At 38.6% G+C, this 72,089-nt stretch overlaps 3 protein-coding genes across 3 annotated transcripts; 2 read left to right on the top strand and 1 right to left on the bottom strand.

Annotated features, from left to right (window-relative positions):
* The first annotated feature begins 26,564 nt into the window (after positions 1 to 26,564).
* On the top strand, positions 26,565 to 27,137 carry LOC141629604 (uncharacterized). Its single transcript, XM_074442581.1, has one exon. It carries the CDS (start codon positions 26,565 to 26,567, stop codon positions 27,135 to 27,137), a length of 573 nt encoding a protein of 190 aa, XP_074298682.1.
* Positions 27,138 to 37,117: 9,980 nt separating this feature from the next.
* LOC141629603 (protein FAR1-RELATED SEQUENCE 3-like) lies at positions 37,118 to 37,749 on the top strand. The gene is made up of 2 exons (XM_074442580.1): positions 37,118 to 37,643; positions 37,733 to 37,749. Exons 1-2 carry the CDS (start codon positions 37,118 to 37,120, stop codon positions 37,747 to 37,749), a joined length of 543 nt encoding a protein of 180 aa, XP_074298681.1.
* Positions 37,750 to 43,377: 5,628 nt separating this feature from the next.
* LOC141629602 (uncharacterized) lies at positions 43,378 to 44,071 on the bottom strand. The gene is made up of 5 exons (XM_074442579.1): positions 44,001 to 44,071; positions 43,763 to 43,840; positions 43,583 to 43,667; positions 43,455 to 43,504; positions 43,378 to 43,399 (listed from the first exon to the last, which is right to left on the bottom strand). Exons 1-5 carry the CDS (start codon positions 44,069 to 44,071, stop codon positions 43,378 to 43,380), a joined length of 306 nt encoding a protein of 101 aa, XP_074298680.1.
* Between the last annotated feature and the right edge of the window lie 28,018 nt (positions 44,072 to 72,089).

Genomic DNA, 72,089 nt, shown 5'->3' with positions numbered 1-72,089 from the left:
TAAGGAGTTGAACTATTAATTGGTATTATTGAGTGTAAAAAGAAAATAAGGATAAAAGTAAGTCGAGGAAAATATTCACCGGAGTCATGTGATATAAAGGTAAGGAATCATTGAAATGTGTGATAGCGTCACGAGGATGTTAGTTAATGGTTATAGAGGAGTTTTGGGACAACATGATTAGTAATGAGTTTCGAGGAATTAAGGAAAGTAAGAAGTTGGTAGAATATTTGCACGATACGAGATTTTTGGCGGAGAGTTAGATGATGATACAATTAAGGATAGTATTGGGAAGAATATTGAGGTAATTTTGTTGATGGATTCGATGTTTGTTATTTGGGATGTCAACCAAAGATAGGAAAGAAATCGTGATGTTTAGAGATAAGTGTAAGAGGTTTGATGTTCTGGACAAAGTGGTAGTGTTATCGTTTGTGGTGTTGTCACTAGTGGTTAAGAGTGATGGTATATTAGAAAGGTAGCAATTCTAAAGAGGCTGATTTGGTAGGGACCTGATTGTTGTGTATGATTGTGAGAGAGTATAAGATGTGGTTAGACGAGGCGGATGCTAATAGTTGAATAGTAAAGGTATGGTTATATTTGGCAGGAAGTGATGGTTGTGCGAATGGGGGAATATGTTATGAGGGGCATATGAGTTAAACTCGGGCGACAGGTAACCTTTATCGAGTGGTAACTTACGTGGTCAGGATTGACTAGTTGGTTGTGATTACGGGTCTATGATATGTGTAAATGTTTGTGTGAGGTTCTGACCTCACAAGAAGTGGTATGGTGTGATAATTATAAAGTTGTTTTATGAATGTTCTGTAATATATATGTTGGACACGGTAATTTAATTGAATGATATCCAAAAGGGTAATAATTTGATTAATTGACATGGCTAGTTATAATTTTATGTGTATTAATAACACATGTGTATTCCATGAAATGGTAGAAATGATGTTCATGAGATGCTTATCTCGTATCCATATAATATGTTGCGTGGTGACTTAATAAAGTGGATTTGAGTAAGTTTTTCTTGTCTGAGAAGTTATGCTGAGTCAGTGTTTATGGGAATTGTATGCAGTTGTGATGTCTATCGGTGTGGTTGTGGTGCTTCGGGTGGTGATCCGGGCACGGTATTTAGTATTGTGATGCGGGTATTTTCGCATTGTGGTGTGGCTGTTGGTGGCGGTGTTGTGATGCCGTCACCGGTTGTGGTGGAGTAGGCGGGATGATTATGATACGAGTTTTCGAAAGTGCATACCAGTTATACATAGATTGTTGTTTTGTTTGCTGTTGTTCTTTGTGAGTTTTGGTTGAACATGTAGACAGTTGTCTTGCTTATTGATGTTTTCTTTACCAGGTTAAGTTAAGAATGAGGTAGAGTATGATATGAAATAGAGTTGAATATGTTTTCGTTGTTGTCATGGTATAGTGATGTTCTATTGATGGGACACGGTTGTGAGAGGTTGTTACAGTAATTTTGATCTTGTTCTAGATAAGGCTTTAGTAGACATGGTAATGGCAAGTGAGTCGTAGAACATGTGTGGTAATGACCCGAAAGATGCAGGTGGTTCATAATCTTTTGTTGAGACAGTGAGTGTAGGGTATTGGGAATTAGTGTCATGTTAAGTTGTGTATGAGTTTTGCGGTAATGGAAGAAAGAACTTGATGATCTAGTGTGCGTGTACATAACGAGTGTGGATCGTGAGTTATGCTTCTGGGAGATAAGTGCCTTACATAGAGAGGTATGTTGTTTTGCAGAAATAATGGAGAGTTAGTATGGTGATTTTGCTACGAGTTTTGAGGTATAGGTTAGATGGTGTGACGAATGAGTTGAGGTATGAGGAATGTTTAAGTAAGAGAGCCTTGGATATATGCATAGCGAGTGTTTAGATTATAAGCGGTTATCTTACACATGTGGTGGTAAAGAGAGTAATGAGATGTATCTAGTATTTAGTATTAGTGAGTTACGAGGACGTAACATTTATCTTAAGAGGAGTAGGATGTGATAAAAGAGATTTTGATGGGTGTGCATATGGTAGTATATTTGAAAGTAGAGTGTTGGTGTAGCATAAGATATGGATTTGTATATGTTGTGGTTGATAGTGTTAAAAGGTCACGGACGTGCTTGTAGTAGTTTGATGTTAGGAATGCGAGAATACTTCGATAGTGTTGACAGTTGGATGATGAGATTATGAGTGTGAGTGAACTTCGAGGACGAAGTTCCTTTTAAGGGTGGTAGAATGTAACATCCCGTTTGATGTCTATGAGTGTCTTGATTTTGGATTTGATAGTGGATGATATTATGGAGCTAGCAGCGTTAGAGGATGGTAGTTGGTTATGTATGGAGTTGGTGTCGTGAGAGATATATATATGTGGAGTTGATACGATATCGTGAGCCATGTTGTGGAGGTAGGAATAGTTAGTGGAGTTGGTGTTACGAGTTCATGTTTGGGTTGGAGTTTTGTTTCGAGTTCTTAGTTACGTTGTTGTGTCTTGATCGAGTTAGCATGTTTGTTTTTATGTATGGGTTGAACTTCGGGGACGGAGTTCTTTTTAAGGAGGGAAGACTGTAATACTCCGTATTTATATGTCTTGGGGGTACTCTATCGAGTAGCCCTTACTCTGTCGAGTAAGGGCAAGTTGCGAAGATAAATAGTTTCTGACCTGTTGGGCACTCGATCGAGTAGTCAGGGGCACTCGATCGAGTAAGGGGTACTCGATCGAGTACCTTGGGTACTCGATCGAGTGTCCGGTTTTACGGGGAGTTTTCTCGGGTTTTGTTAATTACGCGATTAAGGTATTTAAACCAATTCGTCTTTGTTCTAAATCACTTTTTACAAAACCTAAAACCTGTTTAAGAGAGAAAGCAACTTGTCTTCTTCCTAATCGCGTTCTTGACAATTCCCGAGTTCGAGACGGTCGGTTTGCATCGTAGTTTGTGTCGTTGGATTCCTTGCGTCGAGGGTAAGCTTTTAATGTAATTTATATAATGTTTTGTTAAGATTAGTGAAACCCTAATTTAGGAATTGGGGGTTTTTATGAATAGTAATTGAATAGTAGTATCTATGTGTTGTATGGTAGGAGGAGAGTTCATAGAAGAGGCGTTTTGAGACAAATTTGTAGATACCGTCTGCGTGTTGTGCTTTCCGGTAGGATTTCCTACTCGCATTAGTCCCATAATGGGATATTGGTGACGTCTTTGTAGTTAGTTGTTTGATATGATGATTGTGATTGTGATTGTGATTGTGGTTGTGTTTGTTGATGGTTCTCGAGATGCGTTCTCGGTTGAGTGGGGTCACTTGCGGGAGTGATCTCACGCCCTAGTTTCGCCCTTCGTGGAACCCGCCACGAAAGGGGATGTGCACATTAATGGACAGGGTTATCGCTCGTACGATGAGCGGGGCTTAGGTGGGAACGGCATGCGGTCCCCCATCGGCGTGGCTGGTCCAAAGGACGATATTGAGATGATGGGAGTTGGTGATGTATGTGTGTGTGTGATTCAAATTGTCTGTTTGTCTTATTGTGGTTATCTCTATTGATTGTGTGATTAGTACTGACCCCGGTGTTGTTTTGTAAAACCTGCGGTGATCCATTCGGGGATGGTGAGCAGATATTGAACAGGTATAGAGATGATACTGGGATAGCTGGGATGGCCACGACATGACGATAGAGTCTTCCGCCGTAGTTTAGTTTTATTTACATTTCGATTGAGAAAGATAGTTTGGAATAATGTATTGTGCTTTCAGTTTGGTTTCGAGGATTGTACTTATTCATTAAATTACTTATAATAAATGTTGTTTCTGTTTTGTCTATTTGATTATCATACCTCGGGCAACCGAGATGGTGATGTCTTCATACCTGAGTGGTCCTGGTAAGGCACTCGGAGTATGGGGGTGTTACAGTTATAGCGGGGGTTCACAGTAGCTCTAATGAACACGGGATTCATAGGTGTTACTAATTGGTACGGCTAATCTCAATTTTAGTTATGTGAGAGATCTTGTCAATTTAGTCATAAATTCCATATAAGTGAACTAAGTCGGTGAATGTAAATGACGTGAATTGACAATCGCGAAAATAAAATGCATGTGAATGGCGATTTTGGCATGTGCGGAAAAAATAAAAGCAAGCAAGCATATGAATAATCCTAGTATGGCCGGAAACAAACTCCTTGGTCCCTTGCCTCTTCATTCCAAAAGTGGCTTCTTCTTGTGGGAATTGGAACACCTTCCAAAAATAGACTCTGTCTCGATGTAAATTCGTCTTTTGGAAACGCCGGTAAGAATAACTATTACAAATAAATTACATAGCTATTCCTATTATATATTAATTAATAAAATAAATAAAACTATTAATTAACTACAAACCGACGATACGAGATCGTATTTAAATTACAAACAAATCGCTATTCCCATTCCTTTCGGGTAATAACGATTAAAATAAATTAGGCCATACGAGGTACAAAAAAATAAATACTTTAAAAAAATGACAATCATTCATTAAACTTAAATAAATATGCTTAAAATGCTGTAAAAAGATGCCAAAATCGCCCTATCAAACAATCGTTGGTATCCATCCCGGTTTTGTGGATTTAATCGATTTTTAACTTGTAAAAATCAATAATCAACTCTTAAATCTCATTTAAATCTAAACTAATTGTCCAAACTGTTTTGGACCTCAAAATTAGTCCTCACTAATTTAATGATAAATAATTAGTTTGATTTGGTGATATTTTGCTAATTTAATCGGTAAAATCATAACTTTTAAGTAATAAATCCAAAATAATTGAAAATATTATTAAATATTGAAACAAAAAATTTTGAGTATTCTGGAACACTCCCAAAAACACCAAAATGACAGAAAAAATGCTCAAAAATTTCGAATAAAAATTATGAAGAAAAAGATCGATATTTATCGGTTTTTAACCATTAAAACCAATAAACATCAAAACAAGGTGAAAATATATTTTAAATTTCACTTTTAACTTTTAAATCATATTTTTAATTATAAATAAATTTATCAAGGGAGGAAACAAATGTTTCGAGTATATGATTAATTTATTTCACTTTTATTGACTTTTATCTCATAAAATCAATAAACATGCAAAATTTCAAACCAACCTTCGAAATTTTACATACAATCTGTAAAAAATATGCATGAAATACCATAAAAATTTCATGACCCGAATCAACATTTAACTATTTTTAGTTACCTCTTAACCAAAATACGGCATTTTTGACTCGGTTTTCTACCAAAAATCATTAAATATAGCAAAATAACTTCACAAATCACCAAATTTTACCACAAACCTTTTGAGATCTAGGTATGCATTTGCAAAAATTTTCGTGCTAAAACCTCTTCTAACACAATTTTTGAGTTTATCAAATTATCTCATAATTTGTTTAATATGCTTAAAATCAACATGCAAATTACAAGCCTAGCTCATGATACCACTTGAAAGATCATAGATCCTAATTAGACTCTCTAATTAAAAACAAATTATCTCATAATATGTCATTTTAGTGATCTATGTAACATGCATGAAATATAAAAGCATAAAAATAAAGATTAAGGAAAAACAATTTTCTTACATTGATTTTGATGGTAAAAATGGGCACAAACTAGATCACCTATCTAGTTTGTTCTTGAGCTAAATTAAAATGGATGATCCTCCTTGAAAAACCTTCAAAGAGAAAGTCTCCTTCTAGTAGCACCCAAAAACAACACCCAAATAATCTTACAAGTATTAACTAGATACTTGTAAAATTAACCCTTGATAATATTTATAATATTACTAACAAGCTTAGTGAATATTTATTTTGATTACTAACAAGCTTAGTAAGTGCACTTATTATTTTTAGAGAGAAAGACCAACAACCATTTCACATGCAAAATACACAAAATGAAGTAGTGTGTAAAATGAGCAATTGTTGGTCTATATGGAGGGGGAAAACCGGGTGGAGTAGGTGGAGTGAGGGAGTGAACTTGTTTTATTTTTGCTCAATCTTATATCACATGCAAAATGATCATAAGATAACTTATGGAAGTATATAAAGAAAAGTGAAACGATTGTGTTTATAATCATCCACTACATTCCATTTACACGGTCCAATGTCCCATTTACGGGTCCATTTTAGTTCTTATATTTGTCGCACAAACACGTGTAAATTTTACTTTAAACATCGATTTATGTTTAAATGCTTCCCAATAAATTTTTTCCAAATCACTCCGTAAATATATGTGTACCGCTACACATATTATTTATGTACTAATATTAATCACATTAATCAATTAGTACAATTTTAGTGAATTAACAATTGATTAACTAAAACCCGTCTCATAAAATTTATTATTTAATTATCGCATAATTAAATAATATCAACCGCGCCTCGAGTTCGCAACTCGAAATATCTCTAAAAATAATCGACTAACCTATTAGTCAATAAATCAAGGGACTAAATAACTTGTATTTCATACAATTAATTAGTTGTCAATTGGGATTCGTTCCTTTAGGTGTGACCGAAAGCGTTCAGTTGATCACCGCCGTCTCACGACAATAACGTCAAACTCTAGTCAGCCAACCATTATTGATTTACGTTAATCAACTGACGAGGATCAAATAATTAGATATACTGATGATATTCCTTTAAGGAGATTTATTATGTAAACGCACTATTGTGGAGGACACTAACTCCAACAGTCATCGTTGTGGTTGTTGGACGAAGCTAAAGATGAGGCCATGGCTCTGAGGCATAAAATGTCTCACGTTACATCCCAATCCGACATGGTTTAATGACTAAACGCAAACAACACAAAGGATGGAAAGACACTTTGGACCCAACGAGACGAGGGCAACCGTATGTGGTGCCTCGGTGCTAACTCGATTTATGGTGTGACGGTGTTGACCGGACTCTGACTCGCATTCAACGTAATGGCGTGACGCCGTTGAATGAGTCTCGAGGTGAGACGACTCATAAGTAAAGACCCATAAGTACGTTTGCTTTGACTCGATAGACACGAGGCGGAATCGGAATGGTGGACTGAAATTTTCGAAAATATAAATTTTCAAAAAGATTCATTGTTGTTTTATGGACGGCTTTCGAAGAGTAGGGATCTTCAAAAATTCGGTCAGTTGAAAAGATGTTGTCTTAGGTTTGTTTTCAAAAAACGGTTTGAGTTCGAGTTGCTGCGGCTTTGAAAACAATGTGTTGTTTTCGAAGACGGCTTTTGAAATCCAAAATCGTGCGTTTTGAAAATTGAGTTTTAAAAGGTTTGAAAAGGTTGTGGTCTCGAGAACGGTATATAGTCCTCGGGATTTGAAAAGTCTCGAAAAAGGGTGTGCGTCATTTTCGGTTTTTGAAAGAGCCATTGTGTCGGCGTGAGACGGGTTAAAATTCGTGTCTTGACGCGGCGATTATAACGGCGTAAAAAGGTGCTTTTTGAAACGGTTGTAAAAACCGGGTTTGAAAATCGTCATTACGACGGGATGAAAAAGGTGCTTTTTGAAACGGTTGTAGAAAACCGGATTTGAAAATCGTCATTACGAGGCATGAAAAGGTGTGCAACGGTCGCCATTATAACGGCGCGAAAAGGGTGTTTTGAAAGTTGGAAATGACACGGAAGGACTTATGATCACATAGCACATAAGCACTCACAGTTCATTATATTATGCATAATGCTGACACGGGTTTTGGCTTAGTAAGGGTGGGTTACACACCAAGCGATCAATCCCCGATTTTCGAGAAGGATACTAATCCAAACAAAATGTGTAAGGAGGGTGCCCTAGCCTCGTGCACGAAGCAAATGAAAGCTCTTTGACGAAACAGAAATGTGTAACGTCAATGGTATGCTTGACTCAATCGGGATTCGAAATGCGGGGATGAGAAAACTCACGCTGACGGGACGAGCCAATTGGTCGATAAAGGTTAGGTTGTGGGCCCGGACAAGGAACCGAACTTATGACCGCAATATCAATTAATGCATTTCAACCAAGACCTCGTTCGAGTCTCACCATCTAAGGATCACAAAGACACGAGTGTCCTAGCTCTCCCTAGCGGAGTTGCCAATCTGTTGCACTAAAACGGAGGGGTGGTCCATAATCAGCCCAAATCAGGCCACAAAATTGCAGCAAGAACAACAACAATTGCAACATAATTTAAGACCGTCACAAATGACCCAAAAACAAGAATAAAAGAAACCTAATACCGGGCTAAGGATAGGACAATCCCAACAACCGTTTTGCTCTTCCTCAACCTCGCATTAGCATGAGCAAACGCGATATTGAGGTGGAGATCGACCCAACAACAAAACCCTACTAATACGGTGCAACCATACTACAAAAATAGACTCGAAAATGGGCTGTTTTATATAGTATTGTCTCGGTTTTAAAGGGGGCTGTTTTGGAGGTTTTATTTGTGTGAAAGATAGAAAGATATGACTTAAACAAGATCACAAATCAAGTTTAAGACTAGGATAATACTCTTCCAAAGCACTAAGAAATGGATAGAGTTCATCTCCAAACACTAAGTAATGGAGGTTGTTCAAGTACAAAGCAAAGAACTAAAGAATGGGTTTTCAAAACCTCATATATTCATCTCAAACATTCTGATTTTTACAAGGGTAAGGTGAGCTCTATAAATAGAGACTCAAGTTGCATCTTGGCATACATCTAACATTAAATCCTAGGGCTATAATTAAAAGGAAAACAAGACAAAATACAAAGTTGAAAAGCTAAAACAAAAGGGTCCAAAAGGGGCCATATTGGCAGCCCCTTACACGCCTAAATGGCTGTCCAAAAATGTAACTCCTTGTTCTTTAATTCCTTTGGCTTCTTTTGGAGACAATAAAGGGACCATATGATGTCATCTTGTCTTGGAATATTTGCAATTGTGCTCATCATTTAGCTTAACAAACCCGGCTTTTTTAACACGAAATGTCGGCCTATCATATTTGCTTCAAACTCCCTTTGTTGAGAAAAGTTTGTCCTCAAACTTTCACGATTAAGAACATGGCATAACAAAAGACGATTTCAAAAATAAATACAATTCCAGAAAAAAATGTAGTATAGATGTTAAAGAGGGAGACAACAAGAGCCCATTCTAGTCAAGCACTTAGCAAAGACTTAGAATCCCCTTGTTAGCCAACTCCATTCAAGCATCACACAAGTGCTTGAACCAAAGCCAACACCCACAAATCAAGACACGCACAGATTTGCGGTGTTACACCCTAAAACACCAAGGACAATCATTTCCCAAGATCGTCTTGGTTTAAGAAAATGCAAGAGCTGAAGCTCTGATACCACTTTGGAGTAAAACATAAAAGACTCGATTTTGGACAGAAATAGTGCTTGAAAACGATTGCTCAAATGCTAAGGATTGAGTGAATAGGATATGAATTAAACCAAGCACAAAGCCAAGGTTCAAGACTAAGAGCTTATTCAAGCACCTAGCAATGAACTCACTCAACCCCTAGCACTAAACAAAGGAGGGTTTTCTTGCACTAAGCAAAGAATTTAAGAGAGAAAACTAGGTTTTCACTTGTAATTAGGTTCATTCAAATCTGAAGTTCTCATGTGTCTTGCTTGGTTTATATAGACCAAGCTTTAAAATTTTGACCCTTGATCACAAGCTACATCTAAGAGCCACAAAATGAGCTGCTATAGTACAAGAAAAACGGCAGCCTAGGCCTTACACAATGCTGAAAATGAAAATGACATAAAGCAAATAAATGATAAAGCAAACTAATAGTCCAACCCTCCTTGTTTGTTAGCTCAACTTCTTATTTATTCAATATGAACTGACTTGGTGGCCTTGTGGAACCGTGTAAGGCTCTTGTGCAGCTCTCAAAAGTCCTTTGAGCTTTGTGGGATCAAAAGAGGAAAGGTTGAAAGCGACATTTAGCTCATTGTTCAAAACTGGGTCCCCTTGGTACCTTTGACATGATTCTTCAATTAATTTCTGAATGGTAGCTCTTGGAGATAAAAGATCCCACACAAAAATGTCCCAAACTCACCCAAGATAAGAATTAGGATGGTTGGAGCCATGGCTTCTTAGACGGTTTTGAAGTTAGACCTCAAATTAGGACGAGGTCCAAGACCGAGTGAAATAGGATCTTTCTCGGTTTGAATCTTTTCATCTGTGGACATGGGCCACCTACACGCCAAGCCAATATGTGGACGTGCAGAAGTCAGAAAGCCACGCTCGGTGGTGTATTAAATGCTTTCGACCGGATCGTGTTAGATCGGTCCGTTTCGTCTCGGCAAGGGTCTCGTAACGATGTTAGAGATGTTCGGAGTCGCCACCAAGAAACTGTGGGATGATTGGAAACCGTTTGAATCCGCTTTATACCTAGGTCAACCAAGGCAATAAGCGGTGTTTGACATAGGTACTAAAGATAAAGAGTCGTCTCTCTTTAGCATCGTATCTCTAGAATGACTCTCGTTCGCCCTGGATAAGGTCTTCCACTATCCAAAGTTCCTGAGTAAGAGGTGAAGCTATGTATTGAGAAGCCCTTTAATTGGACACCCTATCCCGCCCGCGGTAGCGGCCTCTACTGATCGATCTTGGTTGGTTGAATGCAAAAGTTGATAAAACAGGTAAATGCATGAATGCGCATCCACAAGTTTAAACCTAACATGTGAGTTTACTATGTCGGTTATTTATCCAAATATCAAGTAATTGATGTCAAGTTGGATTTAGTGTTGATTTGCATGCAAGACGGAAATTAAACATCCATTTATAGAGTTATGTTTATGGTGCATAACGTGATCCATTTGTCTTAGAAAGGCGTTTTGCAAATACCAAGTAAAATGCGGACTTTGTCAATCTGATCCGTCCTGTATTCGGGTTAACCGAAGTCGGGATTATCATAGACAAGTGCTGGAAAGGAAGCAGGACCTGCATCAGACAGCCTATTGAGGCACGAGCGTTAGGGCGATACAAGGGGACCCGTCCAGGTTTGAAAACTAGAAATCAGTGTGCCTGTTTAGGCACGAGGCAGCAGACGACCCAAAGGGGTGTCTCCTGGTTGTTGAAAATGTTTATGAAATGGTTTGTAAAAGGGTATTTGAACTCGTCTTTGTTGAAGGTCGTTTAGACCGTTTTTGTGCTAATATGAAGAACGAGACTTGAATAATCATCATTATATTGATGATGTTCGGTGTCGGGTTCGGTTTTTCAAGCTTGACATGAATAGTTTTGAAAAACCTTTATCATGAACTAATTGTGTTAAGTTCATTGTTTTGTAATTAGTTAATGTTTATCATCGTACTCGGATTTAAACCGATAAGGTATGTGGAACCAAGGATGATTAGGTATGTATGACTAATATGGTTGTTTTGAAAATGTAAACAAATGAATAAAAGGTTTTAAAATGCCTTTTAAAATGTAATTAACCAAAAATCATCACTGAAACACGGATTAAACCGTCGTGGGATAAGGAACCAAGGGTGAATACTTTCATGGTTAAAAAATATTTATCATAAAAATGATTTTAAATGGTAAAAACCGGTTGTAAAATGAAATGAAAATGGAAAGAATGAACTCAAACACGTATGAGTTCTGACCTGGATAGCCCATTTAGGCGCGAGACACCTAGTTTTGACTAGGGGCTTCTATTTCAGGTCAAAACTCGGTTTTGGCTCATTCGATCCGTGTTTTGGACCATGTTTTGCATGTTTTAACATGTTAAGGTCATAAAAACTGATAAAAAGACATGAAAGAAGAGGATTAATTACTCCCTCATACTAACATGCTAGGTCGTTGGCGAGCAATCGACGGAAGTGCAAAAACTTGTTAGGTCGGAAAACTCGGTTGAAAACCGTTTTAGTAATGTAAAGAGTGTTTGTTTTGTTTAGTGATTGTTTAGTTGGTCGAAATGGTTGGTCATGTGATTTAATGCACGATGACGGTACCAAACAATGTGTATGGCTTGTATTTTCGATCGGTAGGTCGGAAATACGTATCGGTTTGTGACTTGAGAAGTCGAGTCTAGAATTTTAAGGGAGAAATGAGGGGGCGGACACTCGCGTACCTTCAAATGGTGGAATTTGAGGGGTATTTATAGAGGATTGTGTGGTTATGTGCGTTTTGAGCGACGTGGTCACCTGGGCTACTCGAAGAGGCGCGAGCCATTTCGCGAGTCTTCGAGCTGTCTTGTCACTATTGATACGTCTGTCGTACACCTATCAAAAATAAACTAACTAAACTAACTATATAGCTAGGCAAGTCAGGTCGTCTCCTCAGGGAGGCAAGATATCTGTAAAAGTCCGTCTATTTTGTCACAAATGGGGGGGGGGGGGGGTTGTTTAATTTGGTTTTCTAAACTAGAAGGTTTAAAAGAAAGAGAAGTAAAGACAAGAGCAGTAAAGGAAGGAAAATAGATTTAAACTATCAAATAGAGAAAGTTCATGTCAGGATTTCGGTTCACTACGGTAGTCCAGTGACTCAACTGTAAACAACATAGACAAATTAATGCGAGACGGATATGGAAAGGTCCTTCAAGTCCACTTTCTATCCTAAAATACCACTAACTTAACTTCCGTCCTCGTCAGGGTAGTCTACTGTTCATAGCAGGCCTATTTAGTCCAATCTTCCGATCCAGGATTAATTTTAGCCAGATTAGAAGGATGACTCAGAAGCGTGCACTCAATTAAGTCGGTAAAAATACAGTTAAATTGCTATGGTGACATATTAAAACTACAATTAAATTGCATAAAAGTAAATTAGGGCAGAAATTAAATGAAGCAAAACAAGGAAGTAAAGCAAACAAAAGATCGATTATTATTAAGAGAGGAGAAAGAGATTACAATCGTCCGAATCCGGCGTAAAAAACAATCAAATCCGAGCGAAATAATCCGATAAATAAAGTTACAGTAGAGAAGGAAAAGCAACGTAATGTGTTTACTGTGAAAACTAGAATGATAGATAAAAAGATAATGAATGACCTAGTTAACGCAAGTTTAAATAGAAAATAAACTAAGTCCAACAACTAAAACACACTCACAGGCTAATTAAAGCCCACGCCAAGCTGAATCACTCGATCGAGTAGAGTAAATCCACTCGATCGAGCAAAACTCAGGATAATCTACTCGATCGAGTAGAATAGTTACTCGATCGAGTAACTCTCTTTTCAGCACTTCTGGATCGAGTAAATAATTACTCGATCGATCAACTGAGGCCCTAAAAACCAGTCGATCGAGTGGTAAAACTACTCGATCGAGTCTTCTTCCTTCAAATCACCCCAATCTCGTCACCGAATGCCTCGTAAACCGTGCCTTCACGCATTCCAATGCAGTATCTCACTCTGGAAAATCCCCTCTCCTCTAAATGCATGCAAAAAGGACGAAAAGTGGTACGATTCCACTACTTTCGCGTTCATTTCTACAAAACGGACAAAACGAACCAAAGTAGCCAATTCGGGCATAATATTATATAAACAGTACAGAAATGCATAGAAATACGTGTTAAAATAGGCTAAAAAGACTATACAATATGCACGTATCAAATCTCCCCAAACCAAACCTTTACTCGTCTTCGAGTAAACTAGAATGCAACTAATAGAACGGAAATGAAAACTCAGAGCTACCTTAACTTGTCTAATTGAACCAATTTAATGCAACAAAAACTAACAGTTATAGCTAAGCAGTCAATATGCAAACGAGTTATAAGCTGTTCAGAAATATAGTCGACCTATCGACCTTGCAAGACCAACAAAATCGGACTCTCTCGTGGTCACTCTTCTCTCATAAAGCAAAGGGTGAATGTTATATGTAAAAGAGAGAAGGAAAGACAGTCACTCACCTAACTGCGACCTACATAGCATGCATGCAACAAAAATGAAAGATAATTCAAGTACTAATGCACACACTCCAACTAATAATGTCTGTTACAACCGAGGGCTTACAAATAATATGGGAATAGTGAGGTTCAGGTGAGAAAAGGCAAAACAAGTTATGGTAATGTGGAGGTAAAAGCGTCAAGCTAGTTCCTAAACAGGACCATATAAGACCGTCAGAATCAAAAACTGACTGAAAAATAGAATACAAGTGCCCTTTATTTGGCACACAGCTCACTAAACTCAAACACAATCTCCTCAAAAATATGGAATAAGAATGGAGGAGTTAGACGGTCACAAACTTTCCTTTTTAACACCATCTAAACGAATCAAAACAAACAAATCAAACCCTTTTTTTTCTTTCTTTTTCTTTTCTTTCTGTTTTCACGTGATTCAGCTCTTTTTTTATTTTATTTTTTTCTTTTTTTTTCTTTTTTTTTTCTTCACGTTTTCCACACTTTTTTCTTTTTCTTTTTCGTTTCTTTTTTTTCTTTTTCAATTTCTCCCTCCTCTATTTACACCAACTCCATACAAATAAATACGAGCCAAACTGCAGACGGAAAAAACATACCACAAAAGACATACTAAACTAGCTTGACTAGGCAGGCTCAGTTTGGGATGTAGCTAATGGGTCAAAAAGGCAAGATTTGGCTTATGTGGAGTTAAATGGGTGAAAAATATAAAGAAAGGGGGAAAATTTGCAAGCACCTCCCTGCGTGTGAGACCAACCACAAACCCGAATGTGTGCATTTGACAAGTAATTGAATGTCATAAAAGTGCAAAAATGATGAACATGCTATGCAAGGAGTACTACTCTCAATTCCTAATTAACTGGTCATGAATGTCACCGGTTATGGGCTCTAAAACTCAGAAATTATGGAGTAGTTTGCCAATTTATCAGGTCAAGTCTAAACAGTCAGCTATATTTGAACAGAAACTCGTAGACTATGCGTATGACAAAGCTAATAACTATCAACAGAAGTGCAAGGCTCAAGTAAAATGACAAGCTATAGTGCAGTTTCATCACGGAAATCTACCGTTCCGACTCAACCTATATGCAAAATTAAACGTGAATATTTGTAAGTCGATTTAAAATTTTCTAATTTTTTTTTATTTTTGGTTTTTTTAATGAAATAAATAATAAATAAATAAACAATGCAAGCTGAAATAAATAAACGTGAATGCAAAACAAATGCAAATGCAGACTCAAAAGGATGCAATACCCTCCCCAAACCAAAACGGACAACGCTCTCGTTGTCCTCCAGCATACACCAGCAGATATATACAGGGGAACGGGAATATACAACCAATAAAGTATAAAAACAATAAAATAAAAAGGAGACAAAAATAAAAGAGTAAGATGTACACACAAAACACGAACTTCCCCAAACCAGCCAGAAAACTGGGGAAGTAAGTAGACCAGTAGCTACTCATCAGCCTCCTCTTCACGGATGTCCTCCACCGTGAACTCCGAATCCTCCTCCTCCTCTCTCCTCCTCCTCTGCTCAGCTCGAGCTCTCTCCACTGCCACCTCAGGGTCCTCGTCCTCGTCCTCCTCCTCCTCGCGACTCCGGTACCCCTCACCGGGTACCTGGGTGCAAAAAAGGAAGGGTGTGGCCAACCCTCTGGGATCGGACGGTGTCGCCTCAAGTGGTACTCGTACAGAGGGTGTAAGGTAAGAGCTAAGTCCCTCTCCATACGAGCCTGTCTCTCTGCAATCTCAAGCAACAAACCGTCACGGCGCCCTTGGTCCATGACCACGAACGCCACAAAGGGTGGAGGTGGTACGAAAGTAGCCGGTAGGACCGGCTGTGCCTGTGTCTGGTCGGTGGGTGCAGGAGTAGGAGTAGGGGTAGGGGTCGGGATGGGAGTAACCGTGGAAGGCTGGGCACTCCCAGAAGGTATGGACCCCTCTCCAGTCTCAAGTCTACGCTGCTTCTTGGCGACGGGTAAAGTCAGAGGTGGTCGGAGTGGAAGGTGGTAGGCAGGCAGTGGTGGAAGTCGGGCGCCCCTAGAGACAGTAGGCAAAGGGGCTAGACAGGGGAGAGTGTCACAAGATAGGTCCACAGACAAGGAACCGTCTATCTTCCATGTCTGGTAGTCGGTGGTCAGCCAATGCTGAGAGTGCATGGCATCCAAGCTCAAGTACCTCTCTCCCCGGAGGTACGGTAAGTCACGAGGTTAGACAGGGTAGAAGGAACGGGCAAGAATGGTGGCTATGCCACCGCAGGCAATGGATCCCGTAAGCTTCAGCTCCTGGGCCAGGAGGTGCTGGGCGGTGAGATAAGCGATGTTGAGGGTAAAGGGACCCTCGCAGTCGATGTTCAGGTAACCGCCTAAGATGGAGAGCTCATTGTTGTTGATGTTATTTGGCTCCTTTCGGCCAAAAATGGTGCTCCCCATCAGTCAGAGAAAGTAACGGGCAAGGGGAAGGTGGACCTGTGCGAGCTTTCGCTCGGAAAAGGTGGTCTGGGCCAAGGTCCACCAAAGCTGAACAATGACCCTCCTAGGGGCTGTAGCGTCGCCCGTAGAGGAGAGGCCAAGTCTCCTACCAAACTCCTCCAAAGTCATCGAGAACATCCGGTTGAACAACCGGAAAGACACAGAAGTACTAGTGGGGGCAGCGTCGTGTGCCCCAGAGGAGAAGGTGAAGGAGTTGAGGAACTCAAGACTCAGCTCCAGAAAGGTACGGCCACTCATAGTAATGAGTCCGGCCATCCCCGTGCCTCGTAGAAGCTCACAAACTGACTAGTAGATGCCGAGTCTCTCAAGTGCCGGTTTATCTAAAAACCGGGTAGGTAAAAACTCACAGCCTAGGAGGTTATAAAACCTCTTACGATGTACATCGTTAATAAAAATTACCTGCGGGTAGTCTGGGTGAGAGTCGAGGGAGTTATCCCTTCGAACAGTGACCGTGCCAGAAGGAGCAGCTGAAGTGGAAGTGCTGGGAGGTGGCGTAGAACGGGAACGTCCACGACCTCGGCCCCAGCCTCTAGAATCTGAAGTAGAAGCCCGTCCAGTGACGGTGCAAGGGACTAGGGCTACTCTAAAGGCAGCTGCAACTGCAGGTGAGTCTGCCACAGGTGTGTTCACCGTGGCTGGAGTAGAGGTTGTGGCCGCTGTGACCACCACTGACGAAGAAAGACTAGCAGCAGTGCTAGCATTGGTGGTGGCCGTAACTGAAGTGGCAGCCGAAACAGAGCTATCATCAGTGCTAGCTGGCGTAAGGACAGTACCGGCAGCAGAGACTAAGAACACAGGGGCTGCGGTACTAACAGAAGTGGAGGCGGTGGTAACAGTAGGGACCACCGTCTCAGGTAAGGATGGACTAGAAGTCTGGCTAGTAGAGGGCAGTGAGCTAGAATCCATCCTGTAAACCAAGGGCAGGGGAATTTGATAAGAAAGAGCATGAAGACAGCGTGATAATCAGCCTGAAAACAACAGGAAACTCCCATAACCAGTCGAAAAAATCGACTTACAGCACAAAATTCCCAACTTTCCTCAAAAATTTCGAATTGAAACACGTAGACAGCGACAGGGACGGGGTAGCAAGCATCAATAGCAGCAACTAAACAACAATTGAGGTTGAGTAAGTAAATTACAGCAGCAAAAACCAAGATTACAGTCGAAGATTTCGATTGTCCTGAACCCGTATCGCAAATTTCTCGCATAATTCGAATTAAACATGTAAGAAACAATGAGGCATGGGAATTAAGCATCAAGTAGTGTAAATTAAACAAGGAAACGAAATTTAAGTCGAAAATTTCGACCCAAAACCGAAATCAAAGCCCTAATTCCTAATACACTTCATAAAGGGCATAATTAATGAAATTAAAATGCAATAAGGTGTAGGAATTACTTACTTGATGCTTGAGATCCTACAAAGAAGAATTAATCGACAAAAAATAATCAAATTATGCGATTTTTAGATGAAAACCGCGGAACCCTAATCCTTCAATCAACCGAGTAAACCAACGCGAATGAAGGGGAAAGTAGAGGGCTTTTGTCGATTAACTAACAATGAACACAACGTAGGTGACGGATTTGGTAAAAGGGCAAGAAAAATGGGGATTTGGGGGTGTTTTATTCGCAAAAGAGGAGGAGAGTCGAAAAATTGGGGGAAAATGAATTAAGAAACAAAAGTAAAGGAGTTAAAGGAAACTCCCTGCGTGTCGATTCCCATTTTACTCGATCGAGTGGTTTAGAACTGCTCGATCGAGCACTTTAATAATACATCTACTCGATCGAGTAAAAATTTACTCGATCGAGAACTCCCCATTTCTGCTTTACTCGATCGACTGGTATGGCGTTACTCGATCGAACAGAATCCACTCGATCGAGTACAAAAAGTACTCGATCGAGCTCTTTTTCTCGTGTAAGCTTCTGAATTCGTCATTCTTCCTTTATATTTGCGTAAACTTCCCCAAACCTTCATAGAAACACTTGCAAAAATATCCCAAAGTACCAAATACGCAAAGTAACAGTCTATAGTTTTTATCTACGCTAAAAATTGTCTAAATTCTAATTGTCCTAATTAAAAGCAGTAAAAGAAATTCAACGGAAATTCAAAAATTGTTTATACAAGATGGTACACGGGGCATTTCCCCGCTTAGTTCCCAAAGCAATTCAGTAGCCCCTCGGAGGGCTCATGACTGGAGGACATCACCTCAGCAACATTGATCGTCCTCTTCAGCTTCCATGAGCTTGAACTTGAATCATTCGGAGGAGAATAGTTCACATCCACATATGCTCGAACTTTTCTCACCCTCGCTCCTTTCTCACCGGCTGTAACACTGTCACTCCCAACTTGACTGACATTAATTGCACAATGCCCTTTGACAGCTCCTTCATTGGTTTCATCTGTACCTGCAACAAGGAAAACAGACGAACTTTCCTCCTTTTTGCTCTCAATCTGAGGCGGAGGGGTAACAATAGCAGCACAATGTTCCAAATTTTCATTTGGAATGTCAATAATAGGGTCAATAGAAGAGAGGGCATTGCAAGGCTGAGCTTGCATGGGAGCCCTCCGGAACTTAGACTGATGGAATATCAGCTCCTCATCCCCAACCTGAAAAGTCAATGTCTTGCCCCGACATCTATTACTCGCACGGGCAATAGATAAAAATGGTCTCCCCAAAATAATAGGGGTATGTGCATCTTCGGGGATGTCAAGTACAACGAAGTCAACAGGAATAAAGAACCTCCCGATCTTAACAGGTACGTCTTCTATTACACCTAGTGGCCGTGATATACTACGGTCGGCCATCTGGACAGTCATGTTGGTGCAATTAAACTTTGTCAAACCAAGTCTCTTAGCCAGAGACAACGGTAAGACACTCACGCTAGCGCCAAGATCGCATAACGCGTTATCAATCAAGTGGCTACTAATATGACACGGAATCGAAAAACTACCCGGGTCTGACTGTTTGGGAGGTAACTTATTCTGAAATAGGGCCGTCCCCACCTCAGTCAAGGCTACCGTCTCATTATCGCTAATGTGCCTCTTAGGCGATAAAATTTCTTTCATAAATTTAAGGTAAGAGGGTACCTTTGTCAGCAGTTCGGCGAATGGTACAGTGACCTTCAAGCTTCTCAGGATCTCGGAAAATTTGCCGGATTATTGATTAGCTTTAGTATTCTGCAGACGCCTCGGGAAAGGAACCGTGATGGGTATCTTGAGTACCTTGTTTCTCTCTTCTAACGTGTCAGCCGGATCAAGCTTTGTATCCTTTGGACGCTTCTTTCCTCTCGAACGAGGTATTTCAGGTGATTTTTCACTTTATCGAGCACTAGTAGGCTCTCGATCAAGCTGTCTGTCGTCCATACTACTCGATCGACCAAAATTCCCATTCGATCGAGTAGTTTCTTCAATAGCATCACTCGATCGAGTATAAAATTCACTCGATCGAGCAGTTGGCTTTTCCTGTTCACTCGATCGAATACTTTCTTCAGCAAATCTACTCGATCGACCTCCAGAAACTAGTCGATCGAGTACCTTCTTAGCCGTCAGCTCATTTCCTTTGACAGAACTTTGTTCATCAGCTATCATTTCCTTCCTCGGGTCTGATTTCAACACTTTCGGTCCCTCATATGAACGACCGCTTCTCAAATTAATTAAATTTACCGTCTCATGTGGATTTTTGTCAGTTTGTGACGGTAAATGACCCGGTTTCCTTGCAGATTGGTTCGCGGCTAATTGGGCAACTTGAGTTTCAAGTGCCTTGATGGATGCATCTTTCCGTTGATCACTCAACTGCCACTGCTTTGTAAAAGATTGCAGCATAGTCTTTAGCTCACCAGTCTCACTCACCTCTCCAGAAGATGATGCTCCGTGATTGGGAGGAGGGAAGGAAGGAGGTTTCTAAAAGCCTTGTTGATTCTTATGTGGAGGAACATACGGCTGTTGCTGGTGCGGAGGAGGGGTAGGATTGAGCACATTTTGACTAGTTCACCTCAAATTGAGATGGACTGCCCCTTGGTTGTTGTAATAGGAACCCCCTCCTTGCTTATATTGTTGAAAGGCAAGGACTTGTTCCTTCTCCATAAGACAGCCAACAGCAGTGTGACCATCATTGCTCCCACACCTCTCACATGTGACGGTCTCCCCTCTAGTAAGCATATGGACCGTCTGAGGCTCCCCAGCAGAATGTAACTCTAACTTGTCAAATCTAGCATTCATGGCTTCCACCGAGAGCCACACACCGCTTATCGACTGCATGAACTGTTCTAATACCATCCCTCGGGTTTCCATACTCAGCACTGTAATTTGCCATCTCTTCAATAAGGGCCCATCCCTTATCATCGTCGGTATTTTCTTGGAATCTCCCATTAGATGACGCATCAAGTATGGCTATGTGGTCATCGTACAGCCCATTGTAGAACTGGTTAGATATAAACCATGGGTCAAAACCATGGTGAGGAATAGACCTCACCAATTTCTTGAATCGGGACCATGCCTCATATAAAGTCTCATCGGGAGCCTGCTTGAAACTGGTAATCTTGGCCCTCGGCTGATTGGTGCACTATGGAGGGAAATATCTCTTGTAAAAGGCAAGAGCAAGAGACTCCCAATCTGTAACTCCTGCAGCTGTGCGGTCCAAATCAGTCAGCCACTCCCTGGCTGAGTCGGTCAAAGAGAAAGCAAACAAAACCTCCTTAATCTTATCTTGAGTTACCCCATTTGTGGCGGGGATAGTAGAACAGTAGTCTGTAAAGACCTCCATGTGCTTCCTCAGGTCTTCACCTGCCACACCTCTATAGAGATTTCCTTCCACCAGATTGATATAGGAAGGACGGATGTCGAATGTATTCCCATCCTCAGTCTGGAGATTGAAACCCTTTGGAATTGAGGATGCTTTAGGCACCGAGTGACTGGAAAGTTTCGGCATCTTTACTTGTTGATCGGCAGAAATAGGAATGTCTTCTACTAAAGACTGGTCTTTTGCGAAAAGAGAATGATGTAGCTCTGGCTCGAAAGTACTCAAGTCTTCCTTTCGTGATTTTCTCTGCAGACGGAGTCTATGCCTGAATAGTCTCTCTGGCTCTGAATCAGTTGAAACTAACTCAAACCTGTCTGACCTGGGCATAAACAACACTGAAAGAAAATAAATAAGAACTGCCTCAAGGAATAAAAATTCCCTGAGACAGATAAAATAAACGAAACAAAGACAGATAGGGCAATTGCCTCCCCTAAACGAATTCGCCAAAATTTGATACGTTTGTCGTATACCTATCAAAAATAAACTAACTATATAGCTAGGGAAGTCAGGTCGATCTCCTCAGGGAGGCAAGATATCTGTAAAAGTTCGTCTATTTGGTCACAAATGGGGGGGTTGTTTAATTTGGTTTTCTAAACTAGAAGGTTTAAAGGAAAGAGAAGTAAAGACAAGAGCAGTAAAGGCAAGAAAATAGATTTAAACTATCAAATAGAGAAAGGTCATGTCAGGATTTCGGTTCACTACGGTAGTCCAGTGACTCAACTGTAAACAACTTAGACAAATTAATGCGAGACGGATATGGAAAGGTCCTTCAGGTCCACTTTCTATCCTAAAATACCACTAACTTAACTTCCGTCCTCGTCAGGGTAGTCTACTATTCATAGCAGGCCTATTTAGTCCATTCTTCCGTTCCAGGATTAATTTTAGCCAGATTAAAAGGATGACTCAGAAGCGTGCACTCAACTAAGTCGGTAAAAATACAGTTAAATTGCTATGGTGACAGAGTCTCACAATTAACTCATCTAAACTATTTACTACATCGTCACATTTCTACCGTAGATCCCCTAATCCCAACATAAATTAGATTTAGCTACTCATATCGCTAATTAAACTATCAAAACTAACAGCAGATAAATAACCAGCATTCAACATATTAAAATTATAATTAAATTGCATAAAAGTAAATTAGGGCAGAAATTAAATGAAGCAAAACAAGGGATTAAAGCAAACAAAAGATCGATTATTATTAAGAGAGGAGAAAGAGATTACAATCGTGCGAATCCGGCGTAAAGAACAATCAAATCCGAGCGAAATAATTCGAGAAATAAAGTTACAGTAGAGAAGGAAAAGCAACGTAATGTGTTTACTGTGAAAACTAGAATGATAGATAAAAAGATAATGAATGACCTAGTTAACGCAAGTTTAAATAGAAAACAAACTAAGTCCAACAACTAAAACACACTCACGGGCTAATTAAATCCCACGCCGAGCTAAATCACTCGATCGAGTAGAATAAATCCACTTGATCGAGCAAAACTCAGGATAATCTACTCGATCGAGTAGAATAGTTACTCGATCGAGTAACTCTCTTTTCAGCACTTTTGGATCGAGTAAATAATTACTCGATCGATCAACTGAGGCCATAAAAACCACTCGATCGAGTGGTAAAACTACTCGATCGAGTCTTCTTCCTTCAAATCACCCCAATCTCGTCACCGACTGCCTCGTAAACCGTGCCTTCACGCATTCCAATGTAGTATCTCACTCTGGAAAATCCCGTCTCCTCTAAATGCATGCAAAAAGGACGAAAAGTGGTACGATTCCACTACTTTCGCGTTCATTTCTACAAAACGGACAAAACGAACCAAAGTAGCCAATTCGGAGCATAATACTATATAAACAGTACATAAATGCATAGAAATACGTGCTAAAATAGGCTAAAAAGACTATACAATATGCACGTATCAACTATCACGCACTTGAAATCATGATTTGTTCTATCCTAGGTTTTGGATGTCATGATTGTTGTACTTGACCATTCAAGTATACCGGGTATACTTAACATGGAAGCTTTGTGATGTTTGTTATTTGTGTTTGACTCGGTTTGACTCGTTGTTGGAGTCGAGATTCGAATTTTGAGTCAGTTTTTGATCCAGTGTCGGTTTTGACTCTAGTTAGTGTCATTGCGACCCCGTCGTCGTGCATAAAACACTCAAGGTACTTTTGAAAAGTTTTGAAAATGTTTTGTTTTCGACATCGTTTGAGTTTTCCGACGTATAGTTATACAAACTGTCGATTAAAATTAGCGATTCCTAAGCATGTTGTAGTTCGATAATCATTGGGTGTTTGTTGAGGATTCAACAGATACTGGGTATCTACACCAGCCAGTAACCCAACTTCCCCACACACACCCTAACCACCGGCCATATCGCCAGCAACACCCCACAAACTGACGCCCTAAACAGCCCCTTCAAAACCTGACACAAACCAACACAAACATACACACCCACCACCCTACCACCACGGTGACAGCCCGTGGCCACCACCATGGTCTCCCTTAACCCATGGTGGTCCTACCACCTGCCATGACCTACCACGACAACCCACGACCCAAACACAACACCCATAATTCAATTTATAGCATAAACACTCAAACAACCACCACAACCGACAACCACCGTACCAACCACCACCTGCAACCACCCCGACACCACCTCTAGGACCGCCCACCGACCACCGCAGACAATACCAACCACCCAAGTTCCAGGTCAAGTCGAAAAACACACAAGGTACTAATTCCGTCTTAAACCCCGCGACAACCGCCCCTTTAGACACCAATTCCGCCACCCACGGTGGTCAACACTGGTCACGGTTGGTCCTACTGGAATCACGACGGTCAAAGGTAGCTACTAAGGTCAACGACACTGTTCATGATAGTCTATACAGTGTATAAACGATAGATTAATTGACTAAGACGATATAGACATAAATTACGACGATCTTACCTTTATCGCTTAATTGCTCTTTCCGTCTCTCAAATCTCCTTCTTCTATTTTTATGAATTATTTTTTAGATTACCTTTGTATTTATAGTCTAAGTTTAGAGAGTATAAGATACCAATTAGGAAACTATTGCCTTATTATAATTACTATGGGAATTACTATTATTACTATTATTATTATTATTATTATTATTTTTATTATTATTATTATTATTATTATTATTATTATTATTATTATTATTATTATTATTATTATTATTATTATTATTATTATTATTATTATTATTATTATTATTAAATCCCGATACAATTCCCGACCAATACTCATACTAGGCCAATAAAATCGGTCCACTTATCTATAACACAATGCCCAAGGCCTTATTACCAGCTAAGTCCAATTCCCGACTTGTTACTTAATTAATTATTTAATTAACGTCTTATTTGCAATTATTATTATAAATGTCATTAATTATTTGAGTTATATTATTTATTCTTATAAATATTAGTATTAATTTACGGGGTATTACAGTCTTCCCCTCTTAAAATGAATTTCATCCCGTAGTTTGCCCAGAAATACTATAACAACATGTATAAACATCCACACAACTGAGCACCATTCCAACTTATGATAACACAATTAACCATTCACTATTATCAACTACACCAACTTATCAAAAGATGTCACAGCAATAACTCAAAACATTTGAAGTATCACATAATGTGCTAGACGGCTAGCTAAACCACGATTCTTAATACGTCTTTTGATACATACTCCATCGGGTGGCCTCGCTTTTCTTGTACATATAGGGAAACGTGTCATACTTTGCCCTAGCGGATCTAATGTGATTGGTACTGGGATAAATGGTGCAATTGCATTGGTTTTTTTTGCTACTTCTTTCATTAACGGTTACTATCATCTTATAATTAGGCCTCCTTCCCAAAGACACCGACTTAGTAAATTATTCTACTTTGATAGCATATATACAGTTTTGCGAGTTACTTTGTTAATTTTCGTAATCTTAGAAATACTTGAGCTCGCGATTTAAGCTGCGGAACACAAACGTAATTTTTTCTCGAATACGAACCTGCACAATAGGTTGTATAGTGAGAAGGCTTGGCAAACTTTTTAGCCTAAAGGCTAAAAAGTTTGCCAATAATGCAGGACTGTATACAACCTATTTTTTCTCGAATACGAACCTGCATATATACAGTTTTGCGAGTTACTTTTTAACTTATTAGCCTTTAGAAAAATAGTTGACGATTAACTGTTGAAATCTCACAAACTTAATTGACAAACTGCGGACTTATAAATTAACAATTAACTTTTCCATGTAAATAACTTTCCATTTTTCTTTCAAAAATTATACGTAAAAACTTAATAGATTTACACATTGGTAAGCAATATAATTAAGATATCACAAATGTGTAAACCTGAAGCGATGGTCCCTACAATAGGCATAAAAGGTGTTTCGAAAATAAATTACAACTCGAAGTATGCAGTTCATGTCAAGGTGTTACCCAACTAAAATATAATAAAAAACTTTTAACTCTTCATCTTCGTCCGCGCTTTGTTCATCATTGAATCCTTCGTTTGTAGGTCCTTCATTTCTCCATCACCTTTCATCCATATCTTCAACTTACTTCTCTAACTGAAACACGAGAACTTAGACACTAATCCAAATAGTGTAGATAATGTCTGGTATTATGATACACTATATGAATACTATATAACTGACCGTGCTAACTTTATTCTATACTCATATGTTAGCAAAATAGCAAGTGTCCCAAACATTTTAACATAACTCACAAGGAGCTAGCACAATTAATCTGTTAGAAATTCAACCAAACCTTGTATAAAAACATCAATCTTATCCGCCTAACAATCAAGTGGAACCTTAAAACCTCAACACAGAATGACCATGGACACTTTCAATCTACATGGGCACATTATTAGTATTATGTTTGAAAAAAGTTGTGCCCATAAATTTAAAATATGGGCACATTGTTATAGGTATCCATCATATGATACGTATTTATATCCGTGCACTGTCAACTTATGGCTAAGTGGTCATGGTTGCCTAAACGTTGGTGCATCAGCAGCTATCGAACATATTCCATGCTTGATGAGATGTCGCAAATTCACTTTAAATTGACAGTCCACGAAATTACAACAAATTACAATGACATACATCTATACTATACATTTACAGTATACTAAACATATTTATCCGATACTTATCCGGGCAGGATCATGTTAGAATATTGTGTACATAAGTTATTATTTGCTAAGATATTAGATACATTGTATTAGGAAAATATCCCTTGTAATTAGGATCATATCTCCTAGTCTATATTGTATATATACCGATTGGGTTAATCAATAAAACGCAAGCATTACAATCTTTCATGGTATCAGCTTCCTAGGTTAAAATCGATCTCACAAATCGCTTCCGCTACCCTAGTTTTCTTCATCGCGGCTGCATCTCCCCTCCCGACCTCTCATCACAAAAATAGCCATGTCGAAGAAAAACCAGTATCATCCCGCTCTCGCCGTCACGCAGATTCGCAACCATGTCACCGTTACCCTTGGTATGGATAATGATCAATATCCTCTTTGGGTCGCTCTTTTCATGAATCACGCGAAATCCACTCGTGTGCTTCATCATATCATCACCCCGAATTCAGGGAAACCCGCTCCTCCTGTCACGGACGATGAGAAAGAGCTATGGGAGACAGTCGATGCGATGGTCCTTCAATGGATCTATGCGACGGTTTCTACGGAATTACTTGAAACTATCGTTGAATCCGATTCCACCGCTATGGAATGTTGGCGACGGATTGAAGACATTTTTCAAGATAACCAACACAGCCGTGCGGTTACGCTGGAACAGGAATTTTCTGCCACTTCTATGGCGGATTTAGCCTCTATCTCGGCATACTGTCAACGGCTCAAGAGTCTCTCCGATCAATTGAAGAACGTTGGTGCTCCGGTCACTAACAATCGCCTGGTTCTCCAACTTGTATCGGGTCTCACCTCTGCCTATCAAAACGTAGGCACTATCATTCGCCAAAAGGAACCCCTACCGTAGTTTTACCGTGCTCCGTCGATGCTCACGTTGGAAGAGGCGCGTATTGCGAAGGCTGCTGCATCTTCATCCTCTGCACTGTATGTTAAAAACCATGATGATGGCTCTAGTTCATCATCTCAATCGATTCTTGGTAAGCCTCCTGTTTCGTCAAATAAATCTAATGGGAATAAGAATGGGAACAACAAGAAGAAGGGTAATAACAAGGGCAAGGGTGGAAAGCAAAATGAGTCGAACTCTGGAGGTAGCACGGGTTCTGGTGGAGCTCCTGTTTCTGCACCGTGGGGTGGCTATGGCGGCTGGCCTTGGGCTCCTTCGGGTTGGACCTATCCTCCGTGCCCCTATCCAACTCAAGGATATGGCACTTGGCCGAGGCAGCCTAGTCCACGACCCCCGTTCACTCCAAGACCCCAAGCTTACTCGGCTGAAAATCAGCCTACGGCGACGGATATCGAGCAAGCAATGTATACTCTTGGTTTGAACCCTCCTGATCCACGTTGGTTCATGGATACTGGCGCTACATCTCATATGACATCGGATGCAGGTAAACTCTCGTCTTATGTTAATTCGAGCATTAATAATGGTATAATAGTTGGCAATGGTCAATCTATCCTTATTAGTGGTCTTGGGCACGCAACTCTAGAAAAACCGCACCCCCCTCTCCATCTTAAAAATGTCATACATGTACCTCAAATAGTCAAAAACTTAGTATCTGTCCGAAAATTTACTAAAGATAATTCGTTCGCCGTAGAATTTGACCCTTTTGGTTTTTGTGTGAAGGATTACAAGACGGGGACGCGTCTCATGAGGTGTAATAGTCGTGGCGAGCTCTACCCAATTACCTTGACCGACCCAAAAATTCCAGCTGCTTTTACCGCAATTTCTCCTTCTCTTTGGCATGACATATTAGGCCATCTCGGAGCTCCAGTTTTTAATTCATTACGTCTTAAAAATTGTATTCCGTGTAATTCGAATAAAGTACCTTTAGTTTGCCCTACTTGTTCTATTGGAAAAACGATTAAACAACCATTTTTTGCTTCAACTACTCGTACTATATTACCGTTTGATATCATTCATTGTGATCTTTGGACGTCTCCCGTTCCAAGCTCTTCGGGTCACCGATTTTATTTGGTTTTATTAGATGATTTTACCAATTATGTTTGGACCTTTCCTTTGTCTCACAAATCTAAAGTCTATGACATTTTTGTTACTTTTCGAAAATTTATTAAAACCCAATTTGAACGTAATATAAAAGCAATACAATGCGATAATGGAAAAGAATTTGACAATGCCCCGTTTTGGGCGTGGTGTGCCAAACACGGAACCTCGTTTCGTTTTTCGTGCCCATATACGTCACCCCAAAATGGTAAGGCCGAGCGCAAAATCCGATCCATAAATAATATTATCCGCACTCTATTGCTTCGTTCGAGTGTTCCTTTAAGTTTTTGGCATCACGCCCTTCAAATGGCCACATATTTACTCAACATTCTTCCAAACAAACAAATAGCTATGCAATCCCCTATTTTTGCTCTTTACTCGAAATTACCGTCCTATGATCATATTCGTGTCTTCGGTTGTCTTTGTTACCCACTCATTCCATCTACCAAAATTCACAAGCTTCAAGCTCGGTCCACTCCGAGTGTGTTTCTTGGTTATCCGGAAAATCATCGTGGCTACAAATGTTATGACCCTATCACCAAGAAAATTCAAATAAGTAGTCATGTTGTTTTTTATGAGTCTCGTTTTCCCTTTCATGAAAAACACCCATCTCGCTTGCCCGACTATGAATTTCTTGAGAGTGTTGTTCACCCTACGGTTCTCCATGAGCACCTAAACCGTGCCCTTGAACCAACTCCCAACGACACTCCACCCGTGTCACCAACCCGTGGCCAACCCGGTACTCAGTCCCCTGTCCGTACCATGTCTCCCTCTCCTGCCCGTACCTTGTCTCCCTCCCCTGCCACCGTAACCCAGCCCCTTTCCCAGCCTACTCCAGGCCTCATATCCACCCCACTCGACCAAATAATTTCACAACCAACTTCCTCCAATGTCCCCAATATTCCTCCTGGTTCGAAAGCAGTCACCCGTGGCGACCATGGCATCCGTAAACCGAAACCCGTTTTTGATCTTCATACTACAATTGCTATTTCCCCGTTGCCCCGTAACCCTGTGTCTGCCCTTAACGACCCTAATTGGAAATTGGCCATGGATGACGAATTTAATGCTCTTATTAGTAATAAGACGTGGGTTTTAATACCTCGTCCATCTCATGTGAATGTTATTCGGTCTATGTGGATTTTCCGTCACAAATTTAATTCTGACGGATCTTTTGACCGGTATAAGGCTCGTCTTGTAGGTGACGGCAAAATTCAGCAGGTTGGTATAGATTGTGGTGAGACATTTAGTCCGGTGGTTAAGTCGGCTACAATTCGGGTGGTCCTTTCTCTTGCTCTGGCTCACGGGTGGGACATTAACCAGCTTGATGTCAAGAATGCATTTTTACACGGTGATCTTCATGAAACCGTCTATATGCATCAGCCAGTCGGGTACAGGGACCCTAAATTTCCTAACCATGTTTGCTTTCTTCGTAAGTCACTTTATGGTTTGAAACAAGCGCCCCGCGCTTGGTATACTCGGTTTGCTAATTTCGTGTTGACGATGGGTTTTACTAATAGCAAGTGTGATCATTCTCTATTCATCTACAAAAATGGGTCTGAAGTTGCGTTTTTACTTCTTTATGTGGATGATATTGTCCTTGTGTCGTCATCAACAGCCTTGCGAAAGTCTCTCATTGCTCAATTAAGCTCGGAATTCGCAATGAAGGATCTAGGTCCTCTCAGTTATTTTCTTGGTATTGCGGTTTGCCGTCTTGCATCGGGTATGTTTCTGTCTCAATCTAAATATGCAGCAGAAATTCTAGAGCGCGCGGGTATGTCCATGTGCAAACCCTCTTCTACTCCCGTTGACACCAAGCCAAAACTCAGTTCGGCCCCTTCCCAGCCCTGCTCCGACTTGTCTTTGTACCGCAGCCTCGCTGGTGCGCTACAGTATCTCACTTTCACCCGTCCGGATATCTCTTATGCGGTTCAACAAGTATGTCTCTTTAAGCACAATCCAATGGACATACATATGAACGCTTTGAAACGGATTCTGAGGTACGTAAAAGGCACGCTTGAATTAGGTCTTTGGCTTGATCGGTCTAAAACTGATACACTTACCACGTATACTGACGCCGATTGGGCTGGGTGTCCTGATACTCGTCGTTCTACTAGTGGATATTGTGTCTTTCTCGGGACAAATCTTGTTTCGTGGGCTTCGAAACGCCAACCTACTTTGTCTAAGTCTAGTGTAGAGGCCGAGTACAGAGGGGTCGCTAACGTTGAATTCGAGTCTTGCTGGTTGCGCAATCTCTTGTTAGAACTTCACCATCCGTTACCTAAAGCTACCATTGTTTATTGTGATAATGTCAGTAATATTTATCTATCCGGTAATCCCGTCCAACATCAAAGGACGAAGTACATTGAGCTTGACATTCACTTTGTCCGTGAGAAAGTAGTTCGTGGTGATGTCCGTGTCCATCATGTTCCCTCAAGGTCGCAAATTGCTGATATTTTCACAAAAGGCTTGCCGGGTGTTCTTTTCACTAATTTTCGCGACAGTCTCAGCGTCCGTAAGCCTCCCGCTTCCACTGAGGGGGTGTTTAAAAATTTTGTGTAAATAAGTTATTATTTGCTATGATATTAGATGCATTGTATTAGGAAAATATCCCTTGTAATTAGGATCATATCTCCTAGTCTATATTGTATATATACCGATTGGGTTAATCAATAAAACGCAAGCATTATAATCTTTCAGATCATAACCATCTTTTGGTAAAACGACCATACTAAATAGAGACATCTGATGTACTACATCAGATGTATAATCTACTTACTGTAAAGAAAGCTCATTATCTTTTGTTGGTTTTGCTTAATTTACAGTTTATTTTCTTTAACTAAATCTAATTGTTGCTAATTTATTTGCAGATTATAGTCATACTTTAATTAAAGATAAATAAATGGTTGTGATGGAGGGAGGGACTATCACAGAAACAAAAAAATCGATAGACAACAAAGTCAGTTTGATTCCCATGGTTTGATCAATATGATGGATCTATGTTTGGTAGGCTTATTTGTGTTGTGTTCTAAATGCATTTTCTGGGGAAAATACCAACAAGCTATGGTAATGGCAATTGAGTGCAGAAGACTTGATAAACTAAAAGAGGGTATCATGAGAAGTGACAATGCTCCTGGATGTTTGGCATACTTTATTAATGTCTCACGCTCCTACGTTAGTCAGTATTTAAAGAATTATTTACTATTTTTATATATTTATGATTAATAAAGTCGTTATAAATTCATATTTTACGATGTTAAAAGTTATATCTTTTCAAAAGAGTTCCTTCGTGATCAACAAGAGGCACTTCCATGTTTTACAAAATTACCTACTTTATAAAATAAGCATTCGTTTTACATAAATCCTATCAATCTACTAAAACAATATGGAAGAAAAGTTGAACTACTTATAAAAGATAGATTTTGAATTTTAGACGGTTGTTTGAGTTTGGCCAATATTAGGACTCCTTAGAACAATCAATCATTCAATTTTAATAGGTATTGATTTTATTTATTTCCTATATAGAGCAATCAACTACGCAAGAATTGTTCCGCTACTGAGATAAATGCATAAACTGATACGAGAAGTTATCATATCTTATCTATTTATAAAAATATCATATCTTACCTACTATATAAAATAAAAGATAAAGATTTGAATAAATAGTTTACTAAATACATAAATTTGGGTTGATATGAGACTATAAGACGTGTTAATTATACTCTAACTAAAATCCTAAACTCTTAATGTACTTTTAACTACAAAGCATAAAAAAAAATTTAGTTTGTGTTTGCTGTTTTAACTTTTAAGTAACTAGAGTCAACGTATTTAATGATCTAGTGTGTAACCTAGGGGCTACGGTATTAAAACTCGCGAGAAAATGAAGCATGCATCAAACTTTCAACCATCGACCCAACAAATTCCATTAATTATAGATTGCGCGGGTTATAGATATTTCATATTTTACCACTTCAGTTAAGAAATAAAACATTATTTAGAAAGCCGTGCAACGTACGGGCACAAAATCTTGTATCTATCTATATTATTAAATGAAGTTTTTTTCGAGCGATTACAGACAGTCCAACTTATTCGAACTACATAAATCTAAAACAAATATTTGATAAAAATAAAAATAAAATAATAAAAATCATTAACTGCAAAAAAAAACACTAGAATCTTACGTTGTATACACTACTATTAGCTGTTAATAGTGCTAAAAATACTAGATAAACATGAATTTTACCCCTTCTACACGTTTTTTATATCAAAATCAAATTTAAGAGTCCTTGCTTGAAGCAATTTTAAGACTCCTTGCTTGAATCAATTTTAAGACTCCTTCTTTGATGATCAATTTTTGTTATGCGAGGACTCAAACTATTACGTAGGAGTACAAAATATATATATATATATATATATATATATATATATATATATATATATATATATATATATATATATATATATATATATATATAGGCCGGATCCGGTGAGGCACCTCATTATGGCGAGGCGGTCGGTCTCACCAAATGACTACCTTGGGTGATTTGCATTATACATTGATGGGCTGATTTTGTAATGTTGGACTGAAAACAAGGATGAAAATTAGGGGTCAACAAGAAACTTTTCATTTGGTCCAAAACACTTTCTCTCTCTAAACTAAACAAAAGCCCAAATACCTTATTCTCTCTAATCTAAACAAAAGGCCCAAATTCTTTCCTTCCAAAACTAATGAGCTTTCACGTTATACAAAAACACTCAATTTGGGGCGTCGATTTCAATGACAAGCTAAAAGATCATCAAATTTGTGAGACGATTTCATCAAATTAATCAAATTCTGACAATCAAAGAGGCGAATTCATCAAATTAATCGATTTCTTAGAAGATTTCGAGGTAATTTCCAGGTAATTTCATATTATTTGATGAAAAATTGATTTTCTTAACTTCGTTCATTAATTGATGATATAATGATCAAATTTGAACAAAATCGAACTGTTTTGTAAATTTATAAGGATCAAAACTGAAGTATTTCGTTAGTTTAGGGTTTGAATTCGATCAAAACTGAGCAATTGAGCAATTTCGGAATTCGCGGTGTAAAATTTGTTGATTTTGTTAATTCATTCATTAATTGATTATAATTCATTCATTAATAAGGCTCAAATTGACGTTGCAGCTTTAATTTCAATGGAGATTACGGACATTACAATAATAGCGGTGATAATCTGCAAAAACAGGTAATCTCCGTTTTTTTCTCTGTTTTATGAAGCTGTTTTGCTATTCTCCTGAATTTGTGAATATGTGAGGTTATATTGTGAATCTAAGAAGTTATTTCGTAAATCTGAGAAGTTATTTCGTTAATGTAGGCTATAATATCCTAAATTTGATCGAAAATAATCAATTTCGCCCTACTTATTATGGTATTACTATGCTGATGTTGCGGTCTAACTCCCGATCATCGCAACGACTCCTGATAATAGTGCTATTACAACAGGTATTCTGTTTTGTCCCTATTTTATGAATTTGAGACGTTTTTTTGTTCTGGTTTTGTGAATCTAAGAGGTTATTTTGCGAATCTAGGAGCTAATTTTGTGCATCTGAAAGGATATTTTGAAAATATAAACTGTTCTGTTTTGTGAATCGAGAGGTTATTTTGCAAATCTAGGAGCTAATTTTGTGAATCTGAGAGGTTATTTTGTAAATATAGACTGTTCTGGTTTTGTGAATCTGAGAGGTTATTTTGCGAATATAGGAGCTAATTTTGCGAATCTATAACATCCTGAACCTTGGATCGTGGCAGAAATTGTTTGACATTGTATATTTTGTGAATTAGAGTGCTTATTTTGTGAATATAAGAGCTAAATATAATATTCAGAAAACTTAAAAATCTTGTAATTTTTCATCACATAAAATTTCGCAGACAACATTCAAAAATAAAATAAACTTAAAACAACAACATTCAAAAATAAAATAAACTGAAAAGCTGAAAAATTAAACAAGAAATGATATGTGTGTAGTTTATCAATCACCCCTATTTGTTCGAGGCAATGAACATAGAGCAATATTGATATAGCTATAGGTGCAGCGTTCATCTGCATCAGCGAGTGATCTTCCTGCATATTTAAATGAATATGGGACTCTTCTACATACTGGAGTGTAGCTAAAATATTTTGAATCAAGCCTTGATGCTACCCATAGAAAGGGCCCCTGAACTCGGGAATAGGTAGCCAGCCATTCAGATCTAGTACGCCCAAATTGCTCGAACTTCTCCTGCAACTTAAAAGCACATTTGCGCCATTGTCATTTGTGCCAAATTGGATTAGTACTAATCCCATAAAATGACAAGTCTGCCTGCAGATAACAGGCACCAAAGACTCTATCTCATAACCTTGGCTCAGTAAACAATCTGCCAATTTAGAGAGGTCAGGACAAACATACTTCCCGTTTTGATTCATATAACCTGGAACATTCGCCAAAACACAAGTATAGGGAAATACAAATAAATGAGACATTGTGTGCAATAGGGATGTTTGAAATGTTTTACAGAAGAGAGAAGAGAGGTTATTGGGATATACTATTATGTTTTAGAAATTAGGAATTTATAGGCCTGGTATTTGGCACAACTGTCAACATTGCCTGTTCGCATTACCCATATATTAAATTTTTTGATTGAATGCTTTCTGATTGTTCAATGTCCTTTTCTTGGGAATGGAAGTGTTTTTAACAAATCAACAAAATATCTAGATACATACAACCTGACCTTTTCTTAAAAGTGAATTCATAATCTTCACCCATTTTTTTTTTAAATTATTTGAACTAATAATCTGATACTTTATTTAGTGAATCTCGGATTTTATTTGGTGAATCTCAGCCTATAGTTAGTGAATCTTGGGCCTTATTTTCTGAATCTCTGTTGTTAAACGTTACTGATGCAATTTATTTATTTCTTATAGTTGGTGAATCTTGTACCCTAGCTTGTGAATCTTGGACCCTAGTTTGTGAACCTCAGACCCTAGTTTGTGAATCTTGGGCCTTATTTTCTGAATCTTGGGCCTTATTTTCGAATCTCACTATAGTTAGTGAATCTTGGACCCTAGTTTGTGAAACTAGAAGGTTATTTTGTGAAACTTAAATAACTAATATATACAACCTGGTAAGATTAAAACTAAATAAGATGACAAATTAAAAAGGTTGCACAAGTCCGCACCATTGAATGCTTTAATTGTCTTGTATCAGTATTATCTATGGTTGTCCTTGTATTCATACTTATTATGGTGTTCCTACTATTTTGTTAATTTGAAACATTATTATCGTGAAACTGTAGTTGTTAATGTTAATATAAGAGCTAATAAGGCTCAAATTGACGTTGCAGCTTCAATTTCAATGGAGATTACAGACATTACAGTAACTGGTGATAATATTGCTGTTGAAACAGGTAATCTCCTTTTTTTCGCTATTATCCTGATTTTGTGAATATGTGAGGTTATTTTGTGAATCTAATAGTGAATTTTGTAAATCGGAGAAGTAATTTCGTGAATGTATGCTATAATATCCTGAATTTGATCGAAATTTATCAATTTCGTCCTACTTATTATAGTGTTCCCGCTAATGTTGCGCTTCTAACTCCCGATACTACAAATGACTCTGATAAGAGTGCTAGTGCAACAGGTATTCTGTTTTGTCCCTATTTTACGAATTTGAGACGTTATTTTGGTCTGGTTTTATGAATCTGAGAAGTTTATTTGCGAATCTAGGAGCTAATTTTGTGCATCTGAGAGGTTATTTTGAAAAATATAGACTAATATCCCGAAACTTGGCTTGTGACAGAGGAACTTAGATGCTAATATTGTGAAACTTGATTTGTGAATCGCCTATGTTGCTCTGTTTGGCAAAACTTACTAATTGAACCGAAGAAACATCAATCTTTTATGAATTTGAGATGTTATTTTTTTGAGATTGTTTTGCTATTCTCCTTATTTTGCGAATCAGATAGCTTATTTTGTGAATATAAGAGCTAATTATTTGTATCTAGTAGGTTATCTATTGAAATATAGACTATAAGATCCTGAAACTTGGTTTGTGGCATAGATTATGAACCTTATATGCTAATATTGTGGAACTTTATTTGTTAATCTCCTATCTTGCACTTTTGGCTTATTTTGTGAATCTACAATTTTCAGTTGTTGATTCCAATGTTAATTGCGGTGAAGCTTCTACTGTGTTAACAAGCCCTACAGTACCAACTATTTCCACACCTACTACTCTTATAACTTACACACCGAGTGGCAGCCAACAATGGATAAATAGGATTGATGAAAAGTTTACACCAGCGATTGGGAAAACATTTATTGACTTAGACTCAGCGATGCTGTTTTATGAAACGTACACCGTTGCTTGTGGGTTTAAATCAAGGAAATCTTCAAGCAAAAGGTTTCGTGATGATATTATCAGAACAAAGTGCATGGTTTGCAATCGGGAAGGCTGTAATAAGAAGAAAAGACGACCTGCCCTAACTGGTGTTGCAGAAAAGGCGGATGAATCCGTTGCATCAGAAATAACAGAAATAGGTAGTACAAAGAGCAAACCGAACAAACCAACTGCTAAACGTAGGGTGAAAAAAGGTGGAGGAGAGGCAGAGAGTTCCAACAAAGGGTCAACCACAAGAATAACAAAGATTAGAAGGTGGGGCTGTCCAAAGAATGATAAAGTTCAAGTTCCATGAGAACAAGTACATGGTTGACGTGTTTATTGAGGGTCACAATCACCCGCTTGATGTTGTGAAAAATAAGGAATTTGAGAAACTTGCTGAAAATATCAATGAATTTCATATGCAAATGATTGTCAGCAATTCAAAAGCAAATGTTGGTCCTAGCTTAACACACCAACTATGCACTCAACAATTGGGTGGTTTTCAAAATGTCGGGGCAACAGTCAAGCAATTCAAAAATTTTCAGAGGGAAATGAAGTGTCTAATGAACAGTCATGATGGGGAAATGTTCAAATCACGCTTAGACACCCTAGCTGAAACAAAAGGGCTCCACTTTGTGTATGAAAAAGATTCCAAGAATGCATTGACAAGGATTTTCCGGGCGAATTGTGACATGCAAAGAGCGTATGCTCTGTTTGGGGATGGAGTTTCATACGACCCAACTTATGGTACAAACAAGTACAACATGACGTTCACGCCTTTCACGGGCATTGACCATCATAAAAGGTCAATCACATTTGCATGTGCGCTTATAGAACATGAAAACGATGAGTCATTCATGTGGGTATTTGACCGTTTAAGCGGCTATGGGTGGAAAGAGCCCAACTACATAATCACCGACGAAGACCCAGGAATAATTAAAGCAGTTCCAGGTATGTTTATCAAATTTGCAATTCGTACCTATTAACTTGTGAAACTTCATATTAAATTGTGAATCCTACATTTGTTTTGTTGATTCTAGTTGGCACTGGACAATAGAATGGTTGTAATAATTTGTTTGGTTTTTTGTTTATGTGAATCGTAGTGCTTATTATGCGAAACTAGATCATGAATTTGTGAAACATATGTTTCACGTACTTATATCGCGAATAAGGCACAAAATTTATATAGTCTGAATCCGAGGCTAAGACATGAGATTCACAAAATAACCCCCCAGATTTACAAAATAAGCTATAGGATTCACAAAATAAGCTATATGATGTATAGTCCGAATCTGAGGATAAGACTTGAGATTTACATAATAGTGCATCGTATGACTTTGTTATGTGAAACTGCGTGAATTTAGTTATTATAAAATGATGGTGACGGTCGATAATTTGATTTTGTTCATTGCACCTAAGTTCAAAACAAATGAAACATCGGTTTTGCATGTGGCACATCATGAAGAAAATAACCGACAAGGTTGGGAGTAAAATTTGTAGAGATACCGACTTTTTAACCCGTCTGAACGGTGTTGTATGGGATGATGACCTGGAGCCCGGGGAATTTGAAGAGAAGTGGCTTAAAGTCATGAACGATTTCTCCTTGGAAGACAATACGTGGTTGAATGGGAAGTTCGATATAGACACATGGATACCCGCTTATTTCAGAAATGTGCCAATGGGCGGTTTACTACGAACTACACAAAGGTCAGAGAGTGCTAATAGTTTCTTTAAGCGGTTTGAAAACAAATACGGGACATTAATCGAGTTCTTGGTGCGCTATGAAAGCGCCACGACCACCAAATGCACTGCTTTGAAGCTCCGTGAAGAGGAGAATGCGAATTCAATCCACGAAACACTTTGTATGGGTCAAAATGGGAGACACAAGCAGTGAGAAGCTATACCCATGCGATGTTCTACGAGTTCCAAAACCAGGTGAAGCTTTCAATAAATACCTGCAGTTTGGTTGGATACACTCCGCCGAGATCCTGTGTGAAACTTTGAAGTGTCGTTAGTTGAGGATGCAAAGAAAGGACTAAAATTTGCGGTTGAGTGCGGTAGAAGCACGAATGATGTAAGGTGCACATGTAAACTGTTTGAAAGGAGAGGTATTTTATGCAGTCACATCATTTGGGTTTGTTCGGGAAAGTTTAAGGACATACCTGATAAATATATTTTGCAAAGGTGGAGCAAGAATGCACTCAAAAGTGACGTTTATGATTGGAATGGGAATCATTAGAGAAATACAACAATACCAGTACAAAATAGATTGGAATGTCGTGGTGTGGTCTGAGATTCAGTTAACTGTTGGTATGCTCAAAAGGAAAGAAGAGTCGGATGTGAGAGAGTTTGCCAAGTTAATCAAGGAATTCAGGACAAAACTAGAGGGAAACACTCAACCGTTGACAAAACAACAACAGATTGAGCTTCTACTGGGCTGCAAGGTTCCGGAAGAAACCAACATCTTACCGCCTAATGTGTCTAGGAACAAAGGTCATGGTAAACGGTTGGTGAGCAAGAAAAATAAGGCAATCAAGAAGGCGGAAAAAGCAAAAAGGTTGTGTGCTAACTGTAAGCGCAAGGGCAACCACGACAAAAGGAATTGTCCATATGATTTTGCAGACCTTCCTCCAGTGAACCAGGTTTGCATTCATCTACGCAACTACATCGATATTAATCAAGTATTTTATTTATCTCTTTTATCTTATTTTGAGAATCCCAGAGGTTGCTTTGTGAATCCCAAGTCTTAATTTGTGAATCCTGGGTCTTGTTATGTGAATCACATATCTTTATTTGTGAATCACGGAAATGAGACTGATTGTATGTAGTACCTGATATAATTCCTCACTTTTATTATTGTACATTTAATGTTTGTAAACATCTTTCTAATTCCAGCTGTGTCTTTTGCGTAGGGAGAGCTAGCGGACGAAGAAGTAGAAGAGGAAGGGGATGAGGATGAATAATGAAGGAAAGAGTCTTCTTAAGCCTTGAGAAATAGATATGATGATTGAAGAAGACACTGACAATGTTGAAAGGAGCAGACTTTTAGTTTGGCAACATATTATTTATTCGTTTCCAAAAATATGGACATCTTATTTGTTTATCTTATTTTTGTGAATCCGAGAGGTTACATTGTGAATGTAAGAGGTTGTTTTATGAATCTTAAATCTTAATATGTACAAAAGACCTGGAAATCTTATTTGTTGGTATTAATTTGTGAATCCTTGGGTCTAATTTTCGCGATTATTAGGAAGATACGTAATCTTATTAGAAAGGAACGGACAACTGGCTAAGCGGTCTTATTTTGTGAATGACACAATTTAAACATTATTTCATGAATCTTACCGTGTGAATGACAATATATAAATCACATTTATTACCTTCAAACAAGATAGGGACTCTAAATAGAAAATGCCTAAGTACATCTTCTATTCTGTAAGTGCCTCATATTACCTTTTCGGATTGTTTTGAAATCCGCAACTCGTCATGACCTTTTTCTAATTGAATACATAGGATATGAATACATAGAATAAAAGTAAAATGATCATTATCACCTTCAACCAAATCACCATCTTTGAAGTTAATAAAATATAACCAACATTATAAAAAAAGTACAAGATAAAATTAATAATCCGGAAAGTAGTTGCGGATTTCAAAACGAATATTACTGAAAACATCATTATCACCTTCAACCCAATCCACCGGGTCGTTCTCCCATGCAAGCGGAATTGTCCCGAACTCAAAGGAAGGCCCCTTCGCATACAAATATGCGACCAGTCCCAAATCATCTCTATTAGCAACCCATAAATATGGTCCGGACGGAGGTTTAACGTTTTCAAACCACCACCTCGAAGCTTCATTATTATAAAAAGCGCTCCGGTTTGCGCGCTTGAAGGAAGCAATTGCGTTCATCTCCCCCTCCAAACTCGATCATTGCATGTCCCTTGAACGTCCCATTGTCGATAATAGCCGGGTGGATAGCTTGAACTAAATTCAATCCAGCACCCCGAATAATTTCTACTAATCTGTTAAGATCATATGAGAGAGTTTCCTTTCCAAACCCATCTCTTGTGCTTGGCAAATTATGAAGAATGCACATCACAGGTTTGACGTACGATATTTCGGAACGGCGTCCGAAACTTTCTACTGAATCAAAGGATGCATCAGATTCATAGCCATCAGATTTATAGCCATCAGATTCATAGCCATCAGATTCATACGATGCATCGGATGAATTATTAGAAGACATAATGGTTTTAGAGGGAATTTACTATGGATTAAGTTTGAAGTTTCGGGATAGACGGGTATGGAGGGTTAAATAAAGAGAATGAAACAAAGAGAATGAAACAAAGAGATGTGAAACAAAACCTATTTATATAGAAACAAACCGATTGATGAAACAAAGAGATGCATCAGATGCAATGGATAGAGTTGAAATGTGTTTGGTGTGAAACGTTTTAAATAAAGAGAATGAATGAATGTTTTGTGTGAAACGTTGTAAATAACAACATTCATGGCACTTGCCACGATGTGTAGAAATGTCTAGAAATGTGTATGTGTGGTAAATAATTAACACAGGTGAAATGTTTGAAATATGTAAATGACGGTTTAATCCAAAAAGAATCCCAGGTCTTAATTTGTGAATCCTGGGTCTTGTTATGTGAATCACATATCTTAATTTGTGAATCCTGGAGCAGTCTTTTAGTTTGGCAACATATTTATTTGTTTATCTTATTTTTGTGAATCTGAGAGATTCTTGTGTGAATGTAAGAGGGTTTTTTATGAATCTTAAATCTTAATATGTACAAAAGACCTGGAAATCTTATTTGTTGGTATTAATTTGTGAATCCTGGTCTAATTTTCGCGATTATTAGGAAGATTCGTAATCTTATTAGAAAGGAACAGTCAAACTGCTAAACGGTCTTATTTTGTGAACGACACAATTTAAATATTATTTCATGAATCTTACCGTGTGAATGACAATATATAAATCCGAGGTCTAATATTGTGAATCGACTTGTTTTGTGAATCCATCTTTTGTGAATATCGTCTTTTTTTTTTGAATCTCAGACATTCTTATTCTTTTGTAAATCTCAGGTCTCATTTTATCGACTTATTTTGTGAATCCATCTGTTTGTGAATATCGTCCTTTTTTTTTTGAATCTCAGACATTCTTTTGTGAATCTCAGGTCTAATTTTGCGAATCAGACGCTTTATAAATCATCCACGTTAAATTTCACAACTTCAAGAGACTAATCAATTCCATTGATTAAAGTCAACTATTACAAACGGAGATCTACTAAATAAGCAGATTAGCACCCAACTAAATGACTAATAACATATTCACTAGAATACTTGATAGATCCTGCATATACCATCTAATACTATACTAACATAATACTTGATTGTATCCACCACAAGTTAAATCCCACGCATAAGGGACAAATGCCTCCGACGAACCAACCAGAGATAAGTAAGTATACACTGCATAACACCCAAAACTCACAGCAAAAGAATAAATGCTGCCCCGTTTCTACTACACGCTCACAAAGACAATCATGAAGAATAAATTCCCAACCAGAGAAGCATACACTGAAGAACGATCTCCCTGCTTCACATCATATCACCACCATAGACAAGCACATCTTGCTACTTATACTCCTATATCAGAAAACACATACAATATTTCAAAATATATACACGGACAAGCATGGCTCGCTACTATTCAAAATATCGCGGATACTATGAATTAATGGGGATTTGATATGCAAAAGTTATTAAAGAACCGGGACTGTACCGTTCTAGTATTTGCATCCCATGAAAGTAGTTGCATCATTACAGACTTTCGAAAATCGGCATTCTCTCGCAATTGTAAGAAATTATAGTTGAAATTAATGAACAACACGTTTCAAATACAGATTTCATGTACGTATATCTTTGTTCAACTTGTTTCTTACCTGATAATTGTCTGGATTCTGCCAATCACCGAGATCACAGTCCAACATACTCAAATACCTCAACACGTGAGCTCCACAATCAAAACTGAATGTAGTATAGTGTTCAACTGTTTAGTAAACAATATTTAATTTCCGTAAAGCAGACACATTAGGGAATAACTTACTTATTTGATTGTTGAGGAACTCGAGAGTTATAACCCTGAGAGTGCAAAACCGCATGGGATAATATGACGGGGAACTACGTGCCAAAATAGGAGATAATTTGGCCACCTGAAAATGTTTCGAGTTAATACTGATTATACACTAAAAATGTTTTATATACTCTGATTCACAAACTGTCAAGGGTTAGATTAGGCAAATAATTAATACCATGTCTATGGTTGTATTATGTACATCATAAGACTGTACGCAGTTGCTTGAGTTGAGGATGTAATTCGTTTTACTATCCATATCGCATATACAAGCCCACCAATGTTTGTCTTTGATCAGCGGTATAAAAACCTGATATAATAAAGATTAGTCTCCAATTTACAGCCCTACATGTCCACCACAAAAAAAAAAAAAAAAAATAAAAAATAATAAAAAAAATATTGTGGAGGGACCAGACCTTTCGGATTGTGGCACCATTCACCGGTTTGTATGTCCCACTGATGTATTGATTCCAAATACAAGGGTTTTTCTTCTTTGTACAGTTCTACATACCACAAAAGGTGATTTTACAAACCATATCAATTTGGGATAATCAAGATACTTGAATATTAAAACAAGTTCAAAGCTAACCACGATGACAGTCGATGGCAAGTACGAAAGATCTGGTCGATGAAGTGTCGTCTTAATCCCAAACATATCAATCACCTAAAAAAACAATATTAGGAATGAAACAAAAGATTACAGATAATACAATGGAATGAACGCTGATAGTAGACTACTTACTTGATCCATAACCCACTGACGCGGTCTAAGCGTAGATAAACCCGCTCGTGTGACTTCCATCCACTCAGTACACACCATAGCCTCGCTGTAGTAAGGCACATTAAGAAACATTACTAGAATTAAAGTAAAGGGGCAAGGGAAAAGCACAAAAAAATAAAAGTAAAGGGGAAAAATACTTACTGTATGACATCTCTTCCTTTGCGGTGCCAAATAACCTTCACAAGGTGGTCTTCAGAATAAGGTAGACGCCGGTAGCCCCTGACAAATATTAATAAGACAGCTTAAGATCTGTGATTCACAAATCAAGATATTTGATTCACATAATAAGACCAACGATTCAGAAATTAAGAACAACAGATAAAACCAAAAATAACATCTAAGATTCACAAAACATGATTAATAAGGGAATGGGTCATACATAGGCACACAATTCCACTCTTCTGCACTTCGTTCGACAGTAGCTTTCAACATGTTGTCACCGGAGGTCATAATTCAAGGCATAACTTCAATGCATAGCGTTTGATTGACTTACCTATAAATGCAAAACAAAAAGTCCTTATAATTATTCCAAAGTTCACGAACGGCCCCAGGTTTCAGAAATTAACTCCAGTCCGACAAATCTAACTCTCAGGTTCACAAGGTTAAGTAAAGGTATCTTACAGAAGTTATAATTAAAGGACATCGTTTTGTTCCCTTTGTAATGCTCCAACAGGTGAAACAAATAGACGCCGGTATCCATTTCACCGGACTTCAAAATTGAAGGAGGGATAAACAACTCGAGCATCATGTCACCATCTGCTGCGAATCTTGGTGAAACCCATTAATGAGCCTGTCTTTTCCGCACTGACACAACCTAAATTAGCACTTAATTATGTGGATGTGTTACATGCTTGTCAAACACTTTGATCGTGAATTCACAGATTTGCATAACCAGAAATGGAGGAAAAGACGCACCGTAGGTTGCACATAATCGAATAGTTAACATCTACTCCATTCATAGGGTGTATGACACAATTTATTCCATCGAAGGTCGAAACAAAAGAAGAACGGTGGGCATGATGTAGACATGATTGGAGTGCAAATCTGAAAACAAGACAAGATGAAATGAAAAGAAGAACATAAAGATGAAAATAGGTTTCACAAAACATAATAACACCAAACCAAAACTTACTAATTGAATCAAGAAACATCAATATTTTCCAGACAACCCGGGGGGAACTAACACCGTCATTGGAGTATGGAACAAATAAACGAACAGAGAATCCGGTGATTTCAACTTCTCATTACTTGTTTAGGATCTCACACCAAATATTTACAAATTGAACATACTCGATCACCTTCGGGTATAGTCCTCAACATGCTCCTTGTCAATCTCACGAGTGTTACTTTGAAAAAGAATATCACCGCACTCAACAATCAAAACAATCGATTCGCAAAACAAGCCGTCGATTCGCAAAACAAATCTATTGGATTGGATCACAAAATAAATTCAAAATTTATAAATTGTCCGATTCACAAAATGAGACCTGAGATTTACAAAACAAGGTCATAGTTAAATACCTTTGTTCTCTTTTGTTGAGCAAAGCCCGAAATCCAACAAATATTTTCTCCTCCCTATTAAAAGCGATAATAACACTGATGTTTTTTGGAGATACGGAGATCGATAGGCGGCACTGGAATTATCTCTCTTCTAGGACGCACAATAGCAGGAGTATTGACATCAACATTATTGACATCAACATTAGTGACATCAACATGATCGAAACCGATGGTACCGATAATGTAGGAAATCTGTTCCCTCATCCTCTTCCCTCGACACTCGAACTATTCTTTCCTCACCTTGTATGCTTTCCTCACCTGGTCCCTCTTCGTCCGCTTTCGCACGGACACGGACGGTTTCATCACCCGACAAACGGTTTCCATGACGACGACGAATGTACAGGTGAGTGACCAATGGTTTTTCAGGCAATTGCTCGATTCTTCCACACACGATTTGGAGATGGTGGACGGACGACTGGAATCATTGGAGTATCAGGTAAATCAATAACAATTGGGGGTTCGGCTAGTTCGACAACCGGTGTTGGTGTTGGTGTTGGTGGGGCCGAGGATCAATAGACTGTCTTCTTGAAAGACAAAAAATGATCGTCGTCGCTAGCACCTCCACCGTGGGCAATCCGATGGGGTTGGCAATCTTGGTTTACGACGTTTCCGAATGGGTTTGCTTGTCACTTTGGGATCTGGTGCACGAATCGGTACAAAAGTGTCATCCATAATTTCCAATGCCGCACGTAAATCAGCGTCGGACCATCCACCCATCCTGTCCACATCGTCATTAACAACGTGATCATTCTCCACAACATTCGCTCCCATGGATAACGTGTTTCCAACGATATTATTGACCACGTTGTCCAAATTCAGTTCACCATCCTCATCCTTCTTAGCATCCTCATTATTACCCATCTCTATATTTTCCTCCTTATTCCCATCATCGGCATTTTCTTCATCCCCAACATTCTCATCAAACTCATCATGTTGGGATGAAATATACCCGTCCGCAATACCATTAACGGCTGCCACCATAGTAGAGACCGCTGCTGAGGAAGGTAGCTTGTTCGTAGCTTGAATAGCAAGAGATCTGTACTTAGCGAAAGCTGCAGCCGCTACCTTTGCGGCGTCAGCAAGTTTGTGAACAATCTCACACTTACTGTCACTAAGGCCATCAGTTTCCTTGTCACCGCAATGTGGAATGTCAGACCCTATATCTGGTATGCCTTCTTCAATGGTTGATTTGGACTGAACATGCTCAAGCTTTGTGACCGGTGGCTGAGGTGCGGGTGCGAGTGTGTGGTAGCTCATGACAAGGGGAGGCTCCACAGAACCTTGACCGAAACCTTTTTTTGCCTTCAACTCCTGTTTAATTCTTTTTGCAATTTTTTCTTTCGTCCAATTACAACAAGTTGGAAACTTTCTTACGACCAATCTTGATTTGTAGACGAAACGGTCCAAGTAAATGTGCACGAGCACCATAATGGGTCCACCAAAAAAATTATCTCCTTTCAAGCGTTTGACATCTCTCCACTCCTCCTTTTGCCAAGACTCAACTTGGTCAGCCAACTTCTGTTTGATGAAATTGCACCAATTGAATTCCGGAATTAGTGAAGTATCACCTAAACTTTTCAAAATCCTCAAACTTGCGCGATTCCCTTGCACACCACCCAACAGAGACGAGAATATGTAAACGATGAAATTTCGTTTAAAGTCATCTCCACCATCTTTCTGCATGGATAATTTGTTCAAGACGTGGTGATCATCGATATATTTGTGTGGATATTGCTTTCGGAAGTTTTCCAACGTAGCTAAATAAGCAGGGCACTTATCCACATGTGACGCTTCCTCAACAGGTCTTGAACCCATTGGAATGTTCATGCAAAGATGGATGTCCTCCTCTAATACAGGGAGTTTTTTGTCAAATAACCATCCCTTTGCTTTGGTTGTAATTGGACACTAGCCAATAAGCAAGGTCCCCGGGAACCTTGTCTGTTTCAATCATTAACAGACCGCCAAAGCCCATGTCTTTTATAGCTTGAATCTGCTGATCGCTCGGTGGATTTTCCGTATCTTTCAGAAAGTTGTACAACCCTTTTGGCGACATTCGAGTCCTCACTGTAGGCAGTCCCTCTGAACGCACCCTCTTTTTTTTTGTTTGTGCGCGCAGAGCGCTTGCTTGCACAACCGCCTGTGATGGTCGCTTCATCTTGTAGCCTGTTTCACAATAATCATCTTTAGCGTCACAAAATAAGCTGAAAGGATACACAAAACATAAGAACTAAGATTTATATAGTCTATTTTGGGGGGATATGACCCGAGATTCAAAAATAACTCTCCAGTTTCACGAAATAACCTCAAGGATTCTTTTCAATAAGGCATAAGAGTTATATAGTCTGAATGTGAGGAGTAGACTGAGATTCACAAAATAACACCCCGATTCACAAATAAACACCCCAGATTCATAAAATGTATATAGTCTGAATCCAGGGATAAGACCTGAGATGCACAAAATAAACTCCCAGTTTCACAAAATAAGCTATAGGATTCAAAAATAAGCTAACAGTAGGGGGCCGGGTGTCCTAAAACGGGACGGGAAAGGGTTTAGGGTTGGATTAGGCGGATCCGCTATCGCGGATCCGCCTAATCCAACCCTAAACCCTTTCCCTTGTACATAGTCATTCGACCAACGACAAGACCAAAAGACACCCTAGGAGGGGACGGGTGAACCCCTTTTGGGGGACGGGGTTAACAGTAGGGGGCCGGGTGTCCTAAAACGGGACGGGAAAGGGTTTAGGGTTGGGTTAGGCGGATCCGCTACCGCGGAACCGCCTAACCCAACCCTAAACCCTTTCCCTTGTACATAGTCATTCGACCAACGACAAGACCAAAAGACACCCTAAGAGGGACGGGGTTAACGGCGGGGGCGGGTGTCCTAAAACGGGACGGGAAAGGGTTTAGGGTTGGGTTAGGCGGATCCGCTACCGCGGAACCGCCTAACCCAACCCTAAACCCTTTCCCTTGTACATAGTCATTCGACCAACGACAAGACCAAAAGACACCCTAGGAGGGGACGGGTGAACCCTTTTTGGGGGACGGGGTTAACGATAGGGGGGGCCGGTGTCCTAAAACGGGACGGGAAAGGGTTTAGGGTTGGGTTAGGCGGATCGCTGCCGCGGAACCGCCTAACCCAACCCTAAACCCTTTCCCTTGTACATAGTCATTCGACCAACGACAAGACCAAAAGACACCCTAGGAGAGGACGGGTGAACCCTTTTTGGGGGACGGGGTTAACGAGAGGGGGCGGGTGTCCTAAAACGGGACGGGAAAGGGTTTAGGGTTGGGTTAGGCGGATCCGCTACCGCGGAACCGCCTAACCCAACCCTAAACCCTTTCCCTTGTACATAGTCATTCGACCAACGACAAGACCAAAAGACACCCTAAGAGGGGACGGGTGAACCCTTTTTGGGGGACGGGGTTAACAGTAGGGGGCCGGGTGTCCTAAAACGGGACGGGAAAGGGTTTAGGGTTGGGTTAGGCGGATCCGCTACCGCGGAACCGCCTAACCCAACCCTAAACCCTTTCCCTTGTACATAGTCATTCGACCAACGACAAGACCAAAAGACACCCTAAGAGGGGACGGGTGAACCCTTTTTGGGGACGGGGGTTAACAGCAGGGGGCGGGTGTCCTAAAACGGGACGGGAAAGGGTTTAGGGTTGGGTTAGGCGGATCCGCTACCGCGGAACCGCCTAACCCAACCCTAAACCCTTTCCCTTGTACATAGTCATTCGACCAACGACAAGACCAAAAGACACCCTAGGAGGGGACGGGTGAACCCTTTTTGGGGACGGGGTTAACGATGGGGGCCGGTGTCCTAAAACGGGACGGGAAAGGGTTTAGGGTTGGGTTAGGCGGATCCGCTACCGCGGAACCGCTTAACCCAACTCTAAACCCTTTCCCTTGTACATAGTCATTCGACCAACGACAAGACCAAAAGACACCCTAGGAGAGGACGGGTGAACCCTTTTTGGGGGACGGGGTTAACAGTAGGGGCCGGAAATGTCAACGGGGCATGAAGTTATTATTGAAGTTATTATTGAAATTGTCATTCGAAGTTATTATGAAACAATAGGGAATGCAAGGATTCACAAAAAACAAAGAACACAAAGCAAACTTCATTAATAAAACGTAGTAGTCATACATTATATTTATAAACTATCGACAATAGAACACGGCAAACAAGATAGCAACGTTCAATGCCGAAAATTACAAAGATAGTATTTTAGGAAAAGGGATACAAATGTAGGCTATAGGTCCATAATAGAAGGTAAATCAATAGAACATGTATCTATACAATTGCGTAATAAGTTGACAATAGCAATTGCGAAAAGTGGCTCGTTCGATGAGACATCACCGGAGGTAAAGAACGGAAGTTTTCATAAATTGTAGCGCGATCAATAGCATTCAGAAGGTTCATGGCACTTGGATGGTTATATTGGTGAAAATGAAGGATGAATTTAGCGACATATTATCGATCGACAAACATTTGCACGTTTGGAAGATTAGGTTAGCACCCCTATGAATAATTAGAATACCCTCCACATGGTTGATTTCAAGAGAAAGCCAATATGCAGCGGTTACACCGGAGCATTGGGATGAATAAGAAATAATCGAGACCAATTCCGACACACAATAGCCATATTTGCCTTGTCTTCAAAGGCATCAAGTTTAGAAAATATATTATGCATAACTCCTTGAATATTGAAAACAGAATGTTGTGAGTGATAGCGAGGGAAGATAATTTAACTTCGCCAAATCGCTTCCTTAAAAGACAAACTGATTGCATTTTGTTTTTGACAGACATAAGTTTGCACGAAATGACGATTCGTCTTCTTCAAAAGCATTAACGACACACCCTTTGCACCAAGACTCCATAATTCACTAAAAAATAATAATAGGAACGCATAGTAGGTTAGTAACTAAATGAATAAGTTTCACAATGGCAGATCTAGGTTTCACAACAACTACTCCAAGATTCACAAAATCAAGTATAAGATTCACGTAATTATGAATCAACATTACAGCATCGAGAGACAGAACAGAATCTCATCAAGTGCATGCCAGCTAAATTATTATGAAAGTTGTATTCAAAGTTATTATGAAAGATATATGCTCGAGGATTGACAAAATAAAAGGAAAGTAAACTTCATTAATGGAACATAGTATTCATACATTATGTTGATACAACATCCGAAATAGAAAACTACTGATTACATATTTATACAAGGGTGCCTTAGCAAGTATACAAAAGTAAGATTAAATACTAACGGTGATAGACCTAAGTACACCGACCGACAACTAAACATAATAGGTTCATTTGAAATATAATTGAGTAGCTACATTCCCTATCACGCAAGGGTACAACTTTAAGTCCTACAACTGTGTTCACAAGGTATTACCGTCCTCATATTCAGCCGTACAATTCCTTGTGTTGTATTATAAGGGCATTGTAGGCAAGCTTTCTTTAGATGTACAAGAAAGCAAATATATCAAAGATGAAGATGAGGACGATGAAGATAATCGATCCCTCCAAAACAAGTCTTTCTCATGGCATATATGTTCTGCCATATCCCACCATTTGGTGTTGCTCATTTAGCCAGGAAACCGTCACAACTAGAAGGCCGGGCTAAATGAGCAACACAAATGTTGGGATATGGCAGAAAATATAGGTCGTGAGAAAGACTTGTTTGTAGGGATCGATCTTCATCGTTATCATCTTCATCTATGATACATATTCTTTCTACTAGTACATGGAAAGAAAGGTAACCTAAAATTCCGTTTTAATACAACCCAAGGAATTGTACGATGAGGCGGTTTGAGCATAGTAATACCTTAAGAACACATTTGTAAGACTCAAAAGTGTACCCTTGCGTAATAGGGAATGTAGCTACTAAATTATATTTCAAATTACCAGTACTAGTCCCTACAGTCAGCAAGCTGTCCGGCAAGATAGCATATCCATTTAATGAGCTCAAACTCTGCCTCTTCAAATATATCGATTACCCGACCCGTACACCAAGTGTCCATAGTTGGCAATGTATACGCAGACAGGAGCAATTGACCTAGGCATATAAATAACTAACACAGTTCAGACAAAAAAAAATGAAAATAACTAAAACATAATAAGTAATACATTTCATACACATACACAAAATGTCATGTTTCGTATAAGTACATTCCAGATAAGTAGGATTAAAAGCCATATCAAAACAAGGCAAAGCATTCAGATGAAGTTTTACAAATGACCAACTATGGACAAAGTGGTCTATAGGTTTCGCAAGATAAGGTCTATGCTTCGATAAACATTCACATAAACTCATCATAAAAAGATGACAATCATGAGGCAGTTTAACTTCCCGCATTATAATGAGAATGATTCGCAAAATATTGCACCAGATTCACAAAATATTCCACCAGATTCACAAAAACGACTCCAAAATTCACAAAATTAACTCGGGTTTAACAACGACACATCAGTCCAATATTCACAATATCACCTCCAAGTTTCATGATACACAAACACAGGTTTAACTTCCTGCATTATAATGAGAATGATTCACAAAATATTCCACCAGATTCACAAAATATTCCACCAGATTCACAAAAACGACTCCAAAATTCACAAAATTAACTCAGGTTTAACAACAACACATCAGACCAATATTCACAATATCACCTCCAAGTTTCATGATACACAAACACAGACCTATGTCGACATTGCAGAATCAACAGAGCACCACAACAACAACAACAACAAAAAAGCACAATATTAACAAAAACGAAACATATTAAGCAATGAACAATGAGAAAAACCTAATAAACAAAAATTGACGAAGTAAGTATTGAAGAGAGCGAATGTAACACCCCCATGCTCCAAGTGCCTTACCAGGACCACTCAGGTATGGAGACATCACCATCTCGGTTGCCCGAGGTATGATAATCAAATAGACAAAACAGAAACAACATTTATTATAAGTAATTTAATGAATAAGTACAATCCTCGAAACCAAACTGAAAGCACAATACATTATTCCAAACTATCTGTTCTCAACTGAAATGTAAATAAAACTAAACTACAAATGGAAGACTCTATCGTCATGTCGTGGCCATCCCAAATATCCCAAATATCATCTCTATACCTGTCAATATCTCGCTCACCATCCCCGAATGGATCACCGCAGGTTTTACAAAACAACACCGGGGTCAGTACTAATCACACAATCAATAGAGATAACCACAATAAGACAAACAGACAGCTGAACTGTCACACACACACATACATCACCAACTCCCATCATCTCAATACCGATCGTCCACCGGGACCCACCACAGCTGGGGGGACCGCAGCCCGTTCCCACCTAAGCCCCGCTCATCGTACGAGCGATAACCCCGTCCATTAATGTGCACATCCCCTTTCGTGGCGGGTTCCACGAAGGGCGAAACTAAGGCGTGAGATCACTCCCGCAAGTGACCCCACTCAGCCGAGAACGCATCTCGAGAACCATCACAACCAATCGCAATCGCAATCACAATCACAATCACAATCAAACAAATAACTACAAAGACATCACCAATATCCCATTATGGGACTAATACCGAGTAGGAAATCCTACCTGGAAAGCAAATACGCAGACGATCTAAACAGCTGTCTCAAAACGGCTCCTCTACGAATTCTCCTCCTATCATACATAACACATAAAGACTACTATTCAATTCCTACTCATAAAATCCCCAAACCCTAAATTAGGGTTTGACCAAAACTAGCAAAACATTATAAAAATTATGCTAGAAGCTTACCCTCGACGCAAGGAATTCAACAACACGAAAAACAACGAGAATCGACCGTCGAACTCCGGAATCGTCAAGAACGCGATTAGGAAGAAGACAAGTTGCTTTCTCTCTTAAACAGGTTTTAGGTTTTGTAAAAAGTGATTTAGAACAAAGACGAATTGGTTTAAATACCTTAATCGCGTAATTAACAAAACCCGAGAAAACTCCCCGTAAACCGGACACTCGATCGAGTACCCAAGGTACTCGATCGAGTACCTACTCGATCGAGTGCCCCTACTCGATCGAGTGCCCAACAGGTCAGAAACTATTTATCTTCGCAACTTGCCCTTACTCGACAGAGTAAGGGCTACTCGATAGAGTACCCCCAAGACATATAAATACGGAGTATTACAGTCTTCCCTCCTTAAAAAGAACTCCGTCCCCGAAGTTCAACCCATACATAAAAACAAACATGCTAACTCGATCAAGACACAACAACGTAACTAAGAACTCGAAACAAAACTCCAACCCAAACATGAACTCGTAACACCAACTCCACTAACTATTCCTACCTCCACAACATGGCTCACGATATCGTATCAACTCCACATATATATATCTCTCACGACACCAACTCCATACATAACCAACTACCATCCTCTAACGCTGCTAGCTCCATAATATCATCCACTATCAAATCCAAAATCAAGACACTCATAGACATCAAACGGGATGTTACATTCTACCACCCTTAAAAGGAACTTCGTCCTCGAAGTTCACTCACACTCATAATCTCATCATCCAACTGACAACACTATCGAAGTATTCTCGCATTCCTAACATCAAACTACTACAAGCACGTCCGTGACCTTTTAACACTATCAACCACAACATATACAAATCCATATCTTATGCTACACCAACACTCTACTTTCAAATATACTACCATATGCACACCCATCAAAATCTCTTTTATCACATCCTACTCCTCTTAAGATAAATGTTACGTCCTCGTAACTCACTAATACTAAATACTAGATACATCTCATTACTCTCTTTACCACCACATGTGTAAGATAACCGCTTATAATCTAAACACTCGCTATGCATATATCCAAGGCTCTCTTACTTAAACATTCCTCATACCTCAACTCATTCGTCACACCATCTAACCTATACCTCAAAACTCGTAGCAAAATCACCATACTAACTCTCCATTATTTCCGCAAAACAACATACCTCTCTATGTAAGGCACTTATCTCCCGTAAAGCATAACTCACGATCCACACTCGTTATGTACACGCACACTAGATCATCAAGTTCTTTCTTCCATTACCGCAAAACTCATACACAACTTAACATGACACTAATTCCCAATACCCTACACTCATTGTCTCAACAAAAGATTATGAACCACCTGCATCTTTCGGGTCATTACCACACATGTTCTACGACTCACTTGCCATTACCATGTCTACTAAAGCCTTATCTAGAACAAGATCAAAATTATCAGAATAACCTCTCACAACCGTGTCCCATCAATAGAACATCACTATACCATGACAACAACGAAAACATATTCAACTCTATTTCATATCATACTCTACCTCATTCTTAACTTAACCTGGTAAAGAAAACATCAATAAGCAAGACAACCGTCTACATGTTCAACCAAAACTCACAAAGAACAACAAAGAAACAAAACAACAATCTATGTATAACTGGTATGCACTTTCGAAAACTCGTATCATAATCATCCCGCCTACTCCACCACAACCGGTGACGGCATCACAACACCGCCACCAACAAATACACCACAATGCGAAAATACCCGCATCACAATACTAAATACCGTGCCCGGATCACCACCCGAAGCACCACAACCACACCGATAGACATCACAACCGCATACAATTCCCATAAACACCGACTCAAAGATAACTTCTCGACAAGAAAAACTTACTCAAATCCACTTTATTAAGTCACCACGCAACATATTATATGGATACACCGATAAGCATCTCATGAACATCATTTCTACCATTTCATGGAATACACATGTGTTATTAATACACATAAAATTATAACTAGCCATGTCAATTAATCAAATTATTACCCTTTTGGATATCATTCAATTAAATTACCGTGTCCAACATATATATTACTGTAACATTCATAAAACAACTTTATAATTATCACACCATACCACTTCTTGTGAGGTCAGAACCTCACACAAACATTTACACATATCATAGACCCGTAATCACAACCAACTAGTCAATCCTGACCACGTAAGTTACCACTCGATAAAGGTTACCTGTCGCCCGAGTTTAACTCATATGCCCCTCATAACATATTCCCCCATTCGCACAACCATCACTTCCTGCCAAATATAACCATACCTTTACTATTCAACTATTAGCATCCGCCTCGTCTAACCACATCTTATACTCTCTCACAATCATACACAACAATCGTGTCCCTACCAAATCAGCCTCTTTAGAATTGCTACCTTTCTAATATACCATCACTCTTAACCACTAGTGACAACACCACAAACGATAACACTACCACTGTCCGAACATCAAACCTCTTACACTTATCTCTAAACATCACGATTTCTTTCCTATCTTTGGTTGACATCCCAAATAACAAACATCGAATCCATCAACAAAATTACCTCAATATTCTTCCCAATACTATCCTTAATTGTATCATCATCTAACTCTCCGCCAAAAATCTCGTATCGTGCAAATATTCTACCAACTTCTTACTTTCCTTAATTCCTCGAAACTCATTACTAATCATGTTGTCCCAAAACTCCTCTATAACCATTAACTAACATCCTCGTGACGCTATCACACATTTCAATGATTCCTTACCTTTATATCACATGACTCCGGTGAATATTTTCCTCAGCTTACTTTTATCCTTATTTTCTTTTTACACTCAATAATACCAATTAATAGTTCAACTCCTTATTCCTTCTAGCTAACTCTTTAGAAATCCAGTTACGTTCTCACTGCTCCAAAACTCACATCTAATTATTTCATATCGATATCATCTCACTCTTTCTTACCACAAATATTCTCTTATTATGTCATCAATCACCCTTGCCACTAATCCATCCATAAAATCAACGTTCTTGTTCAACAATTGCATCTCCCTTCTTACATCTCTAGAAATCAAAATTCCTTTCATACCGCTAATTGCCCAAGGAAAACCCACAATAGTTTCATCTCTTAAAAAGCCAAATCTCCACCCCGCGACATGTCTCCACAAAGTTCACTATATACCACTCTTCTCAACCCCTTTAAAACGAACTTTCATTATGTATATTCTTAACCCACACGGCTCTTAACTACCTCCCTCCATAATTCTTTACACATCTCAGGTTGTCACTATCCATATCCTTACTCTCAATCCTTTCATTCTCACGTTCCTTAGACTCACATCATCCTTTGCCCACATTCACTTACTTTTATGTTACTCAACATACAAACATATCACTCATCTCATCTCACAAAACATGCTCTATGTCTCTATACACCATACCAATCTTCCTTTTCTTTTTCCACTATCTATCACAACACATATAACTCATGTCCTCCCACCGAACTCATACTCACCACAGGTGCCACTCACTACACCACAAGATTGGGTAACTTACGCGTCAAGACCAATATACATGTAAAACAATGCATAAAAGAGCAAAATAATAACTTTGAATTAAACATAATATGCAACGAATTCAAAAGATAAGCATATTACCCAAAACAGGGGTCACTAGATCGAGTACGGCCACTCGATCGAGTAAGGGACTTACTCGATCGAGTAGGTCAAGATCCGAAGCACGTAAAACAAATCACCAGGGCTACTCGATCGAGTAACTGAGGTACTCGATCGAGTTTCCCCTTACTCGATCGAGTACCAAGGATACTCGATCGAGTACCCTAATTCTCAGCACTGTCCAGTTTTCGTAAAACAGTCATAACTCACTCATTACTTGGTCAATTTGGGCGTGTGACCTATCGTTAGAATCGTAAAAGGACAAGCTATCATCTCCAATTGGAATCACATCAAAATCATTTATGCATCTCAAGTTATAACAGTTTAAAGACAACCTCTTTATAAACGAAAAACACAACTATTGATTTTTACTTCCCAAACGACTTAAACAACAACCAAGCAAACAAAACCAGTCCAAAACTCATAAAACCAGTATTCGTAATCATACGTTACTATTTTCAAAAATCAAGCAACAACATTCATCATGCACATAGGTTATTTAACTTGTCAATCACGATTTACCCACATAAACATGCTCCACCCATGAATTTCATATTCTTATGCAATTACTTACTTAATCTCTTCCAACTAATTCATCAATTACAAATTACACACTTCTTACAACATATACCCATGAATAATCGTGGACAAGTACATAAACTTATCATACAACTCTATGCAGACAAAATATACGTGTACAACACAACATTTCTATTCGCATGTTATTATTATGTCACATTATGAATCATCCATCATGTTTCTCATTCCAACCACGATTCTATATATTTCATCAACAAGTTTCCTCATATCACCATTTTCTTTCACATGCTCAACTTTCTACTTCAACATCCAACAATTAACACATTCCATCACATTCATAAACCAGTTAACCAAACACACATACGACTCGACAAACACTTTACCATGTGACCGGTTCAAAGTTGTAGGGCGACCCCTTGCGGCTTTAGGACGTCTCCCAAGCCTTTGCACTAGCTCCTACAACTTTTACCCCGGGTTCATTTTAATTGACTCCCTATGTTCATTAAGTTCATTGGTTACAGGTTTCAGGATCGTCGCTCTGATACCATTTGTAACACCCCCATACTCCAAGTGCCTTACCAGGACCACTCAGGTATGGAGACATCACCATCTCGGTTGCCCGAGGTATGATAATCAAATAGACAAAACAGAAACAACATTTATTATAAGTAATTTAATGAATAAGTACAATCCTCGAAACCAAACTGAAAGCACAATACATTATTCCAAACTATCTTTCTCAACTCGAAATGTAAATAAAACTAAACTACAGTGAAGACTCTATCGTCATGTCGTGGCCATCCCAAAATATCCCAAAGATCATCATCTATACTTGTTCAATATCTGCTCACCATCCCCGAATGGATCACCGCAGTTTTACAAAACAACACCGGGTCGACTAATCACACAATCAATAGAGATAACCACAATAAGACAAACAGACAAATTTGAATCACACACACACACATACATCACCAACTCCCATCATCTCAATACCGACCGTCCACATCGACCACCGCCAGCTGGGGGACCGGCACCGTTCCCACCTAAGCCCCGCTCATCGTACGAGCGATAACCCTGTCCATTAATGTGCACATCCCCTTTAGTGGCGGGTTCCACGAAGGGCGAAACTAGGGCGTGAGATCACTCCCGCAAGTGACCCCACTCGGTAGAACGCATCTCGAGAACCATCACAACCAATCGCAATCACAATCACAATCACAATCACAATCAAACAACTAACTACAACACATCACCAATATCCCATTATGGGACTAATACCGAGTAGAAATCCTACCGGAAAGCAAATACGCAGACGATCTAAACAAATTGTCTCAAAACGGCTCCTCTACGAATTCTCCTCCTATCATACATAACACATAAAGACTACTATTCAATTCCTACTCATAAAATCCCCAAACCCTAAATTAGGGTTTGACCAAAACTAGCAAAACATTATAAAAATTATGCTAGAAGCTTACCCTCGACGCAAGGAATTCAACAACACGAAAAACAACGAGAATCGACCGTCGAACTCCGGAATCGTCAAGAACGCGATTAGGAAGAAGACAAGTTGCTTTCTCTCTTAAACAGGTTTTAGGTTTTGTAAAAAGTGATTTAGAACAAAGACGAATTGGTTTAAATACCTTAATCGCGTAACTAACAAAACCCGAGAAAACTCCCCCGTAAAACCGGACACTCGATCGAGTACCCAAGGTACTCGATCGAGTACCTACTCGATCGAGTGCCCCACTACTCGATCGAGTGCCCAACAGGTCAGAAACTATTTATCTTCGCAACTTGCCCTTACTCGACAGAGTAAGGGCTACTCGATAGAGTACCCCCAAGACATATAAATACGGAGTATTACAGCGAACAGGACATACAAATAGTAGATCAAAAATGCTCCGAAATTGATTTTGTTGCGTTCGTACTGACCGGATAATTCTTCGAGGATGATTAAAACTTGCATTATAATGAAAATGATTTAGTAATACATTATCGAAACAAATAGTAGATTGAAAAGCGTCTGAAAAAAGTAGATCTACAATAATTGATCGAAAATGAAGGAAATTAGTGATACGAACGAGAATATCACATACCTAGATCCGAAAAAGGACGACCGAACAGAGATGATGATGATGATGATGACGATCGCGATCAAAATATCAGGTGATGAACTGCGTGTGATTCAGACGATGATGAACGAATTTAATCGAAAAACGGTAGTTGAGTGTTGAGAGTGGAGTTAATGCGTGAAAGACAGAGAGACGAGGAGAGAGAGAGAGAGAGAGTAGAGAGAGAGAGTAAAATGTCGTAAATGAAGTTGTTGGTTGGCATTTGCTTTGAGTGTATGATTAAATAGGGACACGTGGCGAGATCTCGGCGTCTATAGTTATTAGATCTGACGGTTTAGAAGGTGTCCAGCCGCCTTACCCTAAGAAGGGTGCCTCACATGATTCAATCTCTCTCTCTATATATATATATAGGGGCGGGGTCAGGTACGAACTAAAGTTCCATACGAACTGTACGAACTGTTCTAGAGGCCGTCAGATTACATTGCATTGTTCTTTTCAATCCTAGCCACACACCACGCATTAAACTTCCATCTCTCTCCTTATACACCAAACTCCCTCCAACCACACCACCACCACCACTTCCATTACCGCCAGAGCGCCGACGTAGCTATCACCGGCGTAACTCCGAGAACATCATCGCCGGCGCCATTCTAATCCATCTCTTCTTTTCCTTCCTGCATAGTCCTCGCCATCGTCCGTATCGAGATAGTCAAAGGTAAAGATGTTGGTGGTTTTGTTGAGGTGGTCCGATCGATTTAATGGTGGAAAGGGAGGGTGATAAAGGTTTGTGACGGATGAAGCTTCGGTTGTCATCGTTCGATTAAGGATTTGATGTTCGGTCGATTTAATGGTGGTTTTTTCCCCTTAAACGTCGCTCATCCCTGCTCTAGCCACTACGACCGCCGTACCCTTTCACCGGCCAGCCACTGAACTTATTCTTTGCTTCCTTTCGCCGGCAAAGGAAACCATAAGTGTTGATTCATTTTGTGTAGATCGAATTTTGAATAAATAAAGCATAGTGACCACGATTAATTCCGGTGAGATGTCGACGTTGATGGCGTGGGCGGGAGTGCGTCATCACCGGTTGAGAAATGAAATTGTGTCGCCGCCGTAGTAATAGAAGGCAAGGTTGATACGAGATATGAAAGTGATTAGAGGTGGGGACGTGGGAGCTGCGTTAGTGATGCTCTGGCGAGTTTCAGTGGTCTTCTTGCAGAGTGGATGTCGGAGATGTCGCTAGCATTGGTCTGAGTGACTGCCGACGGTGGTTGATGGTGGTTGGGGCATTTATGGCTGAGGGTGGGGTTAGTGGTCGTTGTTGGGGCGTTGTTAGTGTGGTGATGCCACAGGTAGTAGGCTACTAGCTAGAATTATTTATCTACTGTGCATCGTAAGTGTATCCATCCAACAGGTGTTGGCGTGTTGCCGTTTTGTATCTACCTGAGAAGCGCTAATTGTGGAGGCAGACTTTAGAGACTCGTGGGTTCAGGCTGAGCAGGAGTAAGACTGAGTATTTGAGGTGTCAGTTCACTAAGGTGGCGGGGTTGAGATCGACAGAGGCGGGGAGTATTATTTTTGATGGGAATGTTGTTGAGGGTTCGGATTTCTTCAGATATCTAGGATCTATTATTCAAAAAGATGGGGAGTTAGACGGAGATGTGGCTCAAGAATTAAAGCGGGATGGTTGAAATGGAAGAGTGCTTCAGGGTTTCTATGCGATAAAGATATGCCCCAAAGATTAAAGGGAAAATTTTATCGCACGGCAATTAGGCACCCTACTTTACGGCTCCGAGTGTTGGGCGTGAAACATTGTCACATTCAAAAGATGAGTGTGGCGGAGATGCGCATGTTGAGGTGGATGTGCGGACATACAAGGAAAGATCGGTTAAGGAATGAGGTGATTAGGGAAAAGGTTAAAGTGGCGCCAATAGAGGACAAGATGATGGAAAACCGACTAAGATGGTTTGGCCATGTGAGAAGGAGACCTATGGACGCACCTTTTGATTAGGAGGTGGAGACTTGGAGAACAGAAAAGGTCCCTAGAGGCAGAGGAAGACCGAGACAGACAAGGTTGAGAGTGATAGAGCACGATATGAGAGTTCCGGGGCTTGAGGAGAGTATGGTGACGGAGAGGGCACAATGGAGGGAAAGGATACATGTGGATTTTTAGTATTTGATGTTTTTTTGACAGATTTAGTGCTTTTATTTATTTATTTAATTTAAAGAAATTAATTTATTTATTTTTCTCCCCTTTATTACACACTTTTTCAACAACCACTTTCTTATAGATTTTACCTGGTTCATTCCGGATCCTTAACTCTATTTCGGTTTTTAAAAATCGTTTTACTCTTTTCTCTCGATTTAAATTTTAAGTTTTTATAAAAGAAAGACGGAATCCGATTTTAAAACCCCTAAGTTCACCTTGACTTTCCATTACATTTTCGTTCTCCCTTTTGTTTTTTATCTTCCCTTTTTTATTCGCATTTTGAGGCGTGCGTGCACCCATGGACGGTTCGAAAGGATGATTCATGTCAGCCGACCCCAAATCATTTTGGGATTAAGGCTCTGATGTTGTTGTTGTTGTTGTTGTAAATCATGTTATACTATGAAAACCTGTTATAATCCTTAGTTGCTAAAATGAGTTGCTAAAATGAGGTAACAAGCAAGCATTAAATATATTTAATAATTAAAAAGAGTGTATCTAGCTATCAAAAGTTAAGTATTTAGCAACTTAAAAAATATATCTAGTTAACTAGAATTATGTACAAAGAAGATGTATCTAACTAATGATAGATTTGTAACTAGCAAATTAAAGAAGTGTATCTAGCTAACTATAGGTATGTATCTAACAAGTTAGATGAGTGTATCTAGCTAAGTAGTTAGCTATATCTATGTATCTAGCATCTAGGAAATATTAGCGTTGCTTTATAAACACATATGAAACACATTAAAATGTTTGTATCCACATAGAAAATTATTATGCAGATTAATATTCTATGGCAAGCTAGATACACTCACTTACCTTGCTAGATACACTCTTTTACCTTGTTAGATACACATCTCCGCCAAGTCAGATACACTTCTTTAGATTGCTAGATACATGTCTTTACCTTACTAGATACACTCATTTACCTTGTTAGATACACATCTCCGCCAAGTCAGATACACTTCTTTAGATTGCTAGATACATGTCTGTGCCTTGCTAGATACACTCATTTACCTTGTTAGATACACATCTCCGCCAAGTCAGATACACTTCTTTAGATTGCTAGATACATGTTTTTACCTTGCTAGATACACTCCTTTACCTTGTTAGATACACATCTTTGACAAGGTAGATACACTTTTTAAAGTTACTAAATACACTCTTTAAAGTTACTAAATACATATTTTTAACCAGCTAAATACACTTTTTTGAGTTGTTAGATATCTTTTCTCAGATTTATCTTATTTAACTTGTTTTATATTTAAGACGGAAATATATCACATACCCACCAATGCAGAATAAAATGAGTATCCTTCGATCGAATAATAGAATATGGTACACAAAGAAGTAGAAGAAAGAGATGGTTACGATGATTAAACAAAGGGCAAGGGATTGAGATACCATTGCATACACTCCAGTCACAAAAGACACATTTAATGGGTCTGCATTTTTAGAAAAAATATCAATTATGTGAACTTCAGAAAGTACAACCAGTTCATCTGCACTTTTCTTTCTTTGTCACCCGTACTTCTTTAACATTAATTCTCATCACCACTTTTTGTACTTGCTTTGCTAATACGGTAAACTTCTTCATAAACAACGTTCATTTTCTTGTTTTACCGATTAGCCATTGTCCATGCTTGTAATCTTTGACTGTTTACAAATCACAACATATTACTTTAACGCAAGTTACACATATATCAGTTACATACTTTACTTAGCTCATGAAGTAAATTATCTGAGACAATCCAACTCCTGCAACTACAACTAGTCGAAGCCGAGGCAAACCAACTCGTAAAGTCCTCAGTCATCTATGTATCCTTAGGAAAAGTAGACTTCATCAACTTCCTGTTTCAAAACAAGTCGTTTGTCCCGGGTTTTAACAATGCTTCACAAGCATTTGGGCAGTTGCTGGCTAATGAGATGACGAATACTGTCCGAAATTTGTACTACCGCAGAGGGAAGAAAGGTGTTGGTTATGGGTGTTTTGCAGAGATGCAACATGATAGCAATCAGATGCAGGATACATGAAAATTATGAGAACCCATGTTCTCAAATGCAGAAATAATAACAAGATTATATCGATTAAAACCCAATTTGCTCAAATTGATGGTAGAATGAATAAAATTAGGTTATGAAATTGAGATGAAAGAGGGATAAACAAGGTTTATAAATATGGATTGAATACAAAGATTAGATCGAAGGATAGCATTTACTAATAGAGGATTTGGGGATGAACAAGGGAGTTCTTCAAATACTCAGCAACCGTCGCTCATTATATCACATACCCACCAATCCACCATCCCCTTTCGTGACAACCGGCGAACAAACCCATTATCTAGTACAGAAATGGCCGATAATCTAATGGCTCACCTGTACAAATTGATTTTCGATTGGATACATGTGGTGCGCCGATCTGGTCGTAAGAGGTGTGGTGGCATCGACGAGTTCGCTGAAAACTTTGGTCGCCGACGCTCGCAACATGTGAGGACAGTGAGGATGCAAGTAGATTGGAAGATAGGTGGTCGCAGTGAGGTTGTCGGCGTTTTCTGGCTCTGATTTGTGGTCCGGCGTCGACGATAAGAGGTCTGTGTGTAGAGGTCACAGGGAAGGTTAGGAATAATTAATGTCAGGGAGTGTATAGAATAAAGGTGAGGGGAGAGAATGTCAGCGCGTGTGTTTGTGTAATTCTGTTTCGGTGTTTAAATCAGTTCGTACAGTTCGCATCGAACTTTAAGTTCGCACGAGATCCTATTTCTATATATATATATATATATATATATATATATAGGAATGGGATCATGTGAGGATACACTATCTTTTTGAGGATTGAGGATTTCGTTACAATATCATAGGTTGTTCAATACAATATCACAGGTTATTCGATAAAATATCACAAAAAAAAACACCTGTACAGAAAAAAAAAATTTATAATTTTTTTTTTTAAAAAAAATGTTTTTTTTTTGGCAAAGGTCGGATTTTTCGTGATATTGTATTGAAGAACCTGTGATATTGTATTCACTAATCCTCAATCCTCAAATATTTAGAAGTTCTCACCGGATCCCGACATATATATATATATATAAGGGTTCTTATAAGGCCTTCATACCTTATAAGGCCCTAAGTCTTTATGAGAGCCCTTGGATGAAGGGATTGAAGGGATGAGATGAGGAGAGAGGGCGTGTTTTTTAGAGCAAAAAAAAAGAAAATGCTGATTGTGTGAGAGAGGGACAACTTTCACTGTTAATGTACTGCCTCCATATCAAATCCCGCGGACAATAGCAATAAACAAAGCCTCCTATATCATTTTGCATGCTTCCCTCCTCTTTTCACCATTCAAAACCTCTCAACAAGCAAAAACCCATAAAAATCCCCACAAAAACGATCCTAAATCCTGTAAAATACAATATAAATCATCAAAAAAATAAGAGAAATTTCAGCCCGAATGGAAAACTACTTGATGATCATCGATAAATAAATTGTTATGAGATAAAGTACGTTATCGTTCATCCGTTAAAAATCATTAGCTTTGTTGAAGACAAAATAAATTGTCATTCTTCATCAGAGAAACAAGCAGGAAATGACAGTCAGTGTTTGTGAAGTGGATCATATGCAGATTGAAGTTGCCGTCGAAGGTGAGTTGTTTACTTTCTTATTTATGTCTAGGTTATTATTGTAGCTTGATGTTCAAATAAAAAGTGTTATATGTAATTTTGGATTAATGTTCATTATTGTAGGTTGTAGTTATTTAATTTCTGTTCATTATTCTTAATACTGTTGTACTTTCATGGTGTTCATCAGATTTGTTCTTTCATTTTGGTAGCTTGTTGTTGATGGCAAAAAATGATGGAAATTTAAAAGCTTGATCAAGTACGAATTATAACTTCAGTGGGTTTTAGTAAAACTCTGACCCAAATATGTATAACTTCAATAATACAGTGTACACATGTAGTTCTTATATTCATCGTGTTATAACTCCAGAGATTTTTTGTAAAACTCTTTGACAATTTCCTGCAACTTCAGGTAACAGAGTCATTCAAACCCTAAATTGCGCGTAAAAATCTTACTAAAGAACCAATTTTGATATAGTTATTCATGTTATAGCTGAAGTTATACATTCATTAAGTGAAGTTATAGGATGTGGAGAGTTGTACATTATATGCCTAGAGTTATACAGGCTGTGTCTAGAGTTATACATTGTATGATTAGAGTTATTCAGACTGTGTATAGAGTTATACATTGTATGATTACAGTTATACACGTTTTGTACAGGAGTTATACAACACATCACTGCAGTTATCCATATATAGGTAAGAGTTATACAAGTTGTACAACACATCACATTCTGGATCTACAGTAATACACTCTACAATGTATAACTCTAGGCATATAATGTATAACTCGTAGAATATAATGTATAACTCGTAGCATATCTGTTGTGTTTGGAGTTATACATTATATGCTAAGAGTTATACATTGTGTAGTTAGAGTTATACATCGTATGACTAGAGTTATACTGATCGTGCCTAGAGTTATACATTAAATGCATAGAGTTATACAGATCGTGTCTAGAGTTATACATCGTATGACTAGAGTTATCTGATGTGCCTAGAGTTATACATTAAATGCATAGAGTTATACAGGCTGTGTCTAGAGTTATACATTGTATGATTAGAGTTATACAGACTGTGTATAGAGTTATACATTGTATGATTACAGTTATACACGTTTTGTACAGGAGTTATACAACAGATCACTGCAGTTATGAAACAAGGCAAAGTTTATTAGAAACGACTATGAGTTATACAAAAAATATCAAGAGTTATACAAATTGTGTACAACAGTTACAAAACACATGACTGCAGTTATGAGATAGGCAAAATTTATTACAGTTATGAGTTTTACAAAAAATAACAAGAGTGATACAAATTGGGTACAAAAGTTATACATTCTGTGAAGTACAGTTATCCATATATAGGTAAGAGTTTTACAAATTGTATGACTAGAGTTATACATTCTTGATCTACAGTAATACACTCTACAATGTATAACTCTAGGCATATAATGTATAACTCTTAGAATATAATGTATAACTCTTAGCATATCTGACTGTGTTTGGAGTTATACATTATATGCCTAGAGTTATACATTATATGTCTAGAGTTATACATTATATGCTAAAAGTTATACTGATTGTGCCTAGAGTTATACATTAAATGCTGCGATTATACATTCTGTGCCCAGAGTTATACATGTTATTTGCATGTGTTTTTCTCCGTCATTGTTTTTTCTGTAATTATTATTCGCTTAGTTTTTCTGCGTTTGTTAGTAAAACAAATTAAATAAAATAAAACAAAGAAGAGGATAGTAAAACAAATCCACATTTAACATACATGAACTTAATTAATAGATATATATACATAAACTTAATGCATTGCTAAAAATACAATTCTTAGATGTTCATATAGGGATGCATTCTCTTCTATGATATTCATCCTCTCCTCCTTTGCTATTTGGAAGTTTTGTTCCGCAGATGCAATATCTTCTAATAGCTGCATTATCTGCGGCTCTAACAAGCCATTTTTTTTGGCGTCCTTGAGTGCGATCCGAGCATCCTCAAGGAAGAGCCTGTACTTCCTCTCGATTTCCTGTAAGCGGCGTATGAAACTTTTGTTGTACTCGATCATAATGCATGTTAAACGAATGGTATCATTCATTATTGAAGGAAGTTTGGAGTTTATTAGGTTTTAAAGATTTAGGGTTTGGTGTTTAGGGTGGAGATAGAGATATAATGGACTGGTTATTGAGATAGTGAGATGAATTTATAATTAGTAATGTGTCCTTTAAGTTGTTTTTTAATTATGGGGTTTGATGCTTAAATTAATACGAATTTTGTTTAGGAAGTTGTGCCATATCCCTGCTTCAAATCTTATAACCCTTTGCATTCCATATATTGTGCCGTTTCATTAAATGTATAACTCTTAGAATATAAAGTATGCCTAGAGTTATGCATTATATACCTAGAGTTATACATTATATCCTAAGAGTTATACATTGTGTAGAATGAGTTATACATCTTACAGTCTCTGCCTAGAGTTATACATTGTGTAGCTAGAGTTATACATCGTATGACTAGAGTTTTACAGACTGTGCCTAGAGTAATGCAGTGTGACTAGAGTTATACATCAAATGCCTAGAGTTATACATTGTATGCCTAGAGTGATACAGATTATGACTAGAGTTATACATTGTATGACTAGAATTATAAATACTGTGACTAGAGTTATACATTATCTGCCTACAGTTACACATTCTGTGCCCAGAGTTATACAGTGTGACTAGAGTTATACATGAAATGACTAGAGTTATACAGACTGTGACTAGAGTTATACATTGTATGACTAGAGTTATACAAACTGTGACTAGAGTTATACAGAGTGTGACTATAGTTATACAGTATCTACCTAGAGTTATACAGAGTGTGACTATAGTTATACATGATATGGTAAGAGTTATACATTATATACCCAAAGTTATACAAAGATGTGCCCGAGTTATACATCTGTACATAGAGTTATACGAAGATATGCGTAGAGTTATGTATTTCTTAATCATTTCATGGATGTTTGATTCTCGCTCGGATGGTCGTAAGGCAAAATGGGGTATTGTAAGCATTTGGCAGTGGAGTTTACACCTTGTGTAGGGCAACAATTTTTAAAATCGACGAGACAAAGTGACATTCTATAAAATTTATGCATTGGCGTTCGGGTTTGATGTTCGGAAGTACTCGACGAAAAAATGGCACGACGGTGAAATCAAGTCAAAGTTGTTGGTTTGCAATAGAGAGGGATTCACATATGTCCCAAAAGGAGAGGCAATAATAAAAAAAATGAGACCGGGATTAGGGAAGAAGAAATGCAATGGGAAAAAGAATTGCGAACCGAGGAAATATACGATCAAGAGGGTAGGGTGTAAAGCACACGTCAGGCTATTTATGAAGAATGGAGTACTAGTAATTGACCGATTCCACATGGGGCATAATCACGAGCTTGTATCGAGTGAGGATCGTCAGTTTCAAAAGATGTCGCGGAACATAGAAGATTTTCACAAGTACTTGATAATGTACTACTCAAGGGTTAGTTTACTATTAAACAAACATCCACTAATTGAATGGCAAACTTCTAAAGTTATTCACCGAGATGATAGAGTTATGTAAACCTAAGAGTTAAAAATAATAAGAAGTTGCACAATCAATCAATGTAGTTATGCATATGTTTCAAGAAGTTATAAGAATAGTTGAAAGAGTTATAGTTGAGGAATTCTTGGTTATTAATCAAAGATCGATAAGGATTTGTTGTCCGCTGCAGTTGAGGATAGGAGCAACTAGGACGTACAACATGTGTAAGGAGTTCGTAAACGGGTTCGAGAACATTGGTGCATCCTTAACTGATTTTAAGAACTTCCATCGAGATGTGAAGTGCTTCATCCATAAACGGGACGGTCAATTGTTCATTTACCGGTTCAAGAATATGGCACAAAATAGGCAGGGGTTTTATTTTGATTATGAAGTTGACAAGGATAACTGACCTTGAAGCGCAATATGGGCTGACAGAACCGCTACAAGGAACTACTCCGTTTTTGGAGATGCAGTGTCGTACGACCCAACATACTCAACAAACAAGTACTATATGATTTTCACGCCATTCACTGGCATAGATCACCATAAGCGATCAGTGACATTCTGTGGGGCATTGATTGCCCATGAAGACCATGAATCCTTCCAAAGGGGTTTTCAACGGGTTTTTGAATGCTATGGGAGGAAAGGAACCCAAGTACATTATCACAGATCAGGACCGGGGCATTATTAAGGCCGTACCCCTTGCCTTCAAGACTGCACGCCACCGATTTTGCATGTGGCATATAATGAACAAGGTGCCATCAAAGGTCGGGGTGACAAGGGAGGATTATAAGGAGTTCGTTCAGAAGTTGAACAACATTATATGGGACGACAACATAGAAGCAGACGATTTTGACGCTAGGTGGGCAGAAATAATGGAAGCGCATGGTCTTGTGAACGAAGAGTGGTTTACAGAAGCGTACGATAAAAGGAGCCAATGGGTGATGGCACATTGCGGGGACTTGAACATGAGTGGTGTAATGAGGACAACCCGAGATCGAGAGCATTAATAGTTTTTTTAAGAAGTTCGAGCGAAAGTCGGTGCGTTAGTGGAGTTTTGGATGCGTTTTGAAAGCGCTATGGACCATCAACGGCATACGCAGAAGAGACTTGACCATGAAAACCGACACTCAACACCGGCAATGGGGACGCATTTACCCATAGAGGAATATGCGTCGGATGTTTATATCCATGAGGTTTTCAAGGAATTCCAACTAGAGGTCATTTGCTCAATCGATACATGTAAGACCGGGGGCTATGTTGAAGTGGATGGAGTTGAAGTGACTAAGTAAAGGATTCAATCGAGATGAAAAGTTTCAACGTAGAGTACAACCCAGGTAACAACATTTTGGCATCAACTTTATGTGGTAGTTGACGAAGTTGCTAGATATAGTGCCAAAGTTACATTGTCTCGAACATAGAAGTTATACAATTGTTCGAATGAACAGCTTATCGACAACATTTTGAATAACTTAAGTTTTATGAATGTATAAATTTTCTTATTATATGCATAACTCTACTTGCAGAATGTATAACTCTTGTTGCCATATGTATAACTCTACTTTCGAATAACATTAGAAGTTATTCAATTTTTCAACTGAACTCGTTGTCATTTGTAGTATAACTCTGATTACATTTTGAATAACTTTAGCTTTCAGAATGTATAACTCTTGTTGCCATATTTATAACTCTACTTTCAGAATAACATTAGAACTTATTCAATTTTTCACCGAACTCAGCTGACTATTTGTAGTATAACTCTGATTAGAGTTTGAATAATGTAGCTTTCGGAATGTATAACTCTTGTTGCCATATGTATAACTCTACGGGATAATGTTTAACTCTTATTATTATATGTATAAGACTCTACTAACGACATAATTTAATTGGATTACAGGGACACACCTACACAAAGTCAAATTGTATGATGTTTGAAAGGATGGGATTTCGTGCCGACATATAGTATGGATTTTGTCGGCTAACGGCATGAAGACAATTCCAATTGATTACGTTTCTACAAGATGGAGAAAGGATGCATTGCAATTCAGATTATCAGAATGTGATGGTGAACAAATGGAAACAAATAGTAGCGCTGATGCAAAAGAAGTTACGATGGTGAAGTTGTGGTTAGAAGTTCATGCAACCATTGGTTTACTTCGTGGCACGAGTGAGACTGAAGTTGTGAACTTAAGCTCGTTAATTAGAGAGTTCAAGGAGAAACTTTTACCGTACAAGAAGGATTTAACAAAGAAACAGGAATTTGAGCAAATCCTTGGTTGCCCTTGATGTGACGAGGTAACAATACTTCCACCAAAACAATCGAAAAACAAAGGCAGCGGTAAAAGAATGGTGTCAGCTAAGGCTAAAGCCATTGCCTTGGCTTCTAAGCCAAAGCGCATGTGTAATAACTGTAAACAAATGGCACACCACGATAAACGGAACTGCCCTAACCCATTCTCTGAGCATCCACCGTCTTCACCAGCATCTGAAGGAGTAGATGAAGAAGAAGAGGAAGAGGAAGAAGAAGAAGAAGAAGAAGACGAAGACGACGAAGAAGAAGAATAGAGAAACTTAACATGCTGTAGTAGTAGGCAGCAGAAAAATACCTCCGTCTCAACAAATTATTTACAATCTTTTTTTTTTAAAAGGTAAAAAATCTGGTGAGACGGAAGGGGTATTTAATAGCTAGCTTTTGTCTATTTTGAAGGGGGATTGCACCTTCCGTTGTATAACTTCGGTAATATGGTGTGTGAAATTTCAAGCTAATGTTGTATAACTCTTTTACATTATTTTGATGACTTCTGTTCATGGCAACATATCCAATATTTAAAAGTGGCTTTAAGAAGGAATTATAATTTCAGTGGCTTTAAGTAAAACTCTTACCCATATATGGATAATGTACTTCACAGAGTGTATAACTCTTTTTCACAATTTGTATAACTCTTGTTATTTTTTGTAAAACTCATAACTGTCTAATAAAATTTGCCTTTAAATAATCATGAGTCATATGTTGTATAACTCTTGTACACAGTTTGTATAACTCTTGATGTTTTTGTATAACTCTTAGTGTCTAATAAATTTTGCCTTTTTTCATAATCGCAATCATGTGTTGTATAACTCCTGCACATAATTTGTATAACTTTACTTCACAGAGTGTATAACTCTAATACTTATCTGTAAAACTTGGATTTTAATTATGACTGACCAAGATGATATAGTAACAATCTATTCCAAAAAGTTGTCTAAGTTGTTAAGGAGTTTCTTGACAACATACTAAAGTTGTAAAAAAAGAGAATACAGAATCAAAGGAAATACATTCTATTTTTTCGCAGGTTTTTTC

This window comes from Silene latifolia, chromosome Y (assembly GCF_048544455.1).
Source record: "Silene latifolia isolate original U9 population chromosome Y, ASM4854445v1, whole genome shotgun sequence".
NCBI lineage: Eukaryota > Viridiplantae > Streptophyta > Magnoliopsida > Caryophyllales > Caryophyllaceae > Silene > Silene latifolia.
This window is presented reverse-complemented; position numbering and strand designations above follow the sequence as displayed.

Bases quoted from the DNA above. Each gene is read 5' to 3' on its own strand.
- LOC141629602 (XM_074442579.1), bottom strand. From the start codon at position 44,071: ATGACCTCCGGTGACAACATGTTGAAAGCTACTGTCGAACGAAGTGCA. The intron at 43,505-43,582 runs GTAAGTAGTCTA...TTGTTTTTTTAG, and splicing joins GTCAGTGGGTTATGGATCAA to GTGATTGATATGTTTGGGAT. The intron at 43,400-43,454 runs GTACTTGCCATC...TTAATATTCAAG, and splicing joins CTTCATCGACCAGATCTTTC to TATCTTGATTATCCCAAATT.
- LOC141629604 (XM_074442581.1), top strand. From the start codon at position 26,565: ATGTCGAAGAAAAACCAGTATCATCCCGCTCTCGCCGTCACGCAGATT.
- LOC141629603 (XM_074442580.1), top strand. From the start codon at position 37,118: ATGATTGTCAGCAATTCAAAAGCAAATGTTGGTCCTAGCTTAACACAC.